Here is a 72,089-nt window from a genome sequence, read left to right on the forward strand (position 1 = left end):
AACCAGGTACTAGACCGAGACTAAAGCAGGTACTAGACTAGGTACTAGACCAGGACTAACCTGGTACTAAACCAGGTACTAGACCGGGACCAGACCAGGACTAAACCAGGTACTAAACCAGGTACTAGACTAGGTACTAGACCAGGACTAAACCAGGTACTAGACCGGGACCAGACCAGGACTAAACCAGGTACTAAACCAGGTACTAGACCGGGACTAAAACAGGTACCAGACCAGGTACTAGTCCAGGACTAAACCAGGCACTAGACCAGGACTAAACCAGGACTAAACCAGATACTAGACCAGGACTAAACCATTTTAATGTATGTTTTTAATTATGTAATGTATTTAAAACCACAAAGGCAATAACTGTTAAGCACTTTAGCCTATTTGATTTTATTTATTTATTTATTTATTAATCAATGCTGGCAATACAAAATATCTTATATCAACAATACAATTGTATAACTGAGCATGTGCATTACATTTTTTTTAACAATAATAATAAAATAAATAAAATAAAACTATAAAACAAATACACACAATGCAATGTTAATACAACAAAATATGTAATGCAAGAGGTCTTATGCATCTGACTGCATAAAATCATTTATTATAACGGCTTGTTTAGATTTAATGTGACATAAGGAGCTCTTAAATTGCAAAAATTCATGATGATATACCTTGAACAAGGGTTTTACATTTGAGAATTTGCATTTATGAATAAATTGTTTGGCTAGTAATAAACAAGAATTATAGAACACTTCCTTTTTGTTGTCTTGCAAAGTTACACCATATTTTATATCTTTAGCCTATTTGATTTTAATCTTTGACATTTTGAAACTACTTCTACTTTTTCTGTCCGCCTCAAAATGAATCCGCGTGAGTCCTCCTCTTCTCTGTTATTTCCCCACAGCTGCAGGTCCCGCCCCTTCCCGCCTTCCATTGGTCCGAGCGTTCGAAAGTGCTCGCCTCTGATTGGCCGGAGCGCGCCGGCGATGAGCTCATATTGGTTAAAAATAGTCGGGCTCGTGCGGCTAAAAATAGAGCGGTATATAAGGGGTCCGGCCGAGCGCGGAGGACCGTTGTTCCGCTCTGACCCGCGGCGGAGCGACAACGGGCGGCCGGGCGGAGAAGGAGGAGCGGCCCGGGAGAAGGGGGCAGAAACACGGGGAGGTTCAGCAGACTCCGGCCGCCTCCGTTTAGCTCTTGCTCTGCGGGGTTTTCCTTCACAAACAGCGGGTTTTTTCGCTCGGCTCTGGGCGGAGGAGGTGACGGACTTCCTTCCTTCCTGTGCTCGCTCTCTCTCGTTTCACAGCAGCAAAGAGGCTTTAATAACCGACAACGAGCCACGGGAAGCTTCAAGTTCAATGTTAAAGGGCCCGTTTATAAAAGTATCACGTTATTTTCTCTCTTATAATGTCGTTTCCTTTTCATCGCAAACACACCAGGACTTGTGCTTTGTTTCATTCACGCGTTTAACACAAAAACCTGCAGATTTAGGATGTGGTCCAGTGGTAATAAAGGAAATGCACTGTTTTCATACTTAATACACTCCAAACCAGGTACTAGACCAGACTAAAACCAGGACTAAACAGGTACTAGACAGGACTAAACCAGGTACTAGACAGACTAAACCAGGACTAGCAGACTAAACCAGGTACTAGACCAGGACTAAACCAGGTACTAGACAGAACAGGTACTAGACCAACCAGAACTAAACCAGGTACTAGACCAGGACCAAACCAGGTACTAGACCAGGACTAAACCAGGTACTAGACCAGGACTAAACCAGGTACTAGACCAGGACCAAACCAGAACTAAACCAGGTACTAGACCAGGACCAAACCAGGTACTAGACCAGGACTAAACCAGGTACTAGACCAGGACTAAACCAGAACTAAACCAGGTACTAGACCAGAACTAAACCAGGTACTAGACCAGAACTAAACCAGGACCAAACCAGAACTAAACCAGGTACTAGACCAGGACTAAACCAGGTACTAGACCAGGACTAAACCAGTACTAGACCAGGACTAAACCAGGTACTAGACCAGGACTAAACCAGGTACTAGACCAGGACTAAACCAGGTACTAGACCAGGACTAAACCAGGTACTAGACCAGGACCAAACCAGGTACTAGACCAGGACTAAACCAGGTACTAGACCAGGACCAAACCAGGTACTAGACCAGGACCAAACCAGGTACTAGACCAGGACTACTAAACCAGGTACTAGACCAGGACTAAACCAGGTACTAGACCAGAACTAAACCAGGTACTAGACCAGGACTAAACCAGGTACTAGACCAGGACTAAACCAGGTACTAGACCAGAACTAAACCAGGTACTAGACCAGAACTAAACCAGGTACTAGACCAGAACTAAACCAGGTACTAGACCAGGACCAAACCAGGTACTAGACCAGACTAAACCAGTACTAGACCAGAACTAAACCAGAACTAAACCAGGTACTAGACCAGAACTAAACCAGGTACTAGACCAGAACTAAACCAGGTACTAGACCAGGACTAAAGGTACTAGACAGAACTAAACCAGGTACTAGACCAGGACTAAACCAGGTACTAGACCAGAACTAAACCAGGTACTAGACCAGGACTAAACCAGGTACTAGACCAGAACTAAACCAGGTACTAGACCAGGACTAAACCAGGTACTAGACCAGGACTAAACCAGGTACTAGACCAGGACCAAACCAGGTACTAGACCAGGACTAAACCAGGTACTAGACCAGAACTAAACCAGGTACTAGACCAGGACTAAACCAGGTACTAGACCAGGACCAAACCAGGTACTAGACCAGAACTAAACCAGGTACTAGACCAGAAAACCAGGTACTAGGACTAACCAGGTACTAGACCAGGACAGACCAGGACTAGGAACTAAACCAGGACTAAACCAGGTACTAGACTAAACCAGAACTAAACCAGGTACTAGACCAGAACTAAACCAGGTACTAGACCAGGACTAAACCAGGTACTAGACCAGAACTAAACCAGGTACTAGACCAGGACTAAACCAGGTACTAGACCAGAACTAAACCAGGTACTAGACCAGGACCAAACCAGGTACTAGACCAGAACTAAACCAGGTACTAACCAGGTACTAGACCAGGACCAAACCAGGTACTAGACCGGGACCAAACCAGGTACTAGACCGGGACTAAACCAGGTACTAGACCAGAACTAAACCAGGTACTAGACCAGGACTAAACCAGGTACTAGACCAGGACCAAACCAGGTACTAGACCAGGACTAAACCAGGTACTAGACCAGGACTAAACCAGGTACTAGACCAGACTAAACCAGGTACTAGGACCAGGTACTAGACCAGGACCAAACCAGGTACTAGACCAGGCCAAACCAGGTACTAGACCGGGACTAAACAGGTACTAGACCAGAACTAAACCAGGTACTAGACCAACCAGGTACTAGACCAGGAAAACCAGGTACTAGACCAGGACTAAACCAGGTACTAGACCAGAACTAAACCAGGTACTAGACCAGAACTAAACCAGGTACTAGACCAGGACTAAACCAGGTACTAGACAGAACTAAACAGACTAGACCAGACTAAACCAGGTACTAGACCAGGACCAAACCAGGTACTAGACCAGAACTAAACCAGGTACTAGACCAGGTACTAGACCAGAACTAAACCAGGTACTAGACCAGAACTAAACCAGGTACTAGACCAGGACTAAACCAGGTACTAGACCAGGGACTAAAACCAGATACTAGACCAGAACTAAACCAGGTACTAGACCAGGACTAACCAGGTACTAGACCAGAACTAAACCAGGTACTAGACCAGACTAAACCAGGTACTAGACCAGAACTAACCAGGTACTAGACTAGACTAAACCAGGTACTAGACCAGAACTAAACCAGGTACTAGACCAGAACTAAACCAGGTACTAGACTGGGACTAAACCAGTACTAGACCAGAACTAAACCAGGACTAGACCAGAACTAAACCAGGTACTAGACCAGGACTAAACCAGATACTAGAACCGGGACTAGACCAGGTACTAGACCAGAACTACAGGACTAAACCAGGACTAAACCAGGACTAAACCAGGTACTAGACCGGGACTAAACCAGGACTAAACCAGGTACTAGACCTGGACCAGACTAGGACTAAACCAGGTACTAGAATGGGACTAAACCAGGTACCAGACCAGGTACTAGTCCAGGACTAAACCAGGCACTAGACCGGGACTAAACCAGGTACTAGACCAGGACCAAACCAGGTACTAGACCGGGACTAAACCAGGAGTAAACTAAGCACTAGACCTGGACCACACTAGAACTAAACCAGGTACTAGACCGGAACTAAACCAGGACTAGACCGGAATTAGACCAGGTTCTAGCCCAGGACCAAACCAGGACTAAGCTACTAGACCAGGACTAAACTAGGCACTAGACCGGGACTAGACCAGGACTAAACCAGGTACTAGACTGGGACTAAACCAGGACTAAACCAGGTACTAGACCAGGACTAAACCAGGACTAGACCGGAATTAGACCAGGTTCTAGCCCAGGACCAAACCAGGACTAAGCTACTAGACCAGGACTAAACTAGGCACTAGACTGGGACTAGACCAGGACTAAACCAGGTACTAGACTGGGACTAAACCAGGACTAAACCAGGTACTAGACCAGGACTAGACCGGAATTAGACCAGGTTCTAGCCCAGGACCAAACCAGGACTAAGCTACTAGACCAGGACTAAACTAGGCACTAGACCGGGACTAGACCAGGACTAAACCAGGTACTAGACTGGGACTAAACCAGGACTAAACCAGGTACTAGACCAGGACTAAACCAGGACTAGACCGGAATTAGACCAGGTTCTAGCCCAGGACCAAACCAGGACTAAGCTACTAGACCAGGACTAAACTAGGCACTAGACCGGGACTAGACCAGGACTAAACCAGGCACTAGACCAGGTACTAAACCAGGACTAGACCAGGTACTAGACCGGGACTAGACCAGGTACTAGACCGGGACTAAACCAGATACTAGTTTCATGAGACAAGAACATTATGACACGTCTTAAAGCTCGCGTGGGTCCATTTTGAGTAACACAGGACTTTAAATGTCCATTAGCTGTTGTTATTGTAAATTGTTTATTCATTGCATCAGTTTGTCTAATGTGTGTGTGTCCCCGGCCGTAAATGCACTTATTACAGTCTGTCTACAGCAGCAAGTGTTCAAGCAGTGATACATGAAACAGAACACAAATAATATTATATAAAACTAGGGTAATCAGGTTAAAAAATTAAAAACTGGGACACATCCGGTTTGAGGCGGTGATAATAAAATTGCAAGCATGATTTTCTGTAGTTCGGCTAAACAAATTACAATATACATGTGCCCCTTTTTATTTTTAGTGGAAAATAACGAAGTAAAAGTAGTAAAAGTACTGTATTTAAGTAAAAAAATAATAATAATATGTAAAAAGTATGTGTATCGTCACTGTATGAACTTCACGATACGATATTTATTGCGATATTGTGGGAAAGCTCACGATATGGTGTTAGGGATGTAACAATATCCAAATCTCTCAACGATATTTTCACGATATACATCTCACGATACGATATTTATTGCGATATTTTGTGGAGGTTAAACGACTAAAACTGTGAATATGTGACTTAATCCAAAGAACTACAACTTAAAAGTGTTTAGAAGTGTTGTAGTCTGCACTGAAATGGAGCAAAGGATCATGGTCTATGTAGTTCTCTCTGCTTAAATTAAGAGTTATGGTGCAGTAAAAGCTAAAAAAAACAAAAAAAAACCAGACTTGTAATTCGATATATTGTGATGATCCACGATATTATTGTGAGAACTTTGACGATATGATATCACGATATTTCAGCTTTTGTTACATCCGTAGTACCTAAGTAGATTTTAAAGACGTTTTTTTTAACAGGACTGATATGTAAAAGTATTTTTCAACATTGTTTGAGCTGCTGCTGAAATGAGGGGCTTTGTTTTTATCAAGTTCATAATTTGAGCAAACAAAAATATATAAATAAAAGCAGCTAACCTAGAAAAAAGCCACTGATTCAACAAATTTCAGCACAAATCTGTATCAAAATCACTACATTTGAAGCTTTATAAGATCTCAAAATCCACATGAAATACTTTAGATTTTTACTCTTTACATTTTTAAGCAGGTACTTTTTTAGTAAAGTCGATTTTTTCATGTGAAACTTTTACTTTTACTTTAGTTTTTTGTTATTGTTCCATTATCTGTACACCTAAGCAACAAACCTGAGCACTTCTTCAGCACTGTTTAAAATACTTAAAATACAGAAATGCATAAATATCTTGTGTACATTTGTTGCTGTGTTTTGCTTGTGGCTCAGACTCCTCTTACAGTTACACAACAGCGTTTCATGTCCCCCTCCCACAGAGAGCCTCACCTCGGCCCACTCACTTTGGTACAGGCAGCAACAACAGCCACAGAACCAAGGGAAAGAAGAATTATGTTTGGGTTTTAATGAGGATTTTAAATGTTTGAGTTCAAAAGAGTCAAAAAATATAAGTTTCTGTGAGCATTTAAATATATATTACACAAAATCAACTCCTGTGAGATTTAAGACATGTTAGAATATTGTTAAGTTCCAGTGTTGGGGAGTAACTGTATTCAGTTACAGTTACTGTTTCAGTGAGTGGTAATTAGATTACAGTTACTTTGTTGAAATAAATGGATTACACACAGGTATTTTCCTGTTTTTTCACATTTTGNTAAACGACTAAAACTGTGAATATGTGACTTAATCCAAAGAACTACAACTTAAAAGTGTTTAGAAGTGTTGTAGTCTGCACTGAAATGGAGCAAAGGATCATGGTCTATGTAGTTCTCTGCTTAAATTAAGAGTTATGGTGCAGTAAAAGCTAAAAAAAAAAAAAAAAACAGACTTGTAATTCGATATATTGTGATGATCCACGATATTATTGTGAGAACTTTGACGATATGATATCACGATATTTCAGCTTTTGTTACATCCGTAGTACTTAAGTAGATTTTTAAAGACGTTTTTTTTTAACAGGACTGATAAAGTAAAAGTATTTTTCATCATTGTTTGAGCTGCTGCTGAAATGAGGGGCTTTGTTTTTATCAAGTTCATAATTTGAGCAAACAAAAATATATAAATAAAAGCAGCTAACCTAAAAAAAAAGCCACTGATTCAACAAAAATTCAGCACAAATCTGTATCAAAATCACTACATTTGAAGCTTTATAAGATCTCAAAATCCACATGAAATACTTTAGATTTTTACTCTTTACATTTTTAAACAGGTACTTTTTTTAGTTAAGTCGATTTTTTCATGTGAAACTTTTACTTTTACTTTAGTTTTTTGTTATTGTTCCATTATCTGTACTTTTACCTAAGCAACAAACCTGAGCACTTCTTCAGCACTGTTTAAAATACTTAAAATACAGAAATGCATCAATATCTTGTGTACATTTGTTGCTGTGTTTTGCTTGTGGCTCAGACTCCTCTTACAGTTACACAACAGCGTTTCATGTCCCCCTCCCACAGAGAGCCTCACCTCGGCCCACTCACTTTGGTACAGGCAGCAACAACAGCCACAGAACCAAGGGAAAGAAGAATTATGTTTGGGTTTTAATGAGGATTTTAAATGTTTGAGTTCAAAAGAGTCAAAAAATATAAGTTTCTGTGAGCATTTAAATATATATTAAACAAAATCAACTCCTGTGAGCTTTAAGACATGTTAGAATATTGTTAAGTTCCAGTGTTGGGGAAAAATTATGAGTAACTGTATTCAGTTACAGTTACTGTTTCAGTGAGTGGTAATTAGATTACAGTTACTTTGTTGAAATGAATGGATTACACACAGGTATTTTCCTGTTTTCACATTTTGGACTATATTGCTTTTTTTTCCCCGGTAATTCCACTCATTGCCGGACACAAAACCAGGTCTAAAACCAGGTCTAAAACCAGGTCTAAACCAGGTCTAAACCAGGTCTAAACCAGGACTAAAACCAGGTCTAAAACCAGACTTAAACCAGGCCTAACCAGGTCTAAAACCAGATCTAAACCAGGTCTAAACAAGGTCTAAACCCAGGTCCAAACCAGGTCTAAACTGGTCTAAACCTGGTCTAAAACCAGGTCTAAACTAGGTCTAAACTAGGACTAAACCAGGACTAAACCAGGACTAAAACCAGGTCTAAACCAGGTCTAAATCCAGGTCCAAACCAGGTCTAAACCAGGACTAAACCAGGACTAAAACCAGGTCTAAAACCAGGTCTAAACAAGATCTAAACCAGGTCTAAACAAGGTCTAAACCCAGGTCCAAACCAGGTCTAAACTGGTCTAAACCTGGTCTAAAACCAGGTCTAAACTAGGTCTAAACTAGGACTAAACCAGGACTAAAACCAGGACTAAAACCAGGTCTAAACCATGTCTAAACCAGGTCTAAATCCAGGTCCAAACCAGGTCTAAACCAGGACTAAAACCAGGACTAAAACCAGGTCTAAACTAGGTCTAAACTAGGACTAAACCAGGACTAACACAGGACTAAAACCAGGTCTAAAAACCAGGTCCAAAACCAGGTCTAAACTCTGTCTCAAACAGGATTTAACAGGACTAAACCGTGTCTCCTCTTCTTCTATCTATTGAGTGTGTATACATGCACATCAGTATCCCGGTTATTAGCCATATCCCCGGTTATGTCAGTATTCGTGTTACTGTGTTTACATGCGCACTGAGAAACCTGGATACTCATTCCGCGTATACATGATCAAATGGAGTATCCCAGTTTCTTGACGTAATCTTACAAATGCGCAGGCGCAAAAATTAACATATCAATTTCATAAACCAGGAAAAATACAAAACATGAGCTCCTTTAGCATAAGAAGCTAAGGAGCTACGAGATCTCCCACAATCCACTGTGCAGATTCTTCATTAAAATCTTAAATAAACTCAACTTTACAACATATAAACCATAAACACTATAGACACATCAGCCCGTTTGATCAGATAATTGTGTGCATGTATACGCACTCATTGTTAATTTGGTTCAGTAAAGTCTGGGCTTTTTATTTTCTTTTATGTGAAGATTTCCTCGTCTTTGCTTCTCTACAGTAAATCAAGTAATCCAAAGTATTCAGATTACATTACTCACTTTAAGTAATTTAATGGTTTCTGTTACAAACTACATTTTTGGGTCTGTATGTAATCTGTAATCTGTAGGGGATTACATTTTAAAAGTCACCTTCCCAACACTGTTAACTTCTCAAAAACAGACCTGGAGTTGTGTTTTGTTTCATTCTGTTTACATTTCCAAACCTCAAAATGCTCCACCTTCCACCTTGTGATGTCATGAAGTGGTGGTTTTGAAGTGAACATGTTAATTTATGATTATGGGATCTTTATGCAACCGAGGAGGAAAACCAAAACCACTACACAGGAAGAAAAAATTACCAAGAAAACATGACGAAATCACTGACAGAGTGGTGTTCCAACGTAATTTCATTGTTATTTTTTGTCAATAACAACAAATTATTCAATCTTAGACGTATATGATTTAAACTTTAGTAGGTGAAGTAGTAAAATATGTACTCAAGTCATGTAAGTAAGAGTTATAAGTACAAATCAAAGTATCCTGAGTGCAGTATTTACTCAGAGAAATGCAATTTATTCAAAGTATTAGTATCAATCATTTCCCTGTACTTTGAATTTAGTAAAATATACCACAGTATTTGAATCATCCGTCAGTGAGGTTTGAATTATCGTCACGTTTTTTATAATAGTGCAGGTTTTATCATGTTCCAACCACATAAAAGGTTAGAATAAAAATTAAAAAGAATAATTTTGATCTATGCTACACTAACTACAGTAATACTTCATCGTCTACTGTTTCGTCTTGTTTTTTTTGTGACAATTTTAGTGTAAAGTACTAGAGAAGATGAAAAAGGGATAGTAAAAGGATCGCGTTTCAGTTTACATAAAAGATTCTTACTACAGGGAATCTGAAATGTGTAAAATAAAAAGCGAAATATCATTAGAACTTAATTTAGAATCGTTTTAGGATCCAATCAAGGATCCCAATCATCGAAATCGAATCGGTAGAGACTTAAATATTAACACCCACACAGAGTAGATAAAGGAAAAAAATGTGTGTGCAGACTCTAGTGACCAAGTACTATGTGATATTACTCATGACTCCTGATTACAGCCAGAGATTTCAACCTGTTACTATAGTGATCTAACCAAACTATTATTGTTAGGGTTTGATCTTTGATCTTAACTAACCTGGTTTAGCCACGTATCTTGTTTCGTAGTATAAATTGGGTCTAAACCGGGACTAAACCAGGAATAAACCGGGACTGAACCAAGATTAAACCAGGACTAAACCAGGATTAAACCGGGACTAAACCAGGAATAAACTGGGACTGAACCAGGATTAAACCAGGACTGAAACAGGTCTAAACCAGGTCTAAATCAGGTCCAAACCAGGTCTAAACCAGGACTGAAACAGGTCTAAACCAGGTCTAAACCACCAGGACTGAAACAGGTCTAAACCAGGACTGAAACAGGTCTAAACCAGGACTAAACCAGGATTAAAAAGGGTCTAAACCAGGACTGAACCAGGACTAAACCAGGAACTAAACCAGGACTAAACCAGGACTAAACCAGGTAAACCAGGACTGAAACAGGTCTAAACCAGGACTAAACCAGGAACTAAACCAGGATTAAACCAGGACTGAAACAGGACTAAACCAGGTCTGAAACAGGTCTAAACCAGGACTGAACCAGGTCTAAATCAGGTCTAAACCAGGTCTAAACCAGGTCTAAACCAGGACTAAACCAGGACTAAACCAGGACTGAAACAGGCCTAAACCAGGACTGAAACAGATCTAAACCAGGTCTAAACCAGGACTGAACCAGGTCTAAACCAGGTCTAAACCAGGACTAAACCAGGTCTAAACCAGGTCTAAACCAGGACTGAAACCAGGTCTAAACCAGGACTAAACCAGGACTGAACCAAAACCAGGTCTAAACCAGGTCTGAAACAGGTCTAAACCAGATCCTTCAAGTACTTCTTCATCAGTTCTATCTGCTGTGTTGTTGTGAGAAGTTTAGTCCCACTTTAAAGGTTTTATATTAAACTAAATTGACTCTTGTGAGCTTTGAGCCTCGTTATAATGTTGTTACCTGCTCAAAAACAGACCTGGAGTTGTGTTTTGTTTCATTCACATTAGAGCTGCGTATCATTAAGAAGATGCCGATACGATACATATCTCAATACGGTGCACTTTCGGTTCGATACGATATATTTCAAACTGATTCGATATGGTTCAATAATAAATAAAGGCTAAATCGTGGCTGTGACACTAAAAGTCTTAGTTAAATCACTTCTTGTGCAAAGTTCATATGAATCACAAACATTTTAATCATCAAAACAGTGAAAATGTCAAATGTGTCACATAAATGAGCTTCTTTTCACTCAACAAGCAACAAAACTGTAGCGCTGTAACAAAATAATTTAGTAAAATAAACCAAAAAAATACTCTGGGCGATATATCGATACAGCAGCCCACGATATCGATACTGTATCATCACATTAAACCAGGAGTCTCCAACCTGTGGCTCGGGAGCTACTGGTAGTTCTGCACCCCTTTCCAAGCAGCTCGCCAAGGGATTTCTGAATCACATGTATACACGCATCAAGAACGTCGGACTTCTGATCATTGCATAATGTATAGTGTGAAGGATTTTCCGGAAAAGTGAGCATCAAACCTCCATGATTGTTTTCCCAGTGGGATGCGTCTATTGATAAAGCCGATCTTTTCTAGTCTTTTGAACCATATCACTTTTGTTTCTGGTTCTGATATTGTCATATTTTAGTTTTGGGATTCGGACATCGTTAATTGTGTGGTTGTTGAAAACGTCTTGAAAAATGTGTTTGTGAACTCCATAAATGCAACAGGGAATCAGATGTGTGTGACTGCAAACCTCTGTTCAAACTGTTTCTCTTCCCAATGGAATTGAAAAATAGTGAAAGGTGAAGGCGATGGGCAGGATTGATCCACAGGAAGGACGAAAAAGGAAACCTTTGACTGTCTAAATTAGGGGTGTCAAACTCATTTTGTTCCGGGGGCCGTATCCAACCGACTTTGATCCCAAAGGGGCCGGATCAGAAAACTCATGTCATATAAACCCCAAAAATAACAATAAGTTCAAATATTTGTGCAGAGAAACGCAAATCTATTACAGAAATCATTTTTTTAATTGATGAACTCTTTCTTATTATAATATTATGAACAACCTGAAACTTTAAGAAAAATACAATTTCAACACCAAGTTTTAACATGAACTTGTATGCAAACAGGAATAAGTCAATTTTTGTTGTAAAATCCTGCACTCGGCTCCACTTTTCTTATTTTGGACATTTTTCTGATGAGGGTGTCACGGTCAACAGTCAAAAACGATCGCCTTTAAGAGCGTTTGGAAAGAGACAAGTCTTCTGCAACGCCTGCTCTGGTGGAAGGGGCCACGTACAGAGGCTCTGCTCTGGTGGGAGGGGCCATGTACAGAGGCTCTGGAGACACTGCTATGCTAAGCGACGTAGAAAATGACCAATATTTTAATAGAAAATATAATTAAAATATTTTAGTAGAAAATCACCCAAGGGCCACATTAAAGGTCTTGGAGGGCCAGATCTGGCCCCCGGGCCTTATGTTTGACACCTGTGGTCTAAATCATCCCGAGTTTGCAGTGAACATTTTGTATGTGGAGCGACAACAAAGCAGAATCCTGATCCCTCGCTCAGTCGTGGTTACGAATTTAAAAAGTCAACGCCAAAGCAAAAGGCACCAGCTGTTCACCAAGAAACACCTTCCACTGCAAAGAGACCAAGACGTGATGTTGCTGTAAAACCACAAGAACAAGAAAGTGCAGCTCAGTCTGTTTGTCTTCTGCTCCTCTCGATTAACAAACGGGATCCCGCTTTGATGTCGCTCCACATACAAAATGTTCACTGCAAACTGAATAAGCAAAATTGTATTAATTAAATTGTACATTTATCTTATTTTGATGCCAAATTTTCTACACTGTGTAAATCGTGGATAATGATTTATGTTTTACAGGCATCTAACTGTACCTTATCTAGGTCTTACTGTAGCTCTTATATCCGCTCAGTTTCTTGTGACCACTAAAACTAGTAGCTCTCTGTCATTTTTGTTTTGTAAAAGTAGCTCACCAGAGGAAAAAATTTGGAGACCCCTGCATTAAACGATACGATATATTGATATTTCTGTATTTTTGCACAACCCTAATTCACATGTTGTTGTTTGTTTTTTTTTTCTCAAGTAATTTCCCTTGTGGATCAATTAAGTTTGTCTAAGTCCAAGTCTAAGTTTAATGTTTGAGTAACCCTTTTTTTATGTGTAAATCCACATCTCCAAAGCTAAAAAAAATACTCCACCTTATTCAGGGCAGCCGCGGGGTCTTAAAAAGGTCTTAGATTTCATGTTCCTAAATTAAGGCCTTAAAAAGTCTTAAATTATGTTGCCCAAGTCTTATTTTTTTCACAAAGATCTTAAATTTTATTAGTCTATTTTTTTGTTTTGTTTACTCAACCAGGCTGCAGTGCAATGTTAAAGTAAGAGTAAAAAAACAAAAACAAACAAACAAAAAAAACGTGAAATTATGTAACATGAATGAACGTCTAATTTGGAGCATGCTGAAACAATACTTCGTTTGTCTTGTTAGAATGTTATAAATAATTTTTTGGCCATTTTACAAGCAGTGCATACAACTATAAATGAGCTCTGAATGCGATTTTATAATAAATGTATTTTTTGATATTTAAAGCAGTGAATAATGGTCATTATTAGTATTGGATCTGGTGTTTTTCGCCCACATAATGAGTGCGATGTTGGACTTAATTTTCATTTAAGGTCTTAAAGGTTGTATGGAGGATTTTTTTTTTGTTTCAAATAGTCAATGAAAGTTTAAAATACCATTACAGAGACGCAGCAGCCTTGTAATTATGATGACCAAAAAAACAAAGAATGAAAATCTATCAACTGTGGACGTGTTGAGGCCAGATAAACATCAGCCAATAGAAAACGAGGCTGCCTCATTTTCTATTGGCTGTTAGGTTGTCAGTCAAATTCCCTACGTTTCTAGTGTAACTGACTCGTCGGCGCGCGGGGATTACGTGGTTTATGCGGCGGTTCTTAGAGGCTTTTTCTAACTGTCGCTTCCTCGCAGTTCGCACAAAGTTTGTTGCGATGGCGGACGAGAATCCACGACCAGTTCGCCGAAAAAGAAAGTTCATTTTTGAGGCTGCTGAAAGAAGAAGAGAAGGAGAAAAGGAGCGAAGCCAAACTGAGGTGATTCTTGGAGATTTCTTCCAGCGATGGCGCAAATGAAGCGGACGAAGGGTCTAAAAACTGACGCGTCGATCGCTAAAATATTTCTGAACAGTAATTCTGAACGCGCACTGGATGTAAACAAGCGTGATTTCTAGAGTAAAGAGGCAGGAGGAGATGTTTCTACTGAGGGAGCTGTGGAGGAGGAAGGTGGTGTCACGCAGGCACAACATTTGAAAAAGGACTGTCGCTGTATTTGTCTTCCCTTCAAAAATCCTCTATACAACCTTTAAATCTGGGGTTGTCAAACCTGGGGATACCCTGTTATTCCACTTTGTGATGTCACGTAGTGGTAGTTTTCAAGTTAACAGCTTCGTTTTACCTTTTGCTCAGTAGAAATTGTCAATTCAAGAGCTGAAATTATCCAGATGATTTTAGTTAAGGTGTATGGAATTTAAAAGCACAATGGACACTCCCTGTATGACATGACATCACAAGGTGGAAGAGAGCGTTTTATTTGAAAGAACTCAGCCGAAATACGCAGTGTTTGTGCGTTAAATGTGTGAATGAAACAAAACACAACACCAGGTTTGTTTGTGATGAAGAAACATTATAACCTTGATCAGGAACTAGTGTAACTGGGCCCTTTAAAAATCCCCGAGTGCATTAAAGGTTCTCCAGTTCATTTGAGGTTTTATCGATCGGTGCTGCTCCTCTGACCACAACAAAACCACACGTCACTTTTATAATACAAAGTCATTTATTACACAAACCGAAGCTAGTTTACAAATACGGACCCCGTCGTGTGCGTCAAGTTATTTACACTTTGCATACAGCTTGTTTTTTTTTTTGTTTTTTTTCCATTTCACAAATTTAAAAATACAATAAAACTTAAAAAGGAATAAAACCGATTTGTACATAATTTTTGCCAGATGTTTTGTCAAATCACAAACGGAAATAGAACCAGCACATTCCAGATATTACAGCATTTGGCAGGTTTGATTGACAGGTGGAAGTGACCAATCAGAGGAGATTAAAATTTTGTGGGTGAAAAAAAAAAAAAAAAAAAAAAAAAAGGCCCGGTAAAAGCACAGAAAGTAACCAAAAAGCGGACACAGAACCACCTCCTATTTTTAAATACTGATAGAATTTAAACATTTAATCTTAAAAGTGAGAAATAAAAAATATAAAAACTAAAAAACAAACAAAACAAAAAAATCTGGAATAGGCTCCGCCCCCCCAAAAAATTTAAAGGCGTCAAATCAGGACGAAGTCTGAAGGAGGAAAAAAAAAAAAAACAGAAGAAAAGAGAAAGATAGGACAAGGTAATGGTAGACTCTTAACGCCAATAAAAGGGTATAAGGCAGTTTCAAATTACATGCAATTTCAAGATGTTTTTTCCACCAATTTTTAGTGAAAATTGCTGATTTTTTCTTGGTTTACAATCCACTACAGAAGCTGGTAAACTACAAACAGCGATTTCATTAATTCTGCAATTTTGACCAATATTTTGACCAGTATTTTGACCTATATTTTTTTAGTGCAAACCTTTCACCCTTCCTTTTTCTCTCCCAATATCTGTAAAATTCCCTGTATAAACTGCACTGGCTGAAACAGCATCTACCTAGACTTTGCATTTGAATTTGAAAACACTAAAACAGCGCTTTTTGTCCCGTCTCTTCTGGTCTTCCGTACATGCATGAATCCACTCGCGTCACTTGGAATAATATTTGTTAAAAAGTCCTTAAATGATTCCGAGTCCTCGTATTCCGGGTGAGTCGAGATGTGATCCACCTCCTTGGGTCTAGTCCTGGTTTGAGGCCGTCTCTCCGTGACAGAGGAGGATGGAGGTAAAGATTCACTCGCGTCGGCACGGGAGCGTTTTGAAGACACAAAAACGGACATTGAACTCAACTTTTACGGCGACTGCCATCTCATTTTATTTTTTTTCCAAGATTTAGCTCGAATCCACACTGATCCACTAAGATATTTAAAGATGCACTGTGTAACTTTTTGTTTGGAGGGGCTGTCAACTTCTCGTTTCTTTAGGAGTGTTCCGCAGTACGACATTAAACAGCTGTAGTTTACATGTTTTAAATTACATGTGGTTTTAATGCTCAAATAAATAAAAAAAACAGAAAAACGCAGGAATTTGGACTGTGAGCGGGGTCGCCTCTCCACAGATCTGACCTGTAACCTTGGTCTCGTTTTGTATACATGAAGATTGAAAGGTTTAATGCCATACTGTGAAACATTACAGACGAAATGATAACAAGCATTTGACAGACTCTCCACCAGAAAAGTTACACAATGCAGCTTTAACTGGTGAAACTAAAATGTCCCAAAGCGCTCAGAGTGTGACAGAGTGAATCCTCTCTCCTCTCTCGGTTCAGTTGAGCCGTATACATCGTGTGGTACCCCCAGTAGAAGCCCTAGTCCCAGGTCTGAACCCGGGTGAAAACAGTCCGGACGCAGCAGCTTTGTGCGGTGCGTTTAAAGGAGCGCACATCTATTGTTCTTCTTGCCGCGGCGTGCCGTCAGCGCCGCCCTGGTGGCCATCTCGAACACCTCCCGCACGCCGTCCTTGGTCTTGGCCGAGCACTCCATGTAGCCGAACGCCTGGATCCGATTGGCCATTTCTCTGCCCTCCTCTGGCTTCACTGGCTCCTGTTGGATGGAAAAAAAAAAAAAAAAGTTGTACATGTCAGGTATTTCAATTGTGGGAAATAATGTTACCGTATTTTCTGCACTATAGGGCGCCTCTAACCCCATCAAAAAACGATCCAGAGCGCCGTATACGCGAATCCACTCTGGTGTCCCAGCACGACTTCAGTAAACTACAAAGCCGCACCACCCGCAGCCACACTCATCACTCAACGCGGAAGAGGAACGGAACGGAGGAACGAACCGAAAAAGCGAGTGCAATGTGCCGCTTCTAGACACGACTGAACAACTGAGTCACTGCGAACACGCCGACAATCCAGCGATCCCAGACAGCACCTCCCTACACGCCACAACTGAACAAAGCCCAGAGTCACCGTGAACGAACAAACAAAGTCCGACTGACCCATCCAACTGTTGTGTTTGTTTAAAGTCCGGGGCGGTTTATTTGTGAAAAAAGTTCGAAAATAAATCATTTAATGACAGCGCGTTTTATAATCCAGAGCGTCTAATAGTGCGGAAAATACGGTACATGAGGCTACAAAAAAGTTAAATCTCAACTAACACTGCATATGTTAGGATCATTTGTAGTTTTACAGTCTTCAGCTTTACTCTACCCTGTGTCAAGAATTATAAATAACTACAGATGTGACAATAACCAAAATATTGTGATATCTGTATCGCCAAAAGTCTCACAGTAATATCGTGGACTGTCACACCAAATCGAATTACAAGTTTCTTTGCTTAGATTCATGGTTTTATTGTAGCAACAGCTTATAAACATCTGAAACTACATTTCCCATGATTCATTTCAGCGCAGACAACATGAAGAAATGTGTTTTTTACTTGAATTCTTGGGATTATGACGGAAATAATTGACACCAAAATCTTGTCAGGCTATTTTAAAAGCAAAAACATGTCCCATTTACAATTATATCAGCCTCTTCAAAATATCGCAATAAATATCGTACCGTGAGATGCAAATCGTGATAATATCGTACCGAGAGATTTGGATATCGTTACATCCCTACAAATAACACAATATAAATGCAAAAGACAATATTTAAGATTCTTCTAATAAATGAAGAACTTATTTTAAACTCTGTGATTAAAAACAACTATCACACAAAGATCTTATATGACGCAAAATTGACTCTTGTGCGATTTAAGACATATTATAATGTTGTTACCTCATCAAAAACAAACCTGGAGTTGTGTTTTTTTTTCTGTAATTACAAAAAAACCTGGATCTTGACAAACGTACTTCATATTCAGCAAAAGCCAAAAGCAGATAACAGCTCGTGGTTTCCTTTTCTGTACGCCTACATGTGTTCTGTCACAGCAAAACACCTTATTCAACTTAAATTTAAGAACCTAGTAATGCTTGGGTTTGCAGAACAGCATTTCCTCAGAACCGAATGAGGTCACTGTCAATAAAATGATGCAGCGGTCAGTTTTGGTTTAAAAAAAAAGGGAACAAATATTTGCGACTCATCGAGATATTCTCAGGACCATCATTTTCTTCTTTTAAAAATTTAGAACTAGACAAATTTAAAACGGCTTTAAATGAAAATTGTGATGCGCTCATTCCCTGCTGTTGCCCCGACGACCGCTGGAGAGTATTCACGTTAGTTAAAGCCCCAGTGTGGTACCTGTTTCATCTTGGCCAGCTCTCTGCGCGTGTGCTCATCGTTGCGGAGATCCTTCTTGTTTCCCACCAGAATAATGGGAACGTTTGGACAGAAGTGTTTCACCTCCGGAGTCCACTTCTCGGGAATATTTTCTGTCAGGAAGAAGAAAAAAAATACCAATGAATATATATAAAGTTTGGGCTTTCATTGTGTAACTTTTCTGGTGGTGGGTTTGTCAAACGCTTTATATTCCACGGAGATATTATTCCTTTGTCTGGATTGTTTCACAGTACGTAAAATGTTTTTATCTTCAGGAAGACCAAACCAGACCAAGTAACAGGTCAGATCTGTGGAGAGGCGACCCTGCTCACAGTCAGAATGACAGTTTTTCTAGGTATTTTTGAGCTATAAAAATCAACAGTAATTTATTAAATGTAAAAGGTACCGCTGTTTAATGTCATATTCGGGAAAACTAAGAAGAGCAGTGACATATCCACAGAAACAAGAAGGCGACGGACTCCCAATCGAAAAGTTACAGTGCAACATTAACCCTAAAACCAAAAAGGTGGCCTGTGCCGAGCTGAGCACAACGGGACAATTGGCTCTATTCACTCTTACGTCACAAAACCGTTTGGAAACATGCGGATGACGACTTCCTTTGGGCTCTGGTGACAAAATGGCCTGGTTTTCTTCATCTAGATGTCATTGTATTCTTTCTTTTTTTTCTTTTTATAAACTGTCTTATTTGTGTATTATATAGGGATGTAACAATAACCAAAATATCGTGATATCGTACGGTCAAAGTTCTAACAATAATATCATGATATAACGAATTACAAGTCACTTTGTTTAAAAAGAAAAAAAAGATAGAGGGAACTACATGATCCTTTTCTCCATTTTAGTGTAGGCTACAAGAATAAATAACAGTTCTAAGCACTTTTAAGTCTTAGTTCTTTGGATTAAGTCTTGTCAAGGCGTTTTAGAGAGGAAAAAGTTGCATATTTACAGTTTTAGCTGTTTAACCACAAAATATCGCAATAAATATTGTACTGTGAGATGTATATCGTGAAAATATCATACCAAGAGATTCCTAATCTTGAGCCTCCCCAAATATCTTGAGCTTTCCCACCATATAGCAATAAATATCGTACCGTGAACTTCATACCGTGACGATATCGTACTGTGAGACTTGGATATCGTTACACCCTTAATATTATAATTTGTCTAATAAAAAAAAAATTAAAAAAAGATGTCATTGTAGTGTTCTGTTATGTTCAGCAGATCAACAGATAAAAACATCGAAAATGCGATTAGAGTCAAGTCCCCCACGGAAAGGTTTGGCAGGTTGTGACGTCGCTGCTGAATCCACGCTATTATCACATGCCCAGTGCCCGTAACTCCACCGGAAGTCGTCATCCGGATGTTTCCAGCGTCTTCTGGTAAGCGTGAGTAGAGCCAATTGATCGACCATATGGCACCAAGAACACCGTGTACCGCCCACTGTTGATACTTTGCAGTTCTATCGCAGTGGGGGAGGTTCTACACGTCTCTCTTACGGTGAAATGTTTAGGAGTATCCATGGTGACAACACACAGACAAGTAAACGCCGTCCAAAAAGTTTTAAGATTGTCTGAAAATTCAATGGATTTAAAAGTGGATTTAATCAGCACATTTTCAGGAGTCTTTTATTTTCAAACAACAAAAACCCTCAGACAGAGCAGAGCCTACAGTTAGCATCACACCCGCAAGGAATGTAGATGACCTAAGCTGCAAAGTATTTTAATATTTTGAAATACCCGAGCATTTAAAAACCCACAGCACCTCGTCCCATCTGCGCTGTGAGCCAAACGCCCGTATTCGCCTCGTCATCGACCGTAAGATCATGAGGCCGAATTTAAAAACACCACAAAACCACGCACTGAAACGCCCAATGACTTCCTTTGTTTTTACACAGAGAGACGACAAAAGGCTCCCCACAAAAGCAGCCGTATCTGGGATCCCCTCAATCAGACCTCGTGAATGGGCCCAAATTATCGCGCAATTACGTTTTAGGAAAGTGGTGCTTCTGAGATTTAAAAATAAAAGCTCGTATGGAAGTTCGAAAGGAACAGTCAGCGAAAAAGAGGCTGAAACTCAAAATGTACACGTCTCTATGTACAATAACCCTTAGAAATGCGATTCAACTTGTTTAAAAACGTGGCAACTGAGGGCCTGTTTACACGAGAAACGACAAAATATTTTAATGTAAGTGCCTTTTGTTTAGACGGTGATGGCGTTTTATTGGTAGCCAGGTTGGTGCCACCTAGTGCCTCCGCTCAATTTCATTTCTCTTCAGCGCCTAGGTCAGGAATCGAAATACAATAAACGGCTCGCAAAAACCCCGGAAGTACAAGTTCGGGCACCAGCCAATCAGAGAAGAGCCAGTGTTGTCAAGGAGTCACAAGATCGAGGATTTAAAGCTGGTATAAAGAGAATTTTTGGTGAATTTTATCAAGGGGAAAGACGTTATTGGCCTTTTTCCCTACGGGATTTGGGAAAAGCTTAATATACCAGTTATCCCCGTTAGCGGTGCATTACATACGTCACGACCAAATAGCAGCGATTGGTTAAATGACAAAAAGTACCTGCCTACTGTCGAGCGAACGAATTCAATCGCCGCGAGGTCAGATGGTTTGTACGAAATGAAACGAAGTAAAATCAGGCTGATGAATCTGGCTACGTTTTTGGGGCTTAAAGACGCAAAAACCTGAAGCCACCCTCTAAAGCACAGGTGTCAAACATACGGCCCAGGGGCCAGATCCGGCCCTCCAAGACCTTTAATCTGGCCCTCGGCTGATTTTCTACTAAAATATTTTAATTATATTTTCTATTAAAATCTTGTTAATTTTCTGTGGTGTTTATCACAGCAGCGTCTCCAGCGTCTCTGTACGTGGCCCCTCCCACCAGAGCAGCACAAATGAAGACTTGTCTCTTTCCAAACGCTCTTAAAGGACGATCGTTTTGACTGTTGACCCTGACACCCTCATCAGCAAAATGTCAAAAATGAGAAAAGTGGACGCTGAGTGCAGGATTTTCCAAAAATTGAGTTATTCTTATTTGCAAACAAGTTCATGTTAAAACATTGTGTTGAAATTGTATTTTTCTTAAAGTTTCAGGTTGTTCATAATATAATAATATTTAGTAAAAGAAAGAGTTCATCAATTTAGAAAGATTTCTGTAATAGATTTGTGTTTCTCTGTACCAATATTTTAACTTATTGTTATTTTTGGGGTTTATATGACATGAGTTTTCTGATCCGGGCCCTTTGGGATCAAAGTAGGTTGGATACGGTCCCCGGACCAGAATGAGTTTAACACCCCTGCTCTAAAGTATAAAAGTTGAAAACGCTCTGTTTCCATCTACACTGTTGAAAACGCAAAATTCTCGGCAGATCTGTTCACTTTACATACGCTTTTCTGTCACATACAAACATGTCGGTTCATTTCCACGCGTCGAATTCTGCACACTTTTGCGCCCCGAAAACTCTCGTCTAAACGCGGAATAAAAAGTGAAGACGCAACACCACTTTTGTGTCTTCTGTTCAGACCGTCATCATAAACGTAGCCTGATACTGCACTGCTCTGTCTAAAGCTCTGTTACTCAAGTTTAGCCTTTAATCTGGGCTTTGTTAAAGCATAATCTGACCATAAAGAACGTTAGGTGAAGTCTTTCATTCATAACATTACAGAACACAACTCTAGTTTTTGCTGTTGTTGTTTAGAAGCGGAACCATGAACACAGAAAATGTAATCCTACGCTTTTAGACTATCTTACAACCCCTCCCTCGGCGTGATAAAGGGTGAATCGTCTTGCTTCTATCGTGTTAGCTGGCGGTGCGGGGTGGGGACAACAGAGGCATCATTTCCTCTTTTCGAAGTGCTGACTCATGGACAGGAAGAACCAAATGAACAAACGACGGCAGAGGAGAATAGCACAGGGCTGATCGCATTATCATCTGAGAGAGGGAAAGGAGGAGGAAGAGGAGGTGGCGTCGTGGTAACAGGGATGACGTCGGGACACGCTCCGCTTCATGTACGGTCACGGTGCTTTGGTCGATTACATGGATCATAGCAACACTGATTGTGAAAACCAGCTCTACGCAAAGTTTCACTACAACTGGAACCGATTTGTTGTTCCTCCGGCTCAGTGGCGTTTAAACTTTTCACACAAACACCGAGGTCATTTTTGGCTTTCCAAGAATCACTGTGACGTAAACACAGATTTATCAAGCCTTCATTATGACTAAACCAGATCCCAAAATTGAAACCAAAAGAGATTCCAGTAGTTCTAAAAATGATTAACCCAAAAAAAGGACACAAACATGAATAGATTTCCGTCTAAATAAAAATACTAAAACCATGAATCAAACGCAGGATATATACCGCAACGGCCAGGCTTTACTTCTTTTTTATAGTCTACTGCCAAATCTGATTTACTCTTAGTGAAAATGTAGTGCAAATTAAACTGGTAAACAACCATAAACCACAATTTTTTTTTAAACTATGGTTCAGAGTTGTTTGCATTTTACACCATTATCAGCCTCAACTCTTCCACTGGTCCCTGAAAATGTTTTATATTTATTATCTGTTGTTATGAGAAAAAAGTTTTGAGTGTGCGCGGCTCCAGACCTCATGTTTCTAACCTCAGGATCAATCCATTCACTATTCCTCCTCAAGACGGACATCTTAAGTTTACAAATGTTTACCCCTTGTGTCATCGCTTATAAAATATTTCACTTGTGTGCGACTCTTTGAGCAATAACTAGGGATGGGACGAGATACAATTTCCACAGTACCAGATGAGACACGAGATTGGATCTACGAGAACGAGACAAGATGAGATTTTGACATTATTTATAATAAATTGAGCAACCCAGTTTCCAATTTTGGCCTCACCGTTTTTGATTTACTTTATTTAACATTTTAGATGTCACTGTAGCGGTGTTTTTTGGGACTACAGCTTCTCAAAAATGTAGCTCACCGGTATTTAACTCCTTTTTCAATCCAATCTAAACGTAAAAACAAGGGAAAAAAAGCTCACGAGATCATCTTCAGCGTGTGTGTACAATCTTATCCCTAACAATAACCGATAGAAATGAACTTCAACATGGTAGTTTATACTCACTAGAGGCACTGCTCTGTCTGAAGCATTTGCTCAGGTTAGACTTTAATCTGGGCTTTGTTTTAACACAGTCTGACTATAAAGAACTTTAGGTGAAGTCTTTCTCTAATGACAAAAAAAGCTCAACAAGATCACGAACGCTGAAAATCTGTTCTGTCCCATTCGACAGTGTTTGCCGATGTGTACATTGCGTTTCCTTTGATCCCACTGGGTTGGATATGCCAGAAAATATTCCTTTCGTCTTCTTACGCGTGTGTTTTTGAGTGCGTGTCCTTACCCAGACTGTCGGGGCTGTCTATGGAGAAGCACATGAGGATGACGTCGGTGTCTGGATACGACAGAGGCCTCAGTCGGTCGTAATCCTCTTGACCAGCGGTATCCCACAGAGCCAGCTCCACCTGCACAAACACCACAAACACGGATGAACAATAGAAAAATGACCGCTTTAAAAAGACTTGTACGCTATTTTTTTCAACGTATCTGAGCAAATTTTGCCTCGGCCCGGTACAGATTTATTGTAAACAGCTCTTGAAGTCAAAATAAGTCCCCTGTGTACCATCTAATGCATCTAATTAGAGAATCAGGAGGTGCGAGGTTAGCATGCTGTCTCTGGATATTCTGAAAAGTGTTTAAAACTCTTCTGTTTAGCCGTGCGTATGAAAAAAAAACCCCAAAACTCTTCACTCTTCTCTTTGAATCTTAATTTTATGATCATTATTTATGTTTTTATTTGTTTGTATTGTGATTTTAATGTGTTTCTTTTTCTGTAAAGCCCTTTGAATTACTTTGTGTATGAATTGTGTCATAAAAATAAACTTGTCTTGGCTAAAATTGATTCGTTTTCAGTCACACTAACCTTGTACAGTAGCAGAATGTCACTGTATTGTTAAAAATAGTTTTAGGTTTCATACTTCCAAGATCTGTCTATTGTACAGGCATTAATAGTGTCGTCACCTCTCGTGTCCCAGAAACCGTCGAGTTTGATGTAAATGAGGAAACTAAACCAGTTCAAACGTCCCAGAAGAAAAAAAAAAAAAAAAAAAGAGGGCGAGAGTCCAAAGGGAGACCAGTCAAGACTACATTTCCCACAATCCCACTGACCCGGAGGCAGGTCAGGGCAAGTTCTATTCATGGTTTTCGGCTTCGAGTTTCTGGCTCATATCTGAAGGACTTCTGCTTATTCAAAAAAAAAGACATAATATTTTGTTTTGTGTTGTTAAATGCCATGGCGACAGGTGCTAGATTTATCTGAAACCCCGTGGATTGAGAGGAAGAGTTCAGAGAGGCCAAAACCGCACAGAGCAGTAGACGTTATTGTGCAATTAATGACATTTTTTATCATTTTAAGTAAAAAAAATCAAGTTGTTTAAAATCGTCTCTGATGTGTGTGGGTTTTTTTTTAAGTTTTAGACTTTAATCTGAGTTTTGTTATAATAAAATCTTACCAAAAAGAACTGAACTACACTGAATCACAACAGGTGAGCTGCTTTGTGCTTAGGGCTGGGCACCATTAAGAAGTTGCCACAATATGATTCATCTCTCGATACAGTGAGCTTTCGGTTCGATACGATATATTTAACATTGATTTGATACGGTTCAATAAAAAATAATGGCTACTAAATGATGTCTGTGATACTAAAAGTCTTTGTTAAACCACTTCTTGTGCAAAGTTAATATAAAACATGCCCATTTTAATCCTCAAAAACAGTGAATATGTCAAGTTTCCTTCCTCTCAACAAGCAACAAAAGTGTAGAGCTGTAACAAAATACATTTAAAAAAAAAAGATACCAAAAAATACTCTTGGAAATATATCGATACAGCAGCTTAAAATATCAATACTGCATCGTATCATCACATTAAATGATACGATATATCGATATGTTTGCAAACATTTGAGCTGTTAAACAAATCTCTCACAAATAACATTACAGTCCCAAGCTGACTCGCATTAGACAAGTTTTTCAGTCAGTCACTCTCACTATTTTGGTTGAAAATCAAAACACCTAAACAGGACCGTGAACACTCGCATTCAGGATGTGTTTACTAATGTGTGTATTGCGTCTCCATGGTAACTACTGTACATAATAACACCAGAGACAAACATGCAGAACCCCCCAGCGCAAGGTCACTGCAAAATGTGAATATGCTTCGTTAGATGGCAAAATGTATGTATTGTTCGTGTTCAGGAAATAAATATTAAAAACTAAACGATGAACTACTCCAACAAACTGTATCGATGACACATTGTGAATCATCAGGAAGTGTTTACGGCTGCTGTGTTCAAAAGAAGATGCGATTAGAAAGGAATGTAAACTAGTCGTACAACCTAAGAGCAAGGAAAATAGTTTCATAGTTCTTGATATGTCTGGCCTTTTGTTTGAACTTGTTTAGATAATTATATACAAAATGCTGCCGGGAACTGATCCAAAAGTGTCATTGCTATGTTGTTGTAGTGTCGTCACGGTACAAATATTTCAAACCTGATTTCTATATAAAGGAATAGACTCGATACGGGTTTAGAAACCACAGTGACAATTAAAAAACACTCAGGTTACTTGTTCTGATACAGCTCTAAATTATTCTAAAGCTATTTAAAAAAGTCCAGTTCTTTTCTCTCCTGTAAATGTGACCGTTTAGCATCGATACTTGTTCAAATTATTAAAATAAGTATGTGATTTTCTATACTTTTTCCAGGTCTGTACGATGCTGTGGCGCAGAAGGGTCTCACCTGTTTTCCGTCCACCTCGATGTCGGCGACGTAGTTCTCGAACACGGTGGGGACGTACACCTCGGGAAACTGGTCTTTACTGAAGACGATCAACAGGCAGGTCTTTCCGCAAGCGCCATCGCCCACGATCACCAGCTTCTTACGGATCGCCGCCATGTCTGTCCAAAACAACAGAATATTGAGTTGGTATTGCAGTACTTAACAGCTTTATCATATATTGCAATATTTTCCCAATATCGTGCAGTTTTAATTAGAAGATCGTACAGATATGGTTGGGTGAAAAGGTCTGTAGGGTAAAGGGAATTTTCAGAAGGCTATGACCTGGAGCTGGACTACAAAACAAAACATTTTATATAGATATTTTTATATTTATCCCTATATAATCAAACTATTCAAGGGTACAATTTAACAACACCAATCTAGTGTTGGGAAAAATTGGAAAATCTCTCAAGACTGTTGTCAAATTGGTTACAGCAATAATGAAGCAAAGGTAGACACCAGTCTAAATAATAATTGTATCTAATCCTGAAATTAAGAAAAACTAGTCTTACTTCAGAATTTCAAATCAAGATGAGATGTACAGACATTTTTATATTTGATTCCAATTGACAAAAGTAAGGAAAATTTCTGTTCTGCCTGTTCTCGATTTAAAAAAATTCTTAGTTGACTAAAGACATGCCCTGTCGATCTGTAAATCGGCAAAATTTCTCAAACCAATTTCGTATCTGCACTCGCGAGACAAAAAACTGCACAAGATTTCAAGTGAAAACCGCAATTTATACAGAAAGAAGCAGTATATGTAAATAAAAAGGGTAGATTAAACTCAGGATTCACTCCCAAATCAGCAAACTTTCACCAATTTCCATCTTTTCTTTCTGCTGTTGTCTCAAATAAATCCTCGTTTGCCCAGAGTTAGGAAAAGACACCCTGACACCTTGCTGTTATTATTATTTTATCATTATAATTCTGCTTGATTTGCTTATTGTTCATTTTATTTCACTGTAAATGTCGTTCAGCGCTTTGGTAAGCTTTGGCTGTTTTAAATGTGCCGTACAAATACAGCTGATTTGATTTGGTAAAGACAAACAAAGTAATAAATCAACCAACAGAAATTATGGTTGACCAAAACTCCTTCGACCGGACTAAACAACCCTAAAATATCTGCAGTCATACCAGTCAGGCCATAAGAAGATTTAACCACAAAAAAAAGAGATGTAGAGAGGTAAAAAGTCAAGGTTTTGTTAAGAAGAATAAAAAAAAGAAAAGGACTAAACCAGGGTTAAACCGGGACAGATCCATATTCTATTTCAGCTGGGTGATTTGGTTGTGTAGCAGCGGCGGTACATGACATTTTCCTGATATCACGCGGTCTTAAGATGAGCCTGTGAGAATACAAAGCCGTGTGCAGCGTTTCCAGTGGAGCTGCCAGACTGCTGCTTGTTGCTGGGTGTGAGGGGGAAGTGTAGAAGAGGAGGCGTTCACAGTGACTCACACTCACTTTGGGCCGATTCCACTGAGCTCTGAGCGGACCCAGATTGGACCAGTGTTTAAGAGCTTTGGTGTTCACGCTAATGATCTACTCCCAGCTTTTGTTTGGGGGGGAAATGGGGGAGCTAAAGCAATTACATTTCACGTTTCAAGTTAATAGATACGCATTATGGCTGGAAAAACTACCAGACTTTACTCTTCTTGTATAGCAAGTCAATGTGGAAAGGACTAACTAGGACATTACAAAAGATGAATAACTTGTTTTCCACAGAGATTTCAAATGTTTTAAATGGCCGTCTTGAACTAGAGGTTGTTTATTTGCAAAGATAAATTGTAAAGATTTGGACAAACATGTTCTGAAATGTAATCCTCGTATTAGTCCGTCAGTTCATTTTTCAAAGGGTGACCAGATTTTCTCAATAAAAACTAGGACATCCCCATTTTTTTGGTGGCATGCAATAATAAAATTGCGTAACAAGCTTCCTTAATTACACAGTCGTTTCACAAAGACCATTCATGACTAACACGTGAGCCAGTATAGTCACATTTTCTTTGTGTTTTGGTCATTTTTAAGCAGCTTTTCTGTATTTTATCTAAACAAATTGCAATTTATACCGCTCTTTACTGTTGGCAGGGGTCAGATCGGTCAAAAATTGAGACAACTTTGACATTTCTTGTATAAAACCGGCACAAATCTGCTGGGACAAGGGACACAGGGCTCAAAACTGGGACTGTCCCGGGAAAATAAGCACGTCTGGTACCAGGAAAATGTCATGTACCACCGCTGCTACTAAACCAAATCACCCAGCTGAACTAGAATATGGATTTGTCCCACTTTAACCCTAGTTTAATCCTTTTCTTTTTTATTTTTATTAACAAATGTTTGACTTTTTAACCTCGACCTCAAAACTCAACCCCTCTTTATTTGTGGTTAAAGCTTCATATTACATTGGTATGTAAATAAGGACATCTGGACATCCACATTTTTCAGTGTTTTGGATGTACTGTATTTTCCGGGCTACTGGGCGCGCTCTTAAGCCTCCAACCAAAAACGTCGAAAAAACGACCTCGCGCCCCACAATCCAGAGCTCCCCATACACGAATCCACTCGAGTGTCCCAGTACGACTTCAGTAAACTACAAAGCCGCACGCAACGGACAGCGAAAAACACGCGCAGCCGCACTCATCACTCTACGCGGACGAGGAACGGAACGGAGGAACGAACCGAAAAAGCGAGTGCAATGTGCCACTTCTAGCCACAACTGGGTCACTGCGAACACGCCGACAATCCGTTGGTCCCAGACAGCACCCTCCCTACACGCCACAACCGAACAAAGCCCAGAGTCACCGTGAACGCCACAAACAAACAAAACCACTGACCCATCCAACTGTTGTGTTTCGTTTAAAGTCCGGAGCGGTTTATTTGTGAAACAAGTCCGAAAACAGACCAGTCTATGACAGTGCGCCTTATAATCCAGAGCACCTAATAGTGTGGAAAATACGGTATTTAAAATGCGAACTCCACATCCTACTGAGACATAAATCGCAAATCTAATCATAACCATAAACATGACTGGAATATTACAAATGGATACTTTTCCTCAAGTCGTTCAAGCCTTGTATAAACTCATCTAGACTAAGGATTATGCACAAAGTGGAATCTGAAGCATGTTTGATTTATGTTAGACTGCGCTTGTGTCCAGTAGTAGGTGGTTGTGCGTGTGTGTGTGTGTACGTGTAGGTGTGTGTGTTTATGGGTGGGGGGGGGCTGAGAGGGGCTCTACTTTTTACGGCTCTCATCATTGCTCTCAGCAGAGGACAGTTTACGACACACAGTTAACCCCTGACTTATTACCGCCGTTACGACTCGCTGACGGGAAGGACCGCGTCGAGATGGCCGCGGGTGTCACTGACGGGAACCTCTGCGCAGGTCCGTGGGTCTGAAGAGAGTCCATTCTAAGCGTTAATGTGATTCAGTCTCGAGTGCGGTGATGACCGAACCGAACTCGGATTTCTAATAGATGATGCTGCGGAAGATGGAGGCTGGAGCGTCTGTTCAAACACTGGTCGCTTTGTTCTTTAAACTTTACAAATCAAAACAGAAACTAAGAGTATTAACATCGAGCCATTTTTACATTTGGCATTTTTAAATAGGGATGTAACAATAACCGAAATATCGTGACATCGTATCGTCAAAGTTTCATAGTTATGGTGCAGCAAAAGCTAAAAAACAAACAAAAAAAAACACACAAAAAAACTACATAGACCATGATCCTTTGCTCCATTTCAGTGCAGACTACAAGAAGAAATAACACTTCTAAGCACTTTTAAGTCTTTGGATTAAGTCTTTCAAGGCATTTTAAGAAGAAAAAGTAGCATATTAACAAAATACGGCAATAAATATTGTACTGTGAGATGTATATCGTGAAAATATCATACAGAGGGACTTGGATATTGTTACATCCCTAATCGTGAGCCTCCCAACCATATCGCAATATCGTACCGTGAGACTTGGATATCGTTACACCACTTTTTTAAAATAATAAAGCTTAAAGTGTCTGGGACCATTATGCCATTTTCTGATCTGGTCATAATGTTGTTTCCTCATCACAAACAAACTAAAGTCGTCTTTGTTTCATTCCCAAATGTTTAACACTGAAATCCTGCGTATTCAGGCTGTTCCACCTTTTTTTTTTCCCATCACAAGTTCTCCACTGTGTTTTTAAAAGCCACGCGCCTTCACCAGAATCATTTGGTTAACTTCACCCCTGGAATTGCCAAACTCTACTCAACAAAAGTTAAAAAAAAGGTAGGCTTCAACTTGCAAACTACCACTACATGACATCATAAGGTGGAGCACAGCATTTTGAGCTTTGGAGATTTAGACAGACTAATAACGCAGGATTACTCAAAACGTGTGTGAATCATACAACACCTTCAAGTATTTTGGTGAGGTAACAACATTATAACACGACTTAAAGCTCACAGGAGTCAATTTTGCGTAGTATAAACACCATTAAACATTCACAAAACTCTTGATGGTGATAAGCAGCTCAGGGGTAGAAGGCGACGTTGCGAATCTCACCTGCCCCTTCTTCTGTCCATGTTTAACGACAGACAGATCAGTGCCCGGTTTAACCCCTGTGTGGACACTCTGGCTTTAGAAATAATGAATCGGCTGTTAATAGAAAACCCCACCCCCCGTGACTCACTGTTGCCAACCGGAGTCTGATGCAACGATTCAGATATTTGGTTATATTTAATTTGGATCTCTCTCTGTGGGGCTTAAAAAGATCAATGGGTACGTGCCTAACAGTGCCGGGTATCATTGAGAAGTTGCCGATACGATGTTTTTTTGGTAGGGATGCAACAATAAATGAAATATCGTGATATCGTATCGTCAAAGTTCTCACAATAATGTCACGGGCCATCATAAAATATCGAATTACAGGTTTCTTTGCTTAAATTCATAGTCATGGAGCGGCAATAACTAAAAAAACAAACGGAACTACATAGACCATGATCCTTTGCTCCGTTTCAGTGCCGATTACATGAAGAAATAACAGTTTTAAGTGCTTTTAAGTCTTAGTTCTTTGGATTAAAGTCTTGTCAAGGCATTTTAAGAGGAAAAAGTAGCATATTCACAGTTTTCTTAACCTCCACAAACTACCGCAAAAAAAAAAAAAAATCGTACCGAGAGATGCATATCGTGAAAATGTCAAGAGATTTGGTCATTGTTACATCCCTAGTTTTTAGATACAGTGCACTTTTGATTCGATATATTTCAAAACTATTCGATGCGGTTCCGTAAAAAGTAAAGTCCAAATCATGGCTGTGAGTCTTTATTAAACCACTAAGTATGTGCAAAGTTAATATGAAAAACCAAAAAACAACCAATTTTACTCATCAAAATCGTGAATATGTCAAATGTATTACATAAACAAGTTTGAGGCAACTGTAGCGCTTTCACAAAATAATTTAATAAAACATACCAAAAGAGATACTCTTGGCAATATATCGATATCGTGGGCTGTTGTATCAAATTAACAGATGCGATATATCGATACTTCAGTATTTTTCCACACCCCTAGTGCCAAACTGTTCATATTCACTATTGAACTGTGAGTTTCCTGAGGGTCTAAAACAGGAAACAGCTGCTTTCATTTCTAACAGGTGCTTGTTCTAAACTACAACTCCACACAAGGATTAATGTGCATTTCCTTCCTGATACACAAACAAACTTCATCAGAACTATTTCTAAGTTCTTCAACTCTTGCATACCATAAAAAGATTTGTAATTTGATGATTTTGCAGCCGTGTTATTGACTTCACTTACATGTAATTCCATAAATACCTAAATGCTTTAAGACAAGTTTTAAAAAAAGCACGGTTTTATATATAAACTTTTTCAGTGTTCAGGGCATTATTGTGAAGTTGTGAGTAATGGTATATTTTAAGGACGCACCGATAAGATACTGGTGCTGGATATCGCTGCTCGTACTGAAAATATCATGTTTAGTCGATATCCCATTTGGGTGTATAAATTGGTTTAATAAGACAATTAACTGGACAATGTAAAAAACAAAAAAAAAAACTTGTAATATTTAGGCATGTAACAATATCCAAATCTCATGGTTCGATATTTATTGTGATATATTATTGCTAAACTGTAAATACGTTTTCCTTTTAAAATGTCATAATGCAAAAGAACAAAGAAAGAAGATTTAAAAATGCTTGGATGTAGCTCCCTGTTTTTTTTTTTTTGTTGTTTTTTTTTTAATTGCTGCACCATAACAACTATTTAAGCAAAAACTTGTTATTCGATATAATGCGACTGACCATGATATTATTTTGAGACTTGACGGTACGATATCACGATATTTCACTTATTGTTACATTCCTAGTATAATTTTTGACAAGCTCTTCTGTTTTATTTTAAATGATAAATCACTAAACGTAATTGGATATTTTTTTGGCTTCAGTAGCATTTAATGTTTAAAAGAAATCAATGAAAATGACAGTTTTTAGTCTCTGCCCTGGTATCGCTCGAGTTCGTCAAATATCTGAAGTCATATTATCGAAATCAGTATCAAAACGGAAAAAGCTGGCTCGGGGCGTCTAGTATATTTCATAATTTGCTCATCCCTCCCACCGCTAAGTCGTTCCATTTTCCAATTACAGACTTTTCATATTCCTCCACTAATTTTTTTCATTAAATACGCTGCTCCAGTCTGGAATAACAAACGACAAAGATGCTTTCTAAGTGGGACAGTGTTGTCAGGACGATTAGCGTGGTGCGTTCATGACCTGAGGAAAATAAAACACTCAAAAAAAAAAAAAAAATCGGGGGCAGTCACGGCCTGGAGCTGTGGGTCACGGCGGCTGGTACCACAGACCAGACTCCTGTTGTGCCCGTACGGAAGCGCAGTAATGAAGTGAGCGGGTGATTAACGTCGCGGTTATGTAAGCTTTAATTGTGACTTGTTTTCCTTTGATTGGAAATGTTAAATTGGCTCTAGACTAAACACGGCGTGAATCAGAGCAACGCCAACAGGAAGTGCGCCATTAGCTTTGACTGGAGCGAACCGTCTGACCCGGAGTTCAAAGCGTGGTCTCGACGAAGCGCAGCGAGGTGATAAGGGAGGCTATGAGATCATGGGGGAAGAAATCAATATAGAAAGTGTCAGAGAGGGCAATTCGAGCTGTTGGCATTGTGGTGACAGGGTGGGGAAAATGAGTAAAAGAATATACGAGTTCAAGGTTATTTTAAGTAATATTTAAAGGCGCACTGCATAGATTTTGCGGTGGGGGCGCCGCTATTTTCTCAACTCTATGGAGAGAGTTATTGCTTCCTTGGAACGTTCCATGTTATAACATTAAACACATCCATTAGTAGCGTTTCATTATGTTTAGGGATGTAACTCTAACCAAAATATCGTGATATCGTATCATCAAACTTCTCACAATAATATCGTGGACCATCACAATACATGGAATTACAAGTCTCTTTGCTTAAATTAAGAGGGAACTACATAGACCATGATCCTTTGCTCCATTTCAGTGCAGACTGCAAGAAGAAATAACAGTTCTAAGCACTTTTAATTCTTAGTTCTTTGGATTAAGTCTTGTCAAGGTATTGTAAGAGGAAAAAAGTTTTGTTTGCCTCCACAAAATATCACAATAAATATCGTATCGTGAGATGTATATCGTGAAAATATCTTAGAGAGATTTGGATATTGTTACATCTTTAATCATGAGTACAGTGAGGTTCATGCTGTGATGATATCGTATCGTGAGACTTGGATATTGTTACATCCCTAGCGTTTTTTCATTTCAAGTGTTTCTATTGCTCAAAAATACAGTAATTCTTTCTGTGAATAGGGGCGCCTCTCCACAGATCTGAACTGTAATGTAGCATAGTGCTGTAATGTGCTTGTCTCCCTCATTATAGATGGGTTTAATCAATACTGTGGAGTAGGGGTGTGCAAAAATATCAAATTATTGGTATATTGCATCATTTAATGTGATGATACAGTATTGTTATCAGGGGCTGCTGTATCGATGTATCTCCAAGAGTATTTTTTGGTTTATTTTACTAAATTATTTTGTTACAGCGCTGCAGTTCTTGTCGCTCGTTCAGAGGAAGGAAACTCGTTTATGCAACAGATCTGATATCTTCACCGTTTTGCTGATTAAAATCTTTGTGTTTCATATGAACTTTGCACAAGAAGCAGCCTCGATTTAGCCTTTATTTTTTAGGGAACCGTATCGAATCGTTTTGAAGTATATCATATCGAATCGAAATCTCACTGTATCGTATCGGCAGCTTCTTAATGATACCCAGCCCTTACGGTGGAACATTCTAGACAAAGCAGTAACACTTCCATGGAGACAAGCAGGTAGTGGACCCTCAGAAAAGTTGTGCAGTGCATATTTAGGTTCAAACTGAATGTGTACATCAAAAATATTAAATTTTGTGGCTCTGGTAAATAAATTTGATACAGCAGAGGAACCAACTTTACAGGGCTGCACCGTACATTGCAACAGAACCAAGCCAATTATTTCAATAAATGGTGATCACTGGTCTTTACTCTTTATAAAGTTTGCCTTGTTGTTTATACCTCTGAAGTGAGATTTTGTGGTCAGTCTTCTCTCAAATCCTCCGGACGTGTTAAAATGTGCAGCGTGATCTGAAACCTGCTTTACGAAACATAAATCGCAAGTCCATCGTTTTCACAGCATTTCAGAAAATGTGTTGTGGTTTTTTTTCCCCAAACTGTGCAGCTGTACTTCTAAACCAAAGTGCCAGTTCACAGAATGTTCTTGAGCGTCTTTGTGAGCTGCTGTGAAACCTGTCTCATAACTGTATGACGCTCACACTGCGCTGCGCCCCGCCAGCTCGCACCTGTCACTCAAAATGAACAGGACTGATGGATTAAAGCTGGCACAAAACACACTCAAATATCAACAGAAAAACAACTTTAACCACAACATTAACACTTTCCTGCGATATATTTTAAGATAAAGATGATATTTTGTTTCGAATAGTTAATTGCTTTGGACTAGATTATTAGATTTCCATCACTTTGAAACCAGTGGATGGGTTAATCTTTCCGAACATGAAACCAGGTAAAAATCTACAGGAGGATCCCAAGCACTCACTCACTGTTGGGGAGCGAGCAAAAATATCGAAATATCTATACATCGTATCGTTAAATGTGATGTGTATCGTGGGCTGATGTATCGATATATCACCAAGAGTATTTTACTAAATTATTTTGTTACAGCATTAGTTTTGTTGCTTGTTCAGAACTCGTTTATGCGACACATTTGACAATTTTCACAGTTTTTATGGTTTAAAATGTTTGTGTTTCATATGAACTTTGCACAAGAAGTGGTTTAACAAAGACTTTTAGTATCACAGCCATGATTTAACTTATTTTCATTGAACCGTATCGAATCAAAAGTGCGCCGTATCGAGATATCGGCATCGTATCGGCAACTTCTTAACCCAACTCTACTCTCGGTGTCCTGAATGTTGCTTCAGTGGTCTTAAACGAGCGGTATAATGTAGAGAACAAACTTTTCTTTATGAGACAATTAAGTCCTAGTCGACTAAAAAGGCGCAGCAAAAGCTCTCAACACCATTAAGTATCACTATGTCTTTGACCCAAACTGCACTCGAGACTACACCCACGCAGCAGCCAAAAACTATTCAAGCAGAAAAAGTACAAGGAAACTATGTATTTAGATAAAGACAGATTAAACTTGTGAATCATGAGTTTACTCTGCCGTTTTACATACAAATACCAAATCTTCAACTCAATTTACTTCTCCTTTCAGCTGTAGTCCCAGATAAAAGCCTTATAATTTAAATAAAAATGACTTAGTAAACACAAAATTTTGGTCAACTAAGACTAAAAAAAATAAAATGACTAAAAGCCTAGAGTCCTGTTGCTTATTGTGATATTTCCTGTAGCAGTAAATCATTCTGCAACATTTGCCATGGCGATAATCCAGTCAGCTAAGGATTAGGGCTGGGTATCGTTAAATGGCCGATACGATACATATCTCGATACACAGGCCACGGTATGATACAAATCTCGATACCGTGCACTTTCGATTCAATACAATATATTTCAAACTGACTCGATACGGTTCAATAAAAAAATAATAATGATGGCAAAATCAAGGCTGTGCTACTAAAAGTCTGTTAAACCACTTCTTGTGCAAAGTTCATATGAAACAAACATTTTAAATAATCAAAACAGTAAAAATCTGTCACATAAATGAGTTTCTTTTCACTGAACAAGCAAACCTGAAGCGATGTAACAAAATAATTTAGTAAAGTACCAAAAAAATACTCTTGGCGATATATCGATACAGCAGCCCACGATATCAATACTGTATCACCACATTAAACAATACGATATATCGTTTTTTGGATATTTTTGCGCACCCCTACTAAGGATGTAACAATATCTAAATCTCTCGATACGAAATTTTCATGAAATTCATTGGGATATTTTGTGGAGGCCAACAAAAGTGTGAATATGCGACTTTTCTGTCATAACGGAAATAATTTAGATGAACAAATGTTTAATATCAGTTATTTCATCATGTAGATTGAGACTGAAACAGAGCAAAGAATAAAGAATGGTATATGTAGTTTGTTTTTTTAGCTGTTGCTGCACCATAACAATGAATTTAAGCAGAGAAACTTGTTATTCAATATATTGTGATTGCCCACGATATTATTGAGAGACTTTTAACGATATATCACAATATTTCGGCTATTGTTAAACCCCTACTGTGAACCCTGCTGTGAAACTATTGAATTACCTGAAGGCTCCACGCTATAACCACCACCTCCGGCTACGATGACAGCGACTGTCTTTTCATGTGATCTTCCCCCGTCGCCGTTGTGAACATGAATAATATAAGAGCTGATGATTCACCGTTTGTCATTTAGAAAACGCTGTATTCCAAAGACAGCTGCCGTACGCGACAAATGAGTCAGGCTTCGGATGCAAACTTGGCTCGAGTTTAAATTTTGACACCTCAATAATTTTTGGAAACACTGAGGCTTTTGTTAGAAGATGTGAAAATATGAGAGAAGACGTGTTGAACCCCTCCCTTTTTTATTCGACAAAAGGTCATTGGCAGTAGAGTCAAACTACTTGAGAAATTAGCTGATAATCATTAGTTTACCATCACCAATACTGAAGTTAATACAGCTTTTTAACTGGGGCAGCAAAATATAATTCAATGTCAAATGTCCAGAAAACATTACAATAGATTTTTGCTCCATACAGACCCTAAAATGTAAAATAAAATATATATCGAGTTGGAGTATTCAAGGTCTTGTTTTAGTGATGAAGTTGATTTAAAGACAAAGATGTTTTTTGGGTTTTTTTGTGCTGAAATGTTTATAAAAACATGCGTCCTAACTCTTGAGTGGGCTTGCATCACCACAAACATGACTATTTGGCCTGGAGGAGGGTCACACCTCCTACTCATTTCCATGGAAATTTTGTTCCTTTGGCCATAACACTGCAGAGGATGACAGAACGCTTATTTCCAGAGAATGTATGGTATGGTTTTAACTTTCTTCCCAACACTAATTTAACATATTGTGAAGTCTTTTTTAATTCTTTTCTACTTTGTCCTATTAGTTTGAGCATTGAAACTTGTGAAGAACTGGCAAAATCCTGCCAGAATAAATACACTTTTGATGCCTGTCCTTCACATATAAATAAAAATGTTGAATTTATTGGAATGCTTAATCAAAAAAACAACAAAAAATGTGCCAAATCTTAAGTGTTTGATACGTCTATACAGCTCTGGCCAGTCTCCTGTAAAAGTAAACAGATGTCAAACCGATTCAATAGAAAAAACAAACACACTCCATTCCACATAATCTATAGATCCAGGTCACAGGAGGGGACGAACAGCTGGGCGCGGAGCAGACAGGCCTGGGGCACAGAATTCCCAGCGAGCACTCACTCAAACGCCATTTGGCCCAGAAAGCATCTCCCCCTAGACACCAAAGCTAAGTGAAACATCTGCAAAACTACTAACGACAAAGACACGGCCAACAAAACGGCACTAAAACCTTTGGCGTTGAATTCAATATGGTAAACAACAAGGTCCGTCTCATTTTTAACCACAGAGTTTCAGTAAGAATACATACCTACAGACTGCAATAGGCCATGCTGTAAATTGTATGTTCGGCGTAATTGCTCATTGGTATGTGGTTTCACTGCGCAAGAAGAATTTTGGAAAGTCAAAACATGAAAATAAGGGTCAAGAGGCCATGAATTAGAGCAAGTTTCCATTACATGCTTGCCGTATGTATGAAATGTCTGTCAGAAGTCTTTCCATAGCTATGTAAGGTTTTGCCGTGGAGTCATTTTTGTCGCAAGAACTGCAGGGTTTTGGCCAAAAAAATTGCAATTTTTGTATTAAAAAGTGATAGAGTTGCGATATACATGTAAAAAGCAGGAGTGCACATTGTAAACAACTTGAGGATCGTAAAAATTTAAGAGAGGAATGTAAAAAATAAACAAAAATTCCACGCATTTTAGACTATGTTTATAGAGATCTAAACTACGGGTACAACAACAATTTCTATTTTAAAAAAAAGTCTAGTTTGTTCCTTGTATTTGGCATTCTATTTAAATAATTTCAGACTTTACGATTTGATAATTGCGCAAACTTAAAATTGCGATTGCGATATTGCGTGCAGCCTTGATCTCTCCAACTCAAAATGCAGCCGCGCGTTCGTAAAATGGCACGTAAAATGCAACGCCCGTAGCTAAATCTTTTCTTTCACGGCGTCCTCCTGTAAAAATCCGTAGTTTTTAAAAAGTTTAAGCATCTGAGCAAAGTCAAAGCTTGTTTAGAAGCGTGTTGCCTCTGGGTGGGTCCCCAGAAACATGGCGTCATCACAGCGGCAACAGATGGCCGTGTGTCCGCAGTGCAAGAAAGGGTGTGTGGCCAGCCTCCAAAGTCCCAGCTCCCACCGAGAAAACCGCCTTCAAACCACCACAGCAAGAAAGACACGACAAAACAAGACCGTAAACTCAAAATACACGCCGGGTTTAAGGACGAAAAACGTGCCAAATGTGGACGAAAGGCGTGCGTAAAGTATGGAGAGGTTTTACGCAGAAAGGGCTTCATTGTTCGGTTAGGGCAGGTCTCAAGGGTTAAATTGGACTGAAATGTTGAGTATTTTCGGGGGGTTTTAAAGCACGTGGAGTGAAATAAGGCGTAAATACATTTCCAGAGAGAAGTACAAGAAAAATCGAGGCGTTTAAAAGCAGATAAAACAGCCTTACGAGTGCGGAAGCGGCGTTCGTATCGAGGTCGGAAGGATAACGGTATGTTTAGCTTCGAGTTAGCACGGCCTCTCCGCGCTGAAATAACTTAAAATAATCAATCTTACCAACCTGAAATTGTCTTAAACCCAAAGTCTAAACAGTTAATAGAGTGTAAACATAAAATGGAAGTAGTTTACCTGTAGTTTACGTGTGTAGGAGCTCGTTTTTCGCAGGATTTCGCCGGAGAACACTGGCTCCTTCTCGGTCTGTCTGGTACAATGAATTAGCTGAGGCTCGGGAGCGCGCCGCTGGGGGAGGGGTGGCGGGCGCGAGCACTGGGCCACGCCTGCGCGGGCACGAGACGCACCGGACCGTAACTTTTCAAAAAATGAACAATATAAACAAACAAACACGGGCTGTTTTTTTGTTTTTGTTTGTTTGTTTTGTTTTGTTTGAGGGTTTTAATTGACAGTTTGTTGTAAGGAAGCCAATCAGATCAATAATATGTGGGCGATAAGATGATGAACAGCGCGCTTGAAGGAAATTCCTATTCCCACTTCCACTTCCCAATTCAAATTACACAAAGGAGATTCCAAGCTCCAAAACAGAACAAGAATTTACTGAGCATCCTGCAAGAAATGGGGCTGTGTGCACTTGCAATCAGTGTAATAAATGTGTAAACAGGAGCAAAGCCAAGTTTGAAGTATAAGATGGAAGAGTTAAGTTCACCACTGCGCTGGCACAGTGTTTTTAAATGTTATGGTTATTGTTGTAGTCAGTGTTGGGGAGTAACAGATTACAAGTACCGGAGTTACGTAATCAGAGTACAAATTATGAGTAACTGTATTCGGTTACAGTTACTGTTTCAGTGAGTGGTAATTGGATTACAGTTACTTTGTTGAAGTAAATGGATTACACGGCGGTATTTTCCTGTTTTCACTTTTCGGGCTATATCCCTTTTGTTTTGTTTGTTTGTTTCTTTTTCGTAATTCCACTCATTGCCAGACAATAAACCAGGTCCAAACCAGGTTTAAACCAGGTCTAAACTGGGTCTAAACCAGTTCTAAACTAGGTCTAAAACCAGGTCTAAAGTAGGTCTTAACCAAGGTTAACCAGGACTAAACCAGGTCCAAACCAGGTCTAAACCAGGCCTAAACCAGGCCTAAACCAGGTCTAAACCAGGTCTAAACCAGGTCTAAAACCAGGTATAAACTAGGTCTAAACCAAGATTAACCAGGACTAAAACCAGGTCTAAAACCAGGTCTAAAACCACGTCTAAAACCACGTCTAAAGTAGGTCTTAACCAAGATTAACCAGGACTAAACCAGGTCCAAACCAGGACTAAACCACGTCCAAACCAGGTCTAAACCAGGTCTAAACCAGGTCTAAAACCAGGTCTAAACTAGGTCTAAACCAAGACTAAACCAGGACTAAAACCAGGTTTAAACCAGGACTAACAAAGGACTAAAACCAGGTGTAAACCAGGTCTAAAACAGCATTTAACAGGACTAAACCAGGTCTAAACCAGGTCTCAAACAGGATTTAACAGGACTAAACCATGCTGTGTGGACCATGTCTCCTCCTCTTCTATCAATAATATTTTTAATACAGTTCAGTAAAGTCTGGGCTTTTTATTTTATTTTAGCAGACAAAACATCTTATGTTACGATCCTCGTCTTTGCTTCTCTACAGCAAATCAAGTAATCCAAAGTATTCAGATTACGTTACTCACTTTAAGTAATTTAATGGATTACGTTACAAACTACATTTTGGAGTATGTAATCTGTAATCTGTAGGGGAATACATTTTAAAAGTCACCTTCCCAACACTGGTTGTAGTCTTATAGTTTTTTTTGTTTAGTTTTTTCATCTTGATTTTGATTGCATGTTCTTCCTGTTGTTTTGCAGATACATACTGAAAACATCAACTATAGAAATCAAGACTTATTCAATTATGTCGCAAAGAAAACATCTGAAATAACTCTGAATCTTTAGTGAGGATCCACACTGTAAATCGTCCTGAAAATAAAGAAAAACCATTCACTGAAAAGAGTTGTCACGTAAAAATTAAGTTTCAGGTTATACTGTTTAAAAAGGCAGTTACGTGTGGTCTCACTGCGCCTCCTGGTGGAATGTTTGGGAACATCTTCAAACGCTCAATTTCCTATTTAAACATCTCAATTTGCAAGTGTTGTGTACATTACTTAAAACTAAAATTATGTTAACATTATTTCAAGACAAATCAAAGACTATAAGACACTATTGGTCTAAGTCTCCACATATTATAAATGTAGACGTCTGTGGCTTTGATGTAGAAAAGTGGTAAATGTTATGTACATGAATGATAAATGAAACAGATATGGACAAAAAAAAATCAAATTAATCCATGTACTCATTTAAAAGTGTGCTTCATAGTAAGTTTAAGTATTTAACACAGATTTTGAGGACTAAGAATGGTTAAATATAGTAATCATCATACAGAATTGGCTGAATTTGTGGTCAACCAAAGGAACATAAAAGTTTTTCTTGACATATTATTACAAGGTTTAGAAATGGGAGTGGAAAATTTGCGTTGTTTTCGTTGAAAAAAAAAAAAAAAAACTGTGGAAACAAACTAAAAGAAGTGACCAAACACCCATTTCGTTCTTTATTAGAAAGTCGAAGAGAAACATACATAGAAGCAGTGAACAGAGCTCTGCAAGAAAGTCCAAGACAGAAAAATCAGCTTTAACAAGAAGAAAATGTGGTGCTTAAAGAGTCAACATCAACTTCTCAACTGTACAGCGCCCCTCTCCTAACTTCTGTCCACAGTTTTTTGGATTTTTTGCTAATTTTGTATTACGATCTGGAAGGTGCGTCCTCAAAGCTGATGATACTGGACTCTGGGGCTGTAGATGGCACTGTGCTGCCGTGGGGCGCGCCAGAGGCTGTGATTGGTCCAGAGGAGGAAGAGGAAACTGGAAGCAGGGGCTGTGATTGTGTTCTGAGTTCATCTTCTTCGTCGTCCTCCTCGTCATCCATACTGGGCCACGCAGACTGGTCCTCCACCCGCTTCAGGCGCTCGTTTAAAGCTTTCAGGGCGAGTTGTCTGAAAAAAGGGAAAAGGGGAGTTCAGGTGAGTGTAGAGTCAAAAGTCTTCACTTACATTTTTAACATGGTGGACACAACAGCTTTTCAACGCATGAGCTCAGATCTAAGGCTACGTTCAGACTGCAGGACTTAACGCTCAATTCAGATTTTTTTGTGAAATACGATGTTTTTGCGAGGTCGTTCACATTTCCAATTAAATGTGACTTGTATGTGACTCCAGTTTGAACAGTAAATGGCCCGAAAGTGTCGCGCATATTCACTGGAGACACGACGACGTCAACCGCAGCGAGCGTGCTCTGTGTTTACGGAAGTTGTCCAAACATGGACACGAGCATCGAGCACCTGGAGATTTTAAAGTTCCTCTCGTACCGGAGCCAGAACATGAACAACTTACTTGTTTTAAGGAGGAGATTGAGAAGGAGAAGGACGAGGTTTTTGGTCGTGGTGTTTTGTGGGCAGCGCGGCAGCGACGTCCGTTGAAAGGAACGTGTGGATGTGGAGACGGAGTCAAGAGTGGTGAGTGGTGATGTGCTTCGCTTCAGTGACACGGAGTTCATTAACAATTTTCGCCTACTTCAGCGCAGAATAGTGATGTTTGTGGTTTGTTGATAACGTGTAGGTCGGATGAATGAGCTTTGGTCGTTCAGACTGAAGTCACATGTCAAAAGATCAGATATGTATCGGTTTTAGGACCACATATCAAAGTGGCCTGGGTCACATTTGAAAAAAAAAAATCGGATTTGGGTCACTTCAGGCTGCAGTCTGAACGCAGCCTAAGCAGCTAAGCACGGCTGGACTGTTGTTGTGCTCTTAGGCAAGACACTTCACCCACACTGCCTGCCATGAATATGCTGCGCGCTTGAGTGTAGGTGCAGGTCTGAGGAGCTTTTCCCCGCTCAGTCTGCCCCAGGGTAGGTGTGGCTACAACAGTAGTTTACCACCACCGAGTGTGAAGTGAAGTGAAGTGAATGACCCAATCAGATCAATAATATGTGGGCGATAAGATGATCAACAGCGCGCCTGAAGGAAATTCCTATTCCCACTTCCCAATTCAAATTAAGCAAAGGGGATTCCAGCTCCTAGACAGAACAAGAATTTACTGAGCATCCTGCAAGAACTGGGGCTGTATACAGTTGCAATCATTGTACTAAAGTGGAGCACAATGAATACGTGAATGAATAATGCTCTGTGACGCGCTTTGGGAATTTTAAAAGCAGTTTTGGTAAAGCTGCTAACAACAACTAACATACTAAAGGATACTTCTTTATTATCGGACAATAAAATATTTCCTAATTAGATCTAGACATCACGCAGCAAACTCTGACCCCAAGATCTGCTCATACAATATCTGCACTGTCAAGACACATTTTGCTCAAATACTATAAACACTTACTGTACTGATACTTGGAAAATGTTAACACTCAGTAATACTAGTAAACTCCTGCTCGTATGGGACAAAACATAATGTCCAGTTGAAAACAGCACTTCAGTTGCAGTGAGCAGGAAGTGAGCTGCGTCTGTAGATTACGTGTGGATCTGTGCTGGTGGATCATGTGTCGAGTTGTTGAATAGGACTGTCCAGTGAATCAGACAATGGGGTGAATGGAGAAATGATCAAGGGCCTTAGTTGGAAAAGGCTCAGGGGCAATGACAGAGTGGGGACAAAACACCGTTTCCCAAACCTGGGCAAATGTGTCACTGTTTTCCATATAAAAGATGGGATGTGATGTGTTTAGAGTACGATGCTCATGTCATGACGTTATACCACGGAACTGAGCATTTTTATAAATCAGGACTTAAGTGAACAAAGTGTTTCTCTATGGTAAAAAAAAACTTTCAGGGCTCAGAGATGGGCCTGGTCAGTAAAGGTGTAGAGTATTGTTTCCTAAAGACTGGCTCACAAGAGATTTGTTTTGGGTCACGATCTGCATGTAGGTCTGCAATATACAGTCCTGACACTGATCTGCTCCTGCACCCGGACTGGAACATGCTACAAAAACACGGACAGGCCCACTTACCTCGTTAGAAATACTGAAATGTTCAGACATGTTTTGGATAATTTCTAATCTTTTTTGTAATTATTTTATTGACTATTTTGTTCCAGTATTGCTGGTCCAATTGAAAGTTGAAAAGAAAAAGAAATGGGCTACGTTTAATGTCCAAATAGGCGGATGGATCCTTTTAGTGCTGCTTCAATGACTGTTTTTCATTGTTTAAAACTTGAGTAATACTAATTGTTCAGAGACACACGATCACTCAGTCAACAATAAAATATCCTCATTAATGTTCAATAATGGTCAAGTCCACCTTTATTTTGTGATATACGAATAATGTCTATTGATTTGGGTCGCAAATGTTTGAAACTTTTAAAATTATGTGTCCCCAGAAAAAAGCTTGGGAAACTTTTTTGGAAACACTGGTGAGCCTTTTACTGGATGTACAAATCTCCAAATTGACATAAGAAGTGGATTTCTGCAGCTAAACGGCTGGCAGCGAATCAAGCCGCACAGTAATTACAGTACAAATGTATTTTTACATCAGTATTGTTTGTGTTTTTTAGTTTGATGTGAATGATTCAACCATTGTCTCATTATGATTCAAAAACTGCATTTGTGTATCGCTGTGTTGTAGCTTTATAGTCCATTAATGAGGCGCAGAGAGAGCAGAGTCTGAAGAGAAACAATCGTAAATAGTTTCTGCTTAACGTTGACCGGCGGCTTAGAAATGTCGATTGTAGAAAATAAAAGCAAACATTTATGCAAGTATAAAGTAAATGTGAATAGCTTGATGCATTTGAAATACCCTGTACATTACACAGCGCAGTACTTTTTCTTTTTAAATCTTGAAAACTGTGAACTTCCAAACTCGGTGCCAGTCGTTACCACAAATTCACCACTTTGAACGTCTGGAAAAGCTCTATACGAGACTAATGGATTATTATTAGTACTACATGATACATTCCTCCTGGTTATGTCCTACTTTTCTGTGCAGAGATTTGAGAAACACTCAGATCAATTATCAGGGTAGGACATATGACTTAGACAGGCAGACATGCACTGAAATAGACTTCAGCGTATTCCTCCCTGGTTATTTACAGGATGGGCCGTTATAAATTATACGGTGCTTTTCTCTAGCGGTGGGTACTTTAGCTGCTTGTCTCTCTGGGAGATGTAATTGCTCTGCCCGGAATGTTCCACAGTCCATTACCTGCTCATCTCCACGAGGAGGGAGAGCTGCCAGGTTACAGTTACAGGTCTGAGGTCTCATTTATAAAGCGTGCGTACGTACAATCAGGTTATGTACACAAGTTTCAAGTTCGTCATCTATAAAAAGACAGCTAGATGTGGAAGTAAGCAGTTTGGTCCAAATATAGAGAAATTTGTGCACTGGGGGCAGTGTTGGGAAGGTGACATTTAAAATGTATTCCCCTACAGATTACAGATTACATACCCCAAAATGTAGTTTGTAACGTAATCCATTAAATTACTTAAAGTGAGTAAAATAATCTGAATACTTTGGATTACTTGATTTGCTGTAGAGAAGCAAAGACGAGGAAATCTTCACATACGATGTTTTGTCAAGACAATAAAAAAGTCCAGACTTTACTTAACCATATTTAAAATATTATTAATAGAAGAGGAGGAGACATGGTCCATGCAGCATGATTTAGTCCTGTTAAATCCTGTTTTAGACCTGGTTTAGACCTGGTTATAGTCCTGGTTTAGTCCTAGTTTAGTCCCAGTTTAGACCTGGTTTTAGTCCTGGTTTTAGTCCTGGTTTAGACCTAGTTTTAGTCCTGGTTTTAGTCCTGGTTTAGACCTGGTTTAGACCTGGTTTGGACCTGGTTATAGTCCTGGTTTAGTCCTAGTTTAGTCCCAGTTTAGACCTGGCTTTAGTCCTGGTTTAGACCTGGTTTGGACCTGGTTATAGTCCTGGTTTAGTCTTGGTTTAGACCTGGTTTGGACCTGGTTATAGTCCTGGTTTAGACCTAGTTTAGACCTGGTTTAGTGTCCGGCAATGAGTGGAATTACCGGAAAAAAAAAGGGGGATATAGCCCAAATGTGAAAACAGGAAAATACCGCCATGTAATCCATTTATTTCAATAAAGTAACTGTAATCCATTTACCACTCACTGAAACAGTAACTGTAACTGAATACAGTTACTCATAAATTGTACTCTGATTACGTAACTCTGGTACATGTAATCTGTTACTCCCCAACACTGACTGGGGGTTTCAGAGACGAGGCAGGAGGAGAGGCGGGTTCAGAAAGATGAGTGAGGAAGTTCATGTTAGATTTCTACTGTAATTTCTATCTTTGATTTGAGGCTTTTAACAACATTTACTTCACATTGAATATGCACCTTAGATAGAGAAATCATGCCAGAACCAAAAGCAGCGGGGGCACCGAAAGCCTGTCCTGTTGGTAATCTATATCATTCCCCTGGTAGCTGCTGTGCTACAGGTTGGATCAGTTCAGTAAAAAAAAGGTGTGCGCTTCTATGTACAGAAGGGAAACATGATCCAGGGGCAAATAACTCACATTCAAAGTCTTCTAAATTCTAACGGTGGGAGATTGAAACTGAGCATGGTGGTATTGTAGAATTCGCTGCTTATCAGGGTTAATGAAAACTGTGACTTGATTTTAAGGAAGAAACCTTGACCTTTTCAGATTTTTTTTAAAGTACTGCACTGTACATGGCACAGTGTTTTCATGAAGGCACCAACTTATCAACATTTACTTTATACTTACAATTTTCTGACAGTTTTTTGCAACATATATTGCTTTTTAAAAATGAAGGCAATTAAGACATAAAGGTAGAAAAGTCAATACAAGGAACTGTATATATCCCGCGCTCACTGAGCTGCAGACGCTGCTAGGGATGTAACAATAACTGAAATATTATGATATCGTATCGTCAAAGTTCTCACAATAATATCGTGGACCATCACAACATATCGAATTACAAGTCTCTTTGCTTAAATTAAGAGTTATGGTGCAGCAGTAGCTAAAAAAAGACAGAGAGAACTACATAGACCATGATTCTTTGCTTCATTTCAGTGTAGACTATAAGAACAAATAACAGGTCTAAGCACTTTTAAGTCTTTGTTCTTTGGATTAAGTCTTGTCAAGACATTTTAAAAGGAAAAAGTAGTATATTAACAGTTTTGTTAGACAGTTCTGTTTGTTAGTCCATAAAATATCGAAATAAATACCGTACTATGAGATGTATATCGTGAAAATATCGTACAGAGAGATTTGGATATTGTTATATCCCTAATCATGAGCTTCCCCACGATATCGCAATAAATATCGTTCCGTGAGGTTCATACTGTGATGATATCATATTGTTAGACTTGGATATCATTACACCCGTAGAGGCTGCACTAGCACTGATTCATGATTGGCTGGGGTTCATGTAGTGAGGATTCAGATCAGAGTCGGGTCTTTTAGGGTTAAACATACTGGATTTCAGCTTTGAAATTGGCAACGCAAATGACACTCATGAGAGGCTCGGTCTTGAAAACCAAAACACCAAAGTATAACAAATAAATATTAATATTCAGTGTTTTTGTAGTTAAGACTCAATCAGCAATAAAATGTTTGTCTATATTTGACTTGCACGTGTTTACCTTGTATCAGGGGACAGAAACGGGTCACGTTGTTGGAATACAAGTACATTATGTAGAGTTCCTTTAATAAGAACTGAAGTATGGGCAAATTTCTCTCACCTCCGTCTCTCTGCGTCCTGGGGGTCCGTTCCAGGCAGACTGATGGTTATGGACGACGGCGCCCCCACGTCGTATCTCTTCACCATTTTCCGACACACTTTGATCTTGACGAGCGCGGCGTGCACCAGACCCGCCAGGAAGCCCACCACCGGCTGCAGCGCCTCGGGGAAGAAGCTGGCGAAGGCGAAGTGGTCTGACATGTCCCCCCGGCCCCTGCTGTGTCTCTGGTAGAAGCGCAGGTAAACCCAGCCAGACAAAGCGCCGTACGTGTAGGCGGCCAGGGGGGCGGCGCTGTCCAGAAGCCCCGAGAGACGCAGCAAAGACAGGAGAAGAAGAACCAGGGCTGGGGCTGCCTTTAGTCGCACCTGCAGGAGAAACACAAAGATCAGTAGAGTCTTGAATAACAAAGAAAATATATGAATCGAACCATCTGAGCAGTCTTCATTACCGTCCTCCTGTTACCTGGAAATTTATACTTCGCGGTAACGTCACGCTGGGGGTGTTCTACATGTATCTCTATGTACACAATCTCTATGTACACATTAGTAAACACTGTCGAAACTGTTTTTAGGGAGTTTGTTCAAGAAAAAAACACAAAATGAATTTAAACAACGAGGGGTGTAACGATATGCAAATCTCACGATACGATATCATCACGGTATGAACCTCACAGCACGATATTTATTCCGATATCGTGGGAAAGCTCACGATATGGTAGGGATGTAACAATATCCTAATCTCACTGTAAGATATTTTCACAATATACATCTCACGGTACGATAATAATTGCGATATTTTGTGGAGACTACTGTAAATATGCTACTTTTTCCTCTTAAAATGCCTTAACAAGACTTAATCCAAACACTTAAAAGTGCTTAGAACTGTTATTTCTTCTTGTAGTCTGCACTGAAATGACGCAAAGGATCATGGTCTATGTAGTTCTCTGTCTTTTTGAGCTATTACTGCACCATAACTCTTCATTTAAGCAAAGAGACAAGTTTGTAATTTGATATATTATGACGGTCCGCGATTAGTTATTGTTACACCCCTAGAAAAAACACATTTTCAGAAGCCTGTAATAAAAAAAAAAGTGTTAATGTTCGTGTTTAGGCGTAGGTGTGAGAAACTTGTTTAACAGCACCGATCAACTCTCCTGTTCTAGGTCCAGCCAAGTCAGTTTTTCTGGTCAGATTGTGTTAAAACAAAGCTCGGATTAAAGTCTAAAGCGTCAGTCAGAGCAGTGCCTACAGTTAACTTCATACCTCCAGGGAATCAAGTCCAAAGTATCAGTAGCTCAACAAAATAAATATATCACTATGCAACATGACATAGATATTTTTTAGAAGATGAAGTTGGAGGTATTTTACTTCTGTGGGGTATTAACTGCTAACACGACATATTTAGATCACCATGTTAACCTTTTTAGTTTTAAAAATGCTGTATTCAGTGAAAACAATGAATTTAGATGTTTTATAGGTTTCACTTCTGTTTTAAATGCACTCTAAAGGGAGTCTCTCATCCTTTTGCTATCCATGCCAAGTCACTCCCTCTTCAGAGTGCTATTACAACACAGTCGGCGTGCAAAATAAACAATGGCTCATGACATCAGGTTTGTCAAGTTGTTGTGTACACTTCTGTGTCATGCTTTTCTGTGTTTGTGTGTTTATGGATGATTGTCGTGTGGAAGCATCGGTGAGGAAGGTTTGTGGATGGAGCATTGAACGGGATCTTACAGCTAAACGTAAGGAGAGTCTGAAAAGGGGCTGGGAAAGATCGAGTTCTCAAACATGCATGGATGACTCCTAAAACCTCTTCAGGCATGTTTTTGATGAACGTTATAACACGATAGAAAGCTCAAACAAGACGATTTTGAATCATACTTTAACAAAACTGTACACGTAGAACATCTGGAGGGAAAATTCAGCTTTTTGGTTATCAAGGCATAACAGGATTTAATATTATTGTTTAGCGTCTCTATATGTTCTCCACCCATAAACAGCACTTGAAAATGAGTTACTGTATTTTCCGCACTATAGGGCGCTCTGGATTATAAGGCGCACTGTCATTGAATGGTCTATTTTCGAACTTTTTTCACATATAAACCGCACCGGACTATAAGGTGCATTAAACGAAACACAACAGTTGGATAAGTAAGTCAGTTAGTTGGGCGAGTACAGCTTCCATCACGCCCACATCCCTCTCGTCATTATCCGAGTCAGTGTGGTTACTGTTCCCTGGAGTTCAGTTCAGTGATGATTCTGGTCTTGGTGAAAGCTCGGACCACAGTTGATACTGATCTTTAGCCCGGGCGTCCACGATCCGTTGGCAGATCGTGGCGTAAGTCGCTCGGCGCTGTCTCTCTGTCTTGGTGAATGTGTGTTCTCCTTCTCTCATCCACTGCTCCCACGCAGCTCGCACTTTCACTTTATAAACAGCCTTGAGCTTAAAGTCGGCGCAGTAAGCGTGTCTCTCGACAGGTGCATTTTGATATTAAAAGGAATCACAGTATGTATTACTCCGCGATGCTCCTGACTACGGGAGCCGTAATGCTGCAAGTGGTGCGGCTTTGTAGTTTACTAAAGTCGTACTAAGACACCTGAATAAATTCAGGTAAGACGCGCAGTTATTTATTGATTAAATTAAAGGCTTTTTAGTGCGCCTTGTAGTGTGGAAAATATGGTACACTGACAGACCTGATCACGTCTTTATCTCATTTCATACAGCACTACCTGGAAATAAACCTTCAAAAAGAGCTCTTTGATGCTTTTTGTTATTTTGTTGGTAGTAGGGAAGGAAGTTTTACTAGGATTGTAGTCAAGATCTGCACAGAAATTCACACACAAACAATTTAAACAGAAAAGTGCTACAAAACACAAAATACATTTATATTTAAAAAGGTTCTCAAATTTTCAGCTACCTCACTCTATGCCTTCTAATCATTTAAAGTTTAAATCACACTATTTTCTGCTCTATGTTGTTTCGTCATCACAAACATACCTGGAGTTTTGTTCTTCTCTCAAACTTAAAACACTCATGTCATGCTGTAATACAGAAAATGCTCCTTACACCTTCACTGGAATAATTTAGATAAAGATCTGCCCTTGCATTGCCAACCTCTACTGAACTAAAGGTAAAAGGAGCTGTAAACCTGAAACCTACCACTTACTAATATAGGACCTTTAAACTCCAAATAAAATAGGCTTCCTACACCGTTAACTGATTAATCAAATAAACTCCTAAAGGTCAAATAACTACCAACTAATTTCATGTTTATTCCTGAACCATAAAGTCTCCCTGTTTGGATAATATTAAAACAGTTTGACCTTTAAGTTTTAACACAGAAAAAACAGACTAGCTGTGTGTAGTGTTTGGTAAAGAGCTGCCAGTTCCCACTATTCACTATTCACTCATAAACACTCTGCAGAAGAAGAAGAAGAACAGGGACAATGGCTGAGCAGGAGCCAACATCAGCAGAACATTCATCAAACCTGCGCAGCTACTGTATCTCCGAGTATAACCTCAAGATAAAAGTGTTTTATCGTAGCTCCAATCTGACAAACAAGACTGATACTGCACTGTTAATAAAGAAAGCACTGTGGTAAAGGTCCTCATTATGCGAGATTGACTCTTGTGAGCTTTAAACATGGCTAGAATGTTGTTACCTCGTTAAAAAGATTCCTGGAAGTGTAATACTCAGAATGAATACAGTTAATAACAGCAAACCATGACCTAGTTTTGTTTGTTATGTTTTTAAAAAAATGTACAACGCCTTTTAACTGATTAACTAGTTCTAAGAAGAAGTTACTATTCTTTAAAATACTTCGTAGGATTGATACTTGATCACGCCGGGGGTGCTTGAAATCTAGTTCTATTGGCATCATGTTCAGCAGTTGCTATGGTGACAGAATGCACACATACAAATAAGCAAAAAAGTTTTAAGACGGTCTGAAAAAATACAAAATGGATTTAAAGAATACATTTTCAGGAGCCTGTGATCAGTCTGAGCGTTCATGGTCCTGTTTAGGAGTTTGATTTTCAACAAAAGGTGAGAGTGACTAATTGTTAACGCTAAATGGCTTGTGACTGCAATTTTATTTGAAGGGGAGTGTGTAAAAGCACAAATCTGCTCACTTGTTGTAGTTCCAGTTAAGTTAGGTTCTTTTATTAGTACGATTATTTTGGTCAATATTGAAATCATGATTAGTCAAACGATTATTTTATACACGATTATATTTCTCTCTCTCTCTCTCTCTCTGAAAAGAAATCAAAACACTTTGTTATTGATAATTTATGCAAAACTTTCAAATTGAAACTAAATATAGACTACAAATATGTACCTTAGAGCAGTTTTGCGATGTATAAAACATAAAATGAATAAAATATACTTTGAACAATGTATCCAAAATAAACTTTATAACCACCTGTTCTACAATCTCTATATTTAAAAAATAAAATAACTTTACTTAGTTATATAAACAATATCCCAAATAAACTTTGTTAAGCTAAATTGTTTCCACTCGATTCTGTATTTTCCACACTATTAGACGCTCTGGATTATAAGATGCACTGTCATTAAATGGTCTATTTTCAAACTTTTTTCACAAATAAACCGCGCCGGACTTTAAACAAAACACAGCAGTTAGATGGGTCAGTCAGACTTTGTTTGTCGCGTTCACGGTGACTCTGGGCTTTGTTCAGTTGTGGCGTGTAGGGAGGGTGCTGTCTGGGATCGCTGGATTGTCGGCGTGTTCGCAGTGACTCAGTTGTTCAGTTGTGGCTCAGAGTGGCACATTGCACTCTCTTTTTTGGTTCGTTCCCCCGCTCCGTTCCTCGTCCGTGTGGAGTGATGAGTGCGTCTGTGGGTGTTTGTCGCCGCACGGTCGCTGTCTGCTCCGTGTGTGTTTGCGTGAGCTGCAGGTGGTGCGGCTTTGTAGTTTACTGAAGTCGTGCTGGGACGCCCGAGTGGATTCGTGTATAGGGCGCTATTGTAGGGCGCGCGGCCGTTTTTTGATGGGGTTGGAGGCTTTTTGAGTTTATTTATCCCAAAATAAACTTTGTTAAGCTAAATTGTTTCAACTCGATTATATGACTTAGGAGACCGTTTGGCACACAAATCAAAATCACGATCAAAATTTTATTAATTGCAACTAGGGATGGGCATTCGATGAAATTTTCTTAATCGATCGTCAGAAGAATTAATGATCAATTATCGATTAATCATTAACGTTTTTATATTAAAATGATCATCATTATTATTACTATCTGCACTCCTAATCTGCATAAATAAATTCAACTTTACGACAAATAAACCGTAACCACTCTAGAGCCACATCAGCCCGTTTGACATTATAATGTGTTTAATTCAGTTTGGCGCAACTCTCACAGAAACGAAACTTAAAACCGCATCGCTAATTTGCATAAACTAAGCGAAGATAAAAATACAGCTCTTGTGCGATGATGCGGTTCAACTTCTGTAGGATTAAAAGACATGACTCAGTGGAATACAGGTTAGTGTGACCATATTTGCATTTGTCAAAACCAGGACACCGTACGGGGGGAGGGAGGTGGGGACTCGTCATTGACATTGAGCGACTCTCACCTGGCAAAACTTTTTCCCACTGGACACTGAAACATATGTGCTGCTTTATACACTGTGCACATGGACTCACACTTGTCCCGACCGCAACGGAAAGCGTGGAATTTCTTGTACAAGTCATCGTTAAATACACATTTGTGCTTCGGTACGTTGCAGACTGACCGACTGTTTGTGTCTCGCTCCTTCTGAGTGCAGAGAGACACATGTACGGACCCCTGTTTGGTCACACTACGCACAGCAACCTACATTCGGTTTGTCGGTTCAAAATTAAGGTGATCGATGAAATTCTTAATGATCAATTATCGATTAATCGACTAATCATGCCCATCCCTAATTGCAATGCCTTAAGTCAGATTGTGTTAAAGTAAAGCTCAGATTAAAGTCCAACTTGAGTAACAAAGCTTCAGACAGAGCAGTGCCTTCAGTTAGCATCACACCGTGAGGGAATGTTAATGACATCAGCAGCAAAGTATCAATATCTTTGGGTGAAACAGATCAATGCCTGGTACTTCTCAACCCATGGGTCGCAAACCAAAGCTGTGGATCAAAATGTCTAAGGACTACGTAACATAAAACGGTTGGATTTGATGCCAGGTGAAACTGAACAAAACTGCACTTAAAATACCGGCAGAATTTCCACTCACCTGCGGCACTCTGAGAACCGTCGTGTCTCCCATCGTCTGCTTCAGCGCCACCAGCACGCCTCCCAAAAACCCGGCCGCTCCGTGGACCCTCACCGCAAACAGGAAGTCCAGATCGAAGGTCGCCACGTACGTAAGAAAGTAGGACAGCCCCGCGAGCAGACCGGCCGCAACGTTCACCACCGCGAAGAAAATCAGCAGCTCCAGAGCGCCCCACAGCGGCTCCAAGAGGCGTCCGCACGTCATCACTGTCCCCACGTTCGCGACCACGCCCCAGATGTGCTGCTCCACCACGCCATGTGTCACCAAAGTCCAAACCCAGAAATTCGGTGGGAAAAGATATCCAGGCGTGATTCCTAACGCGTAAGAAGTGTCCACCGCAAATGATAGGAGATAGAGCAAGACTACCACGGCGCTAATGGACTTCACAACAACGCTGGTGCTGGCTAAAGCTGCCAGGAAGTGCTGTCTGGCCACAGGGAGGTAACGATTCATGGTGGACATTTGTAGAGACGGGGGATACAGTGAATGTTGGGACTGCAGGGGGCTGGTAGATTAGCAACAGTGGAGTGCAGAGGCAGCCAGGAGTCCAGGTGGCGTCACATATTCAAAAGGAGTTATCAGGAGAGCTGTAAGAGAAAAAAAACAAAAACAGACTTGGTTAAAGAATGCTGCAAAACGTAAGATCAGTGACAACATTCTGCAGAAACAGGCCTTGTATTTTGAGGCTCTTTTTCTGTATTTCTGTTTTAATACAATGACATTTGAGCTGTGTAAGTTTTAATGAGTCACTTATATGACTAATTGTTTACAGCAGGGGTGGGCAATAATTTTTTTAAATGGGGCCATATGGGAAACAGAAAATATTGTGGAGGGTTAGGCCAAAATGTTTAACTCAATTCTGCATAATATCAGAATTGAGTTAAACATTCTGTCACGATGATTATTGATTACACGAATATAAACAATGTATTTTGAGGCTCTTTTTCATTGTGAAAGTGGGAGATTCTGAGTATTTTTGCTTTAATACAATGACATTTGAGCTGTGTAAGTTTTAATGAGTCACTTATATGATTAATTGTTTACAGCAGGGGTGGGCAATAATTTTTTTAAATGTTGCCACATGGGAAACAGAAAATATTGTGGAGGGTTAGGTCAAAATGTTTAACTCAGTTCTGCATAATATCAATTGTATTTCTTTATAAAAAAAAAAGCAGTAAATAAATAGTTTTGACGAGCTGTTGAGACTGGTAAGAGTTTATATTATGACTAAGCAATGAAAAAGTGAGTTACTTTACAAAAAATGTCATTTAAAAAAAAACACCTCCAAAATAAAAGCAATGCAGCTTTAGTCCATGCATGAGGTAAAATTATATGTTTATTTTATAATTCCAAATGAGCTTAAACAGGCCGGTTAGAGTCAAACAAAGGCTGTATGTGGAACTTGAGCTGTACAATGCCCAGGTCTGGTTTAAGAGGATTATCTTCTTGCATTATTGTTATTATATCAGTGGCATAATGTAGCAATATATTGTGCTTCAAAAATCTTCTGATTAAAATTTGTTACTGTGGCAGGCCTATATAATAATAAGAAATAAAAAAAAACACTATCTTACTGTCTATCAAAATAACTTTACCAATTTGGAGCAGAAATGGACTTGAAAATGTAAAGCTATGACCAAAATAATAGAACAACACATCAAATACTATCTTGAAAACATTCTTGAATCTAAAGTTGAAACTAGTGTCACACGTCAGCTGAGACTGAGGTCCAAAGTTTGACCTCTGACCTCAAAGTGACGCCTGTTGATTAATGTGTTACCTTTAAACATCCATTTGCAATCACTCGTCAATGCATGCAATCTACCATTCAATGCATGATTACGCTATCGTCAAGAATTCTGCTCTTCTGCAATCAATGCCATAACCACAATGAAAGAGTCACTATGCAAAGGTTTAGTTATGACCAAATCGCAGTTGTGAGTCACGCAAACAAAAATATTCTGCAATTCAATATCCAAAAACTGTTCAGTACACAAGAAGTACACTGTGAATTAAGGGGAAGGAGTAAATTTAAAACGAAGACAGTGAGAACCACCAGAAAAAGCATGTGTGTGTCTGTGTGTGGAATGGATTGGGAAAAAACCTGAAGCAGTGCCCAAATATTCACAGCTTCAAAGGAAATTATAAAGAGTTTTTGCTTTTGTGGTATAAGGGTGAGTGACAGCTCTGGGGGATCTAAAAAAATAAATAAATAAAACAGATATTATTATTATTATTACTTACTATTATTAATAATTAATAATAATAATAATAATAATAATAATAATAATAATAATAATAATAGAAAAAACTATAAAGATAAAATAAAAACTGTAAAACATAATATAGTACAATACGAAGAGGTGTAACGATATCCAAGTCTCACGATATGCTATCATCACGGTATGAACGATATTTATTGTGATAACGTGGGAAACCTCACGATATGGTGGGGAGGCTCACGATTAGGGATGTAACAATATTCCAATCTCTCGGTACGATATTTTCACGATATGCAACTCACAGTACGATATTTATTGTGATATTTTGTGGAGGCTAAACAGCTAAAACTGTGAATATGCTACTTTTTCCTCTTAAAATGCCTTGACAAGACTTAACCCAAAGAACTAAGACTTAAAAGTGCTTAGAACTGTTATTTCTTCATGTAGTCTGCGCTGAAATGGAGCAAAGCATCATGGTCTATGCAGTTCCCTCTATTTTTTTTTTCCTATTGCTTCACCATAACTCTTAAATTAAGCAAAGAGACTTGTAATTCGATATATTGTGATGGTCCACGATATTATTGTGAGAACTTTGACGGTACAATATCACGATATTTTCGGTTATTGTTACATCCCTACTATTTGTAAATATTTGTAAAGTTTTGTCATCAGTGTACACAAGCAACCACATAATTTTTTACACTATGTAATGAAAAGGGGTGGGTTCTTTTCTTCTTTTACAATGTTTATGTAGTATGTATATGATTATTGTTTCTGTCTTGACACAAACTCGAAATAAAAACGAATCAATCAGTGAATAATCGAACGCCTCTCGTCAGCGACGTAGTGGATATTGCGAAATAACCGCACTAAGTCGATGTTTGTTTGCTTAGTCACTAGTAGTAGTCGGATAATTACACATAATTATTAATGATGACAACAAATGGCCTTAAACGCTGGAAAATCAAGCTACACACCTGTTCTCAGCACTAATCCAAGGCAAATAAACTTTACAAGATAAGCTTTTGGAAGGTGCGGGTAATCTCATAACTACCTTTTAGCGTAAGTTTGCGGCCTGTGACCTTCAGACATCAGCAGAAAAGGTTCACAAGTCCTCACAAGCTCAAAGCGGAGAAGCCGAGAGCGATTTCCAAAATGCAAATCCTCCCACAAACTGCCAACTTCTGTATGAGCTCAGAGTTAGCTCGTCAACACGGTAGCATTGGCGGTACAGGTTAATTTAATGGTCTGAAAGGCTGAGGGTGTGTTTGGGGTGAGGTTGAGTTATTTGAGTGATAATCGTATAACCTTATTGATTATCCAAGTCCAGAAGCTCCATTCCCGGTCTCGGCGCAGTCTCGGCCCAGCCTTTTCCAGAAGCGAACCCGAGGATCTCTCTCAGCTCGCGACAGGCCTCCAAAACAAAGCGAAAACCGAGTCAATACGCCGTTAAATCGCGTGTACGTCTGACAGAATCAACAGCAACTTAAATAATTTCTTTTTACGTGATAGTTTGAGAGGATATATTGCACAATCGGGCGCAGAAATAGGTGTAATCGCGGCGGACACTCCTGCTACAGGGACAGCGGTGAGAGGTACGGAGCTGCGCCGTCTGCCAACGTCAACGGGAACGACATCAGCGTCACGCACGGTCGACGCAGCAGCAGTGCATTCTGGGAAAATGAGTTTTTTTCTTCTTTTTTCGTTCTTTTTTTTAAAATTATTATTATTAAATTGAAAGTAGATAGAGAAAAATCCCCCACACCGTCTTACTTGCACATTGTGAGATTATTATGACAAAATATGTGTCCTAATATTTTATTTATTCGTCGTAATAAATCGCAGTTTGCAAGTAAGACAGTGTGCGGGATTTTTCTCTAGGTTCTGGGGCTGCCCCCTCTCCTCCAACGCAATGTAACGCAACGTATTGATGTGCGACGTTCTCACTCAGTTAAACTGAAAGTAAATACTCACAAAATGAAAGAAAATAATAGCATATCAACAAATACGGAGCAATTTAAAAGAACCATCTTATGGGAGTAAATTAAAGTCATACAAAAAGGACACAAGCAAATCAGCCTTTTTTTTTTTTTTTTTTTTTAGTTAAATTGAAAGTAAGTAGAGAAAAATCCCGCACACCGTCTTACTTGCACATTGTGAGATTTATTAGGACAAAATATGTGTCCTAATATTTGATTTATTCGTCCTAATAAATCTCACAGTTTGCAAGTAAGACGGTGTGCGGGATTTTTCTCTATGTTCTGGGGCTGCCCCCTCTCCTCCAACGCACCCTTCTCAAGTAACTGATGTGCGAAGTTCTCACTCAGTTAAATTGAAAGTAAATACTCACAAAAAGAAAGAAAATAATAGCATATCAACAAATATGGAGCAATTTCAAAGAACCATCTTATTGGAGTAAATTAAAATCATACAAAAAGGACACAAGCAAATCAGCCTATTTATTTATTTATTAATTTTTTTTTTTCATTTTAGGCTCAGTTAATTAACAGAAAGCTTCAGGTCATTTGTCCAGAGTGTTATAATTGCTTTGGTCTTGAAAATCATTTGACATTTGTGAATAAAATGTTTACCCAAAAGCTGTAAATTAATGATACCATACTCAGTTTTACTGTCGTGAGAGCATCTGTTAGGAGGGACTAGCTTCAACTACAACAGAAATGCCTTGAATGTCCATGGACAACAAAAAGGTTGTAAGATTTATAAGTGAATGATTTTCTGACGTGATTGTTTAGATAGATAAACGGCCTTTAACACAATCCCATGTATTTTGTATGAGGCCAGTCACGTGGCACAGAGAATCAACCAATCAGAGGGAGCCTGTCATCCACGTGCTGCTGTGACGAGGCACAACCAATCAGAAGTGCTCATTCATAAAATAATTGCCCCAGACCCGCTTTCAAGCCCTGCTTCAATTCAATTCAAGTTTATTTATATAGCACATTTAAAACAACTTCAGATGACCAAAGTGCTTCACATACAAGTCAACCAAACAGAAGAAACAGTTACATATACAGATATACAGAAAACATGTGAAAACTATAATAAAAACACCAAGAGAACCTGACTAGCTCGTACTAAATGCCACGAAGAAGAGGTAAGTTTTCAGTCTCGTCTTAAACTGCGTTACAGACTGAGAGGATCTGACAGCAAGAGGAAGGTTGTTCCACAGTCTGGGCGCTGCCACAGAAAAAGTCTCTGTCACCTCTCGTCTTGAGCCGAGTTTTGGGCACAACCAACAGGAGCTGGTTGGCTGATCTCAGAGCTCTGGGTGGAGTACAGGGCTGCAGTAACTCCCTCAAATAAACTGGACCCATGGAGTGTAAACGGTCCTCGAAACCTGTCGTTCACAGCCCCCTCTGCCCCTAGTCGACCAACTGGTCATAACTCCCGCCCAAACCAAACCCCGCCCCTCCCCAAACTTATGGACCGGAGATCCTCGTTTGACACACAGCTCCGGTCCTCGTTTACACACAGTTCGCTGGATGGAAGCTCTTCTGCTGTGAACCACGAGCACTTTGTCCAGTGGAGTTCGGTCCTACGTCCGAGGAGAAGATTTCCAACAGATTTCGTCTCTTTCTTCATCTCATTTAAGTCTAATTTTCTGTGGTTCCGGTTAGTCTATGCTTAGACCTAGTTATTCTTCTATATGAAGCATAATACTTCAGTTTTTTGCAAACACTATGATTTGAACAAGTTTATTGTCTAAATTGTGTTTCTATTTTCAGATTGTTCTGAAAAGCAGAAGTCCAGTTTGGGAGCAGATGGGCCCAACTGTTTACAACATAAACACTCAAATAAAAGAAGTGAATTGAAGTGAAATGGCTTTTTGTGTGTCCTTACAACTGTTTTGGCCTGTTGATGCAGTCTGCAAATGTTCCTGTAAAACCGAATTTAACACTGTTAAAAGCATAAATAAGTTGTGTGTTACATAAATATAGTTTAAAACATATTCTGTCAATGGAGCCCAGAAATGGTCTTGATTTGGGGAGGATTTGGGGAAGATTGTCTCTTTGGATGGGAAATGCAGCAGGAAATAGAAAAAAAAGCATTTCCAGTGAATCTGAAGGTTAATTAAGTTCACCTTGGTCCTTGGTCCAACACAGTCGGCTATAGCAGGAGGAACAGACTATCACAGTCAGTCCACTTTATTAAAAAATTAAAGCAACAGTTTCATTACAGTAATGATCATGGTCTCTGACTATTATTTAACACTGGAGTTCAGATGACATGACAGATTACATTTCATAGATCAATAATATCTTTAATATTGTTAAAATGCAGATTTTTGTTGCAGTGCAGCAAGTTCTAGGATCTAGTCACAATGTGATCAGGGTCAACATTTGTGCATTTACCTTTTGTATATTTCATGGCAAAATGTAAAAGAATGTCTTTTGCCCCACATCTGGTTATGTGACATTGTCCCATTCTAAAAATCACCAACAGTTCACACACACTGTATTTCACTGAGACTGTTGTTGTCTATTCCATAGCTTCCTTTAGAAATGACCATATACACTTTATTATGATTTCATAAAAAGGCCAGGTCAACTAAAAAAAAAAAAAAAAAGAACTGAATTGAACTCACCCCTGGGCTACTGTAGGTTGAGACATCATAACATTCTGTAGGGCAGATCTGGACTTTGTACAGCTCTTGGGCCACATACGGCCCTTTGGTTGACTCTGAGGAGTCCCCAGATGCTCCTCACGTGGGGAGAGCCCCGATGCAAGAGTATATGACCCAAGTGCCATTCCGTGTTTTGGTCTTGCTCAAGTGAAATGCCCAGACATCTCTAGCATTTCTGAGGCAGGACATGTAAAAATAGTGAATGGTAAGGCAAAATTTAAGCTGAATCATAAATACCACTGGCAGGTTCAAGGCCAATTAGCAGTAACTGGATTGAGTTGGTGAGATTTTATAACAGACACTGAGGGGGACTTAACAGTTGAAAGAGTCTGGATGGATGATGAAATGATAAAAGAGATGAAAAAGAAGGTGAACCTGTACTTCTTTGGTACATATATGAATGTGTATCTTCAGCAGAAAGTGAAGTGAACTGAATGAATAAAGGATTTTATTCATTTTTTTTAGTTAATTTATATATTTTTACTACATTACATGTTTACAATACTTTTAGGACAGACTGATCTTTACAATTTATTACACTTGAATGATCATACAGATCATGCAATATTTACAATATTTTAAGTATACAGTTAAATTCATGTGATTGGAGGGAAACACTATTCAACAGGGATGTAGCATTTTAAATCAAGTGGCCCCTGGAACATGGACATCACACAGCAGACAGTCCACAGCTGGTTGACTGTCCCACATAAGCTTAGACGGAGGGTGTGTTTCCAGATTCGATATTCCTTGATTCTGCGTATTGCTCTTTCTACAAGGATTCGAAGTTGGGCACTTGCTTGTGTTTTTAGAGCATCGTCTTCGGTAAACTGCGCTGTGGTTAGAGGTGAGATAAGTTCATTTCTATTATTTCAGTGAGGGACACAGTACTTAAACATTTGTCTGCACATATAGATTATCATTTTGGTCACAGTTTTAATTTGAAATATTCAAAGTGAAATTTCGTGCCTACCTGTCATCTTGAAGGGTGGTATAATCAGCGTTGCCCCACGGTCGGCGAGCAGCTTCTCAATGGTGAAACCCTTGTCTGTCATGCAGCCATCTCCTGGCTCCAGTAGGTCAAACAGTCCACTTTTTTCAGTCAGCTCTTGGTCAAAGATGGAGCCGGTGAAGAGACTTGACACAAAAGTCACAGCACTACATGGGGCAATCCCAATTAAGCCCTTGAAGGTTGTCGTGTTTTTGTATGATGAGAAAACCTCTGACTGGAGAGTGAGGGATGATGGAGTTTGGCATAACACTTCAGTGCAGTCGATGATCACCTGAACATCTGGACAGTACTGCACAAATTTACTTGGCATGGTGTTCCTGACTTGTTGTTTACTCATCCAGATGGGAAGGGAGCCAAGGATCGGGTAAAGGTAGTTGGCCCATGTTATAACAACACAGGACACAGTGAACACACTGACCTGAAACATGTCAGCCAGCACCTTCTCTTACAAGCCTGCAGCAACTCGGCAGCAGAAAAGAAAAAACTCATCAACCAGTTGCAGTCTCCATGTTGAACTGGGAGATAAGGGTTCAGATGTTTGTGACGTTTTCTGCGCTTTAGACCAATAAACTACTCTGGAGGCAGATGGTTGTAAAGCCTCCCAGAGATCACAAAAAACATCTCTTGAAGTGAATATTGTGTAAAAAAAAAAAAAAAAAAAAAAGTCCTTATCTGATACACAGAATCTACGAAAACACACTTGAGCCACATTCAACTGTGCCAGCTCTGTTGTCAGTTCCTTAATTTCTTCTTCTAACTGCTGTATGTGAGCAGCAGCAGCATCCAGTGCACCTGTATGTGAGATGATAGAAAGAAATTAGATATCTGACCCAGATTTTGTCTGTGACTTGCATACTGGAAGTAGTTTGGACTTCTAAGCTACAGGGAATAGTTTTCATAGCTCAATGTCTACCTTTACGTTTAATCAAGTGAGAGAGAAAACTCAACGTTTGTACTTGTGTTGGAGCTTTTCACATTGTGGTATTAGTAAAAGGCTGGGATATCAATAAGACTAAACATTTTGTGTGCGTGGGGGCTGGTACTGTTAGGTCATAATTTGAGAACACAGACATACCTGGTTTAGGTGCAGTTCCATGATCATGTTCTGTCATAACCACCACCATCTGCTCCAGAGGAAGATCTGAACTAATGTCACGGCCTCAGCTCTTTTATAAACGGACCCTCTTCTTGGCAGTCCCCAGTTGTTCCACTGGAAACGGGAGGGCACAGACCCGATCATCAGACGCTAGTCCGCTACCACTATTGCTAACGTAATCAGATTCGTTGAAATGTCGGCTACAAACAAACATACTCCATTCTATGTTATTAGGTTCTTTTTTTCAGACCTAGAGTGTTGTTTCATACCTGACAGTTTCGACTGCTCACTAGCGTCTTCCTCAGAGTCACGTGATGTTGCTGTGACGTGTCCAGTCAGCTGATTTAAACAGGTTTTGGCGCTGTCTTCCTACCGGTGGAGGCAGGACGACAGCGCCATCTGCAGTCCGACTTCCTGTAAACCGGGACGAGGGGGCTTTTTTACTCTCACACACCTGGGATGCTGTCCTGAGGAAGTCTGAAAAAAAGAACCTAATAACATAGAATATTGGAAGACCAAATGAATCTCATTGGACTAAACGTACTCCATTGCTTAATTTTAAAGATTAGCCCTTCATCTCTGTGAATCGCTATAACCCACCTCTTTCTAATGCGAGGTTCAGTCGGGAATCCGTGAAAGCTTAAATATGGTTGTCGTTGTTTATTGGAAAAACAGAGAAGAACAGAGCAGTGACATATTGCGGTGGTTTGAGCCACTGTTGTTGTTGCGCCGGAAGTGGAACTGCACAAAATCAATAAACTCTACCCACAAAAACAAAAAAAAGTGTGATAATCCCCCATAGTTAGGATTAGAGATGAAACCAGAAAAAGCAACATATTTCTTGTGTCAGATAAAGGTCGGGGAAATGCTTCTTGCGTCAAAACAGTTGGAAGGAAAATTTTGGCGAGCAGCATGAGTGTGACTGCAGGAGAGCGGGAGGGGTTTAAATAGAAGTCGTGCTTAAAGTAACCCCTGGGCATTAGTTCACTGTTTGGGACCCCCACCCAATGTACAAAAAATACTCGAGCTGCCTTGTTAAATCAAAGTGACATGTTTTTGGGTTTTTTTTTCAAGGACTGATGTTTATTATGTCAGAGCTGGATTTGAATCAGCTACAAACTCACTACCAACTGGCCTCGAGCAGGGGCGTGTAGTTGGCACAGAGAATCAGCCAATCAGAAGGAGCCTGTCAGCCACGCGCTGCTGTGACGAACACAGCCAATCAGAATGCAGAGATTAGTGCTCGGTCATAAAATGATCTTGGTTCGAGCCCCGCTTGGATCAGAGGACGCAAGATTGCAGTAATTAACCAAATATAAGATTTTTATCAAATGTTTAAGTTAGTTATCACGTTTGTACATTTAAAAAGGCCAAATTATGTATTAATAGTATAGAGTGTACATTATTTAGAAAATCACAAACATTCAGTGTTGTCAACGATTCCCGAGATCGAGGATTTAAAGCCAGAATAAAGAGAATGTTCAGTGAATTTCATCAAGGGGAAAGACGTTATTGTCCTTCTTCCTACGGGGTTTGGGAAAAGCTTAATATACCAGTTAGCCCCGTTAGCGGCGCATTACATACGTCACGACCAAATAGCAGCGATTGGTTAAATGATAAAAAGTACCCGCCTACGGTTGAGCAAACGAAATCTAAGACTGCGAGATCAAACAGTTTGTACAAAGTGAAATGAAGTAAAACTAGAAAAGCACTCAGAGAGCGCAGACCTCCGCCAAGGACTACCCCCATTTTTTATACAAATTGCGATAAAATCAGTCTTCTGGATCAGATCCGGATCAGCCTTTGGAATATGAAAGAGGATCCCATTGTCCATCCCTGAGTCAAATTTCATGGGGTTTGGTCAATAATTAACCGAGATATTGAGAAACAAAATTTTTGGCCCCATTTACCACAATGTTAACTAAAATTTCAAAGTGATCCAGAATCCAGGATTTCTTCCGGATCACCCCCAAAATGAAATCAGTTCTTCCTTTTCACATTTCCAACAAATCCTGAAAATTTCATCAAAATCGGTCCATAACTTTTTGAGTTATGTTGCTAACAGACAAACAAACAAACAAACAAACAGACAAACGCCGGCAAAAACATTACCTCCTTGGTGGTAACAAAGTAAAACCGGGTGATGAATCAGACTAGAGACAGACTGGTCCACCTTGTGATGTCATGTGGTAACACAAGAAGTGCTTCACTGTGTTTTTAAACTCTAAACACCTTCACCAGAATCACTAGAATAATTTCAGCTCTGGAATTACCAATCTCTACTGAACAAAAGGCAAACGGTAAATGTCTAACATGGATTAAAGCTCACAAGAGTCAATTTTCGTGTAATATAGGACCTTTAAATATCAAATAAATGAATAAATATCAAACAGGAAACTCTGAAGCTCTTTGTAACTCATTTCTGTTTTCGTTGAAGGAGGTAGAGGTGTTCACTGTAGTACTATTTTGTGTATGAATGTACTCAGCAATGGACAGACACATACACACATATATATACCACAGGCAAATCCTTCACTATTTTGTTTATAAGTGTAATTTACTGTCCTTTCTGTTTTGTATCTGATCAACATCTTAGGATCTGAGCGACCACAGTCTAAACTCTATGCAAACGTCTTGGGATTCTTGTTTCTTCTCGTCTTTATATGTGCCATTTTGAGGACTTGAGGTAATAATAATTTCTTTGGCAATAGCAATTTTGGCAGTTTTTCATCACAAAGCATAGAGAAAAGCACACACACAATGCACCTTTAACAAGAATTATTTTATTCTATTATAGTTTGGCATGAACATTAAAAATACGGGTGAATAAAAGATCAAACACACTGTTATTTTTTTATTACGAGAATAAAATAAATCACTACCAGCCTTGATGTAAATAGATTCAACAAACTCAATATATAATGTATGAATATTACCAGTCAAAAGTTTGGCCACACCCTCTCATTCGATGTTTTATTTTACCACTTTCTACATTTTACATACTCACAAAAGACATCAAATATATAAAGTAAGATGCAACAAAGTAAGTAAGCAACAAAACAGCAAATTAAATAATGGTAGTTTTTTTTTTTATATATACACATTCTCAAAGTATCCACTCTTTGTTTTGCTGAAAAGAAGTAGTAGTAGTAGTAGTAGTAGTAGTAGTAGTAGTAGTAGTAGTAGTAGTAGTAGTAGTAGTAGTAGTAGTAAGTAGTGTAATGGGCACTCCTCATTCTGGTCTTAAAATGTTCTTTCAGAGGTGGGACCAAGTCGTTGTCTTGCGAGTCTCAAGTAAGTCTCAAATCTTTGACCTGAAGTCCGAGTCACGTAACAAGTCAAATACAGGCAAGTCCAAGTCGAGTCTCGAGTCACTGGCCCATCAGTTCAAGTCAGGTCCAAGTCGTGTGCTGTGAGCTTCAAGTCATTTCAAGTCTTTAGACCAAAGAATCAAATATAGGTTAGGTTTTTGCAATTTATATGAATTTACATATGAGTATTTATGTAAGAGATCAAGAGTAACTAACAGTTATTTTGTCGTGTAGTCTGCACTGAAATGCAAGGATCATGTTCTCTGTAGTTGCCTCTGTTTTCCTGTATTGTACTGTATATTACTGTAGTACATTTGAGGATACTGTATCACAGTACTCCATTTACATCCAAAGTAACAAACAGAGAAGTGGCAGGGACATGTTCCAGTTTGTTCCTGTAAAATTAAGCATTACATTTATCAATTGAAAAGAGAAAAGTATTTTCTAAAAACATGTTTTTTAGGAGAAGCATCAAGTTTTTTTCAAGTCACAGCCCGCAAGTCCGAGTTAAGTCCTAAGTCACTGACCTTCAAGTCCAAGTCGAGCCCCAAGTCTTAGTTTATTTTATCAAGTCAAGTCTCAAGTCCTCAAAATAGTGACTCAAGTCTAACTCGAGTCCAAGTCTCGGCTTGCAAGTCCCCACCTTTTGTTCTTATTAACCCCTTCTACATGATCCTGTTGTTTTTATTTCACCATTTTGTCCGCAAATCCATTCTTATTCGCAATACAAAACTAACTCCAAATTCGTCCCATAACCGCCGGCATCTGTGAGCTTCATTTGACTGGAGCCGAATGCTGTGGGTGACGTCACACTCCCTTATTCCACTTATGTAAAGGTTGTATAGAGGATTTTCCAAGGAATGAGAAATCCCCCCCCCCTACAGCTCCTACGTAGAAACGCCTCCTCCCGCCTCTCCTTACGCCAGAAACAGGTTTGTTTCTAGAAAACAAGTCTCATCGCTGCACATGACTTGTAAACAAATAACTACAGTAAGCCAATTGTTCATTATGTCTTCTTATATACTCAGTCTGAGCGACCTGCCAGGTCCATCAGGCTGACCACGCCTACAGGAAGTAACAACAGCTGATACACGACACGTCACCACCAACACCGGTGACAGTTGAAGATGGCTTGCAGCAGCAGCCGAAACATGTCAACAAGGTAAATACACTTTACTGCATTGTCTTTAAAAAGAACCTAAGAAGAAAATAACTACAGTGTTGGTTAGGCAAGGGGGGGGAGGGGGTGCGTGGACATTTTGTGCGCGGAGAAGAAGTGAGGAGCAGGGGGAAGAGCGGAGCGGGGAGAGAGGAGAGAAGGGTGCGCGGAGATTCCGTGCGAATGAAGCTACTACTACAACACGCAGCAGCAAGCGGACTCTTTCTTTGCATTGAAAATTACGTTTTCAGACATAGGATATCGCTTTCGTAAGCAGAAGTTTCCTGCCCAGGAGTAATTTGTGGACCAGTGCGTCAGTCTTTAGACCCTTCGTCTGCTTCAGTTGCGCCATCGCTGGAATGAATCTACAAGAATCACCTTAGTTTGGCTTTGCTGCTTTTCCCCTTGTCTTCTTCTTTCAGCGACCTCAAAAACGGACTTTATTTTGCGTCTAACTGCTCCTGGATTCTTGTCTGTCATTGCAACAAACTTTGTGCGAACTGCGAGGAAGATATAGGTCAAAAAAGCCTCTAAGAACTGTTGCGTTGGTGGAGTAAACAGCGTCTGTGCGTCTTGCGTCTGTGGACTGCGTGACAGTCGTACGTAAACCACGTACCGGCGGCGCAGGCAAGTCAGTTACGCTAGAAACATAGGGAGTTTGATTGACAGCCTGTCAGCTCACAGATAACGAGGCAGTGTCGTTATCTATTGGCAAATGTTTAGCCCCACCACGTCCAGAGTTGATGAATTTTTATTCTCTTTTTTTTGGTCATCATAATTACAAGGCTACTGCATCTCTATAATCTATCACTGACAATTTGAAACAAAAAAAATCCTCCATACAACCTTTAAGTCAGTGGGTGAACTCTGGGACACATTTGCATTGAAAAAATAAGTAATACAGTCAGTGGGTGAACTCCGGGAAACATTTGCATGGAAAAAATAAGCAAAGAAATGAAACAATCCTTCTTTCAAATTATTTAAACATGTACAAATGAGATGCAAAAGCACTGAGTTGAGTTGCTACCGATCTGACAGTAGTATGAGTTAGAATCTATGGGAGAGAATACAGTATATTTATGATTCGTACATTCACATTTGCTGGTATTGATTTTACCTTATGAGATGATACGACGCTTTACAAATGTTTGGGACAGTTGACAGCAGCCAAACCTGTCCCTTTTTTGGCCTTTTTGGGTGGGGACTTCCAGGTCAGATTTACGCTGTGTCCTTTCAGAGCGAACATGTGTTTAATCTAGTCAAACAAAATAAACAGATTATAACAACTGGAATACAAAATATTACTGTTAATATTAAAAGTTAGACTCAGTGGTGGAAAGTAACAAAGTACACGTAGGCCCTACTTTATTCAAAGGTGCACTGTATAATATTTCTAGAGTCTGCCATCTGATTTCTCCATGGAAATGTTATTGCTTTGTCTAGAATGTTCCAGAGTATAGATTAAACCTGTCTGTTATGAGGGAGACAAGCAGTTTACAGCACTACGCTACTTTACAATTAGGATCTGTGGAAAGGCGCCCCATTCACAGATAGAATTAATGTATTTTTGAGCAAAAGATAAAAAGGACTAGACGGAAATGTTTAAAGTCATACCATGGGACATTCCAGGCAAAGTAATAACATCACCATGGAGACAAGCAGGTGCTGAACCCTCCGCCAGAAAAGTTACACAGTGCACTTTTAAGTAAATCCTGAACGTATGTATCTGTACTTAGGGACATTTTAGAGTGGATACTTTTTACTTTTATTTCTCTACATCTGAGCAGATATCAGTAATTTTTATTCCACTACAATTTTGAACTGGACTGAAAAGTAGTAAGTACTTTCTGTGGCAAAAACGTTTATTTTTTTTACTCTTTTACTCTTACTCTTTTATATATATATATATAACAATGTTTTTATTTCTTTTGTCTATCAGTCATGTACATAAAAACAAACCAAAACAAACAAACAAACAAAACAAAAAAAGCAATTACAGATCAACCTAATAGTTAGAAAATTAAGTTATAGCCATCCATCAATTTTTTTCCAACCTAAATATAAGTAAATATAAACACATATATATATATATATATATATATTATATATATTAACCCATAAATATAAAAATGTATACATATATACATGCATTAAAAAATAAATAAATAAAAACAAAAGGTTTACAGAATAATCTCAATCATCTTCAGCACCATCCGTCAAATTAAGATTCCCTACAAAACTTTTAAGAGGAGCCCACACCTCGTCAAACAATTTCAACTTTCCTTTCCTAATGCATGTGATCTTTTCCAAGGGAAAAACTATGAGCATCTGTTTTACCCAGTGCACTAACCTGGGACTACAAGTTTTTTTTCCCAAAATATTGCAATTGTTCTTTTTGCTTGTAGAAAACACATATTAATCATAATCTGTTCACTTTTAGAAAACTTGTGCTTTTTGGGATATATACATAAAATTAACATAACAGGATTTGTTGGAATGTTCTTAGAAACAATCATCTCCATCCTCTTAATATATATTTTTACTGTAAATGTGTACTTCAGTAGTTTTACTGAAGTGTATTTTTGTATGTGATGTTTATATGTTTATTTATGTCAATGCCAGATAAGTCCAAACATATTTCATCAAGTCTAAAGTTCGTGTACCATTCGTTCTTTTGAATTTCAATTAAGAACGAAAAACAATTAAATGGGAAAACAGTTATTTTATTATTCAGTTTTAGTGTCAAACAAAAAAACAGATGTCACCCTCAATTTCCAATATTAAATTTAAAGTTTATTTCAGATAACACCAATCAAAAAACACTCTCTGTGTCTATTTTAATTTTGATATTTTATTATCTCTGGTTTATTTGCCCTGGACGTTCAGCTGCTAGAAGGACTTACCTGAAAAACATGTCCTCTTCTTTTATAGCCATGCATTTACTTTTGCATCCTTATAATTGTAATTGTTGAACTCCATGACGAGAAAAAGGAAGCAGTGAGGTGATAAACTTTGTTCTGTTGACACTATAGAACTATAATAAAAATACTTTTTATTATAGATCCATGGTTGACAGGGCAGCAGAACTTCTGGAGCAAATAAACCAGAGAATAAAATATCAAAATTAAAATAGGCACTGAGACTGTTTTTGATTGGTGTTATTTGAAATAAACTATAAATTAAATATTGGAAATACGAGGTCGAAATCAGTTTTTTTGTTTGACACTAAAACGGAAGAATGAAATAACAAACTGTTTTCCCATCTTATTGTTTCTCGTTCATCACAATATGTCTTCTTTTAAGGTGCACTGTATAACGCCAGTTGCTTGTTTCCATGGAGATGTTATTGTTTTGTCTGGAATGTTTCACAGTACGGCATTAAACCTTTCTTTCGTTCATCACTGAGTCCAAGCCAGACCAAGTTACAGGTCAGATTCGGATCTGTTGTCAGAACGCCTGTTTTTCTAGGTATTTTTGAGCTAGAAAACTAACTGTAATTGAATAAACGTAAGGTAGAGCTGTTTAAAGTCATATTGTGGAACATTCTAGACCACCACTGGTTATAGAGAAAGGAGAGTTACCTTCTGAATCAACAATTCATAGTTCACTGGATTAGATATGTCCAAAGTAGAGCTTAAAGAGATCTTCACCAGTGTATCCGCCACTGTGATG

General features: G+C 39.2%; 2 protein-coding genes and 1 long non-coding RNA gene across 4 annotated transcripts; all 3 read right to left on the reverse strand.

Annotated features, from left to right (window-relative positions):
- Nucleotides 1-15,122: 15,122 nt before the first annotated feature.
- On the reverse strand, nt 15,123-40,205 carry rhoab (ras homolog gene family, member Ab). The gene is made up of 5 exons (XM_020920225.2): nt 40,070-40,205; nt 26,563-26,720; nt 24,111-24,231; nt 18,695-18,825; nt 15,123-17,048 (listed from the first exon to the last, which is right to left on the reverse strand). Exons 2-5 carry the CDS (start codon nt 26,716-26,718, stop codon nt 16,875-16,877), a joined length of 582 nt encoding a protein of 193 aa, XP_020775884.1. The 5' UTR covers nt 26,719-26,720; nt 40,070-40,205; the 3' UTR covers nt 15,123-16,874.
- A 2,300-nt stretch (nt 40,206-42,505) lies between these two features.
- tmem115 (transmembrane protein 115) lies at nt 42,506-58,835 on the reverse strand. Of its 2 annotated transcripts, XM_020920208.2 has the most exons (5): nt 58,700-58,835; nt 58,503-58,608; nt 54,934-55,559; nt 48,694-49,058; nt 42,506-42,959 (listed from the first exon to the last, which is right to left on the reverse strand). In XM_020920208.2, exons 3-5 carry the CDS (start codon nt 55,432-55,434, stop codon nt 42,710-42,712), a joined length of 1,116 nt encoding a protein of 371 aa, XP_020775867.1. In that variant the 5' UTR covers nt 55,435-55,559; nt 58,503-58,608; nt 58,700-58,835; the 3' UTR covers nt 42,506-42,709. The 2 variants fall into 2 exon arrangements, with proteins under 2 accessions (XP_020775867.1, XP_020775866.1); XM_020920207.2 differs by having other exon boundaries at nt 58,503-58,815.
- LOC129412387 (uncharacterized) lies at nt 44,885-48,687 on the reverse strand. Its single transcript, XR_008633688.1, has 3 exons — nt 46,950-48,687; nt 46,781-46,915; nt 44,885-46,734 (listed from the first exon to the last, which is right to left on the reverse strand). It is a non-coding gene; the product is annotated as an uncharacterized LOC129412387 (long non-coding RNA).
- Nucleotides 58,836-72,089: the final 13,254 nt, after the last annotated feature.

This window comes from Boleophthalmus pectinirostris, unplaced genomic scaffold (genome assembly GCF_026225935.1).
Source record: "Boleophthalmus pectinirostris isolate CB_2022bp ecotype Guang Dong unplaced genomic scaffold, ASM2622593v1 HiC_scaffold_8, whole genome shotgun sequence".
Classification (NCBI taxonomy): domain Eukaryota; kingdom Metazoa; phylum Chordata; class Actinopteri; order Gobiiformes; family Gobiidae; genus Boleophthalmus; species Boleophthalmus pectinirostris.

What these genes read in the sequence shown, in the direction of transcription:
- tmem115 (XM_020920208.2), bottom strand. Translation starts at nt 55,434, where the DNA reads ATGTCCACCATGAATCGTTACCTCCCTGTGGCCAGACAGCACTTCCTG. An exon ending in CGGTTCTCAGAGTGCCGCAG is followed by an intron (nt 49,059 to 54,933) that starts GTGAGTGGAAAT and finishes TTTCTCCTGCAG; the next exon opens with GTGCGACTAAAGGCAGCCCC. An exon ending in CAGGACGCAGAGAGACGGAG is followed by an intron (nt 42,960 to 48,693) that starts GTGAGAGAAATT and finishes CCCTTTTTTCAG; the next exon opens with ACAACTCGCCCTGAAAGCTT.
- rhoab (XM_020920225.2), bottom strand. Translation starts at nt 26,718, where the DNA reads ATGGCGGCGATCCGTAAGAAGCTGGTGATCGTGGGCGATGGCGCTTGC. An exon ending in TCGAGGTGGACGGAAAACAG is followed by an intron (nt 24,232 to 26,562) that starts GTGAGACCCTTC and finishes GTGTTTGTGCAG; the next exon opens with GTGGAGCTGGCTCTGTGGGA. An exon ending in AGACAGCCCCGACAGTCTGG is followed by an intron (nt 18,826 to 24,110) that starts GTAAGGACACGC and finishes TCTTCCTGACAG; the next exon opens with AAAATATTCCCGAGAAGTGG.